At 37.3% G+C, this 72,089-nt stretch overlaps 1 protein-coding gene across 1 annotated transcript; it reads left to right on the forward strand.

Annotated features, from left to right (window-relative positions):
* Positions 1-26,046: 26,046 nt before the first annotated feature.
* LOC111184571 (protein ABHD12B) lies at positions 26,047-33,922 on the forward strand. Its single transcript, XM_089917098.1, is given in 4 exon segments — positions 26,047-26,070; positions 28,698-28,819; positions 32,339-32,607; positions 32,610-33,922. Coding segments are annotated over 4 exon segments (1,284 nt in total). The 3' UTR covers positions 33,479-33,922.
* Positions 33,923-72,089: the final 38,167 nt, after the last annotated feature.

Below are 72,089 nucleotides of genomic sequence, written 5' to 3' on the forward strand. Positions count from 1 at the left end.
TAACTAGAAATAAAAGGTTAAGGGGCTTCCCTTGTGGCACAGTGGTTGAGAGTCCGCCTGCCAATACAGGGGACACGGGTGCATGCCCCGGTCCGGGAGGATCCCACATGCTACAGAGCGGCTAGGCCCATGAGCCACGGCCGCTGGGCCTGTGCGTCCAGAGCCTGTGCTCTGCAACAGGAGAGGCCACAATGGTGAGAGGCCTGTGTACCACAAAAAAAAAAAAAAAAAAAGTTAAGGGATTTATGCATAAATACTTCAGTTGTTTGTTACTACTTAAAATGTTATTTTATAAAATTTTATATTACAATTGTCCCTTGTTGATATATGGAAAAGCATATTAATCTCATATCTTGTTACTTGGTATGATTGATTATTATTTCTAGGAGATTTTATTTGATTCTTTGTGCTTTCCTACCTAAACAATCATGTCATCTTCAATTAAGGACAGTTTTATTAATTTCTTTCAATCTATATATTAATTTGTTTTGTTATCTTGTCTTATTGCACTAGATAGAACTTTCAGTTTGATATTGAATGAGAATGGAAAGATATTCTTGCCTTGTTCTCTATCCTATAAAGGAAGAGTTGATCTCCTCTCACCACTAATTAAGCATGATATTAATTGTAGTTTTTTCATATATATTCTTTATTTTGCTAAGGAACTTTCCTTCTACTTCCATTTTTGAGATTTCTTTTACCATAATCAGTGTTGAATTTTGTCAACTGCTTTATCTCCATTTATTGATATGATCTTATTGTTTTTTTATCTGTTAATATGACAAAATACATAGATTGATTTATGAATGTATATGATCTATATATTGAAAACCAAAAACTCTGATTAAAGAAATCAAAAGGATCTACTGTAAATGGAGAGCTATTTCATATTCAGGGATTTGAAAATACACTGTTAATTTTTCTGAACTTGATCTATAGATTTAATATAATGCCAATAAAAAATCCAAGTTTTTTAAATATATCTGTGTCCATTTTTTGTGTGTGAAACCAATTCTAAAATTTATACTGAAAGTCAAAGGACAGAATAGAAAAAACAATACCAAAAAACAAAGTTGGAGGACTCAAACTGCCCAATTTCAAGATTTTGTACAAAGATTCTATAATCAAGACAGTGCAGTATTCGGAAAAGAACACATACATAGAGCAATAGAACTGTATAGAGAGCCAAGAATTTAACCTATACAAATATAGACACCAATGTTTAACAAAGGAGCAAGCCAATTCAATAGAGATATTATATTTTTAACAAATGTTTCCAGAACAACTAGGCATCTATATGCAAAAACTGAATCTAGACACAGACTTTACACCTTACACAACAAATAACTCAAAATGGACTACAGATTTAAATGTAAGATGCAAACCTATACAACTTCTAGGAGAACACCTCTGCTGCCTTAGATTTTCTGAGGAGACTTGTACAAGACCAAAGTGTGACTCATGAAAGGAAAAATAGATAAGTTGGACTTTGCTAACATTGGAAACAAAACAAAACAGAGCAAAAAAAAAAAAAAAACCTGCTGTGTGAAAGTCACTCTTAGGAGAATGAAAAGACCATCTACCATTTCATCTACATGAAAATGCTTGTAAAGTACATGTATGATAAAAGATTTGTACCCAAAATATGCACAATGAAGAACATTAAAGACTCAAGAATTCAAAAATAAGAAAATGAATAATTTAAAATAGACAAAATTTATATAGACATTTCACCAAATAAAATATACAAGAAGCAAATAACCATATGGGAAGATGATCCACACCATTTTTATGAGGGACATGCAATTAAAATAAAAGTGAGTTTTCATTATATAACTATTAAAATGGCTAAAATTCAAACTGACACTACCAAACGCTGACGAGGTTGCAGAACCATAGGAATTCTCATTTAATATTGGTGCTCACGCAAAGTGATTTAGTCATTTAGGTTTGATAGTTGTTTTCAAAACTGAATATACACTTTCCATAAGATCCAACACAGGCTCTCCTGCATATTTCACTAACTGATTTGATAGCTTCTGCTGCTCAAAGACCTGCACACAGATTATAGTAGCTTTATTGATAGTTGTCAAAAACTGGAAGCAACCTGGATACTGGATACTTTTCAACAGGTGAATGGATAAACAAATTGTGGTGCACGAGTAAAAGGGAATACTATTCAACGATTAAAAAGAATGAGCTGAAGGGGCTTCCCTGGTGGCGCAGTGGTTGAGAGTCCGCCTGCCGATGCAGGGGACATGGGTTCGTGCCCCGGTCTGGGAAGATCCCACATGCTGCGGAGCGGCTGAGCCCGTGCATGGCTGCTGAGCCTGCACGTCCGGAGCCTGTGCTCCACAATGGGAGAGGCCATGTACCACACAAAATAAATTAAAAAAAAAAAAAGAACGAGTTGTCAAGCCGTGCAAAATTGTGAGTGAAGCTTAAATGCATATTGCCAAATAAAAGAAGCCATGCTAGAAAAGTCATATACTGTATGATTCCATTTATATGACATTCTGGAAAAGGGAAAGCAGTAAAAAGATCAATAGTGCCAGCGTTTGCCAAGGTGAATAGGTGAAGCACATGGAATTTTTTAGGGTGGTGAAACTATTCTGTGTGACGCTCTAGTGGTGGATATATGACACTACACATTCATCAAGCCCCACAGAACCTTCCATCAGAATGAATAAATCTGAAGGCATGAATTTTCTAAAAAAAATATTTAGGAGATTGGGCAAGCCTAGGATGAATGCAGACGGTGACAAAGACTATAGATGCATTATAAATACCTGGAATAACCTCATTGGAGGGAATAGGAGGAAACATTTCTGACCTAAGGAATTCTGAAAATTGGTGGAGAATGTAAGCCTTATAACAAAATGAACTGCACATAGTCTCTATTCTGGTAGATAAAATTGTTTCCCAAGGGGGTGTGGATTAGCGCTTCTAACAGGAGTGTACTGAAATCAAGCCACTAAGTAAATGATGACAGTTTTTGGGAACCAAGTTTCTCACTGTTGGAGTGAAAGATTACAGAGAGAAGTGTAAAATAATCAATGAGTTAATAGATGAGAGTTGGAGACATCAGGATGAACTTATGTTTGGTTAGCTTAATATGGATAAAGACTGATCCATGCAGAAATACTTACAGATATGTGTATATACATGGGTTAGTATGACTACAAATATGTTCTTGTACTGTCAGGTGGAAGTGCCTACAAACAATAACACCCCAGTGACAGCAAGCACCCCAGCACCCAGAGATTCGTTTCTAAATACCATTCTTCAGTGAAAGGAGCCAGGGCTCCTTGGAGAAATGGCTGATTCTCAGGATGGAGCATGGTACACACATGATGAGCCTGGAGCATTGCACAATGCCAAAAACAAGGAAGTTTTCAAAACTAGCAAATAGTGCAAAACACAACGTTAGGGAATGACATAGGGACCCAGGAGCCATATGAAAAAGTTTGCAATGATGAAAGTTTGAATAGTTTGAGCAATAAATAAATAATGTAATACTAGATTACAATACTAAGTATAAATAAAAATTCATGGGCCCATACTGATATAAATAAATGCTGTAGTAAATTAATAAATGGGGGATAAGTGTCAAATCTCTCATGCAGAAGAATGACACATAATTTATGCAGATTACTGTCCCCTCAAGAAGTAGAGCATTACTCCCCAACCTTAACTGTGCACTGGGTATAGTGAAGACTTTCTAAAGAGCAGTCACCTTACAGTAGAGAAATCTGACGCTATCTCAGCCAGGTGATCAAGGTCAAGGTCAACAGTGATAAGACATATTGATAGTATGTAACCTTGATATGATCTAATGTGATGGTTCTTTACCTCTGTAGTCTTCCTGTCAAAACTCACAATTCCAGTCTAATCATGCGAAAAATATCAGATAAAGCTCAGCTGAGGGACCTTCATAACATGTATATTTTCTCAGTTTGTAAACCATTTCTCAGTCACAGTTTACAAATTTACCTTGAAATGTCACCCACATTCAACATGGCTCTGCAAAGCATGACAAGCCTACAGCTCTCACCCCGAGCAACTCACCCGGTGAATTTGACAAAACCCTGATTACGATCCTGTTCAATTAATCAAGCCCTTGGATGTTGTGCTGATGTCAAGTTGCCGTAATGGTTTCTCAATATTTCCTTTCAGTTTCTGCACATATCTCAATATGGAGCAGTAACCCTCGAAGGGACACTGTTCAAGTGGGGACATCACTGTAGCCACTGAAGGCCACTTATCAGCTCAGCTGGGCATCTGGTTCTACTGCCAGGAACCCTTACCCACTACTGTCCCTGGCAGTGGCACGCCTCTCTGTCCTGATGTGATAGAGGTGATCCCAGAATATGCTTTCATCTCTATATCCCTTGATTTGAATTGAAATCTCACATTCCTTTGTATCGGATTGGCAGAACCCAGCATGTATCCCAGCAGCAAAGAGTCTGAAAACTTAGTTCCTGAATTCTCCTAGAGGGAAGTCAGGACTCATATCATCAGGAAACTCTACAAACACAGGGATGATTTTCAACAGAGAACAACTGTATAGCCAAAAATGGAGCATGGATCTACTGTGGAGCTTATAAAAGGAATCCAGGGGGGAAAAAAGATGGCATGTTAACTTAGGGAGGTGGGGTTGAAATGGAGAGGAGTAGCATAGATACATAAAACAATGGAGACAGTATGAAAAGATAAAAAGGGATAGATTTGATGTGGGGTAAAAGGAGTCCAGGGAACATCAAAGAAAATGCCTCTTCTGTAGCGTGTCCACCTACATGCATTATGGCGCCATCCCTCAGAGAGGGAGCTGAGGATGGGGGGGGTTAGTGCTTTTGTTGTACTTTGTATGTTGGGAGAAGCCATAGACAAGGCTGGCTTCAATTTGGGGCATACTAATATAATTGAATTAAGGAAGCCTATGTTCCAGTTAAAAGTCTGGCTCTAACTGTCACCTTGGCACTGGACAACTTTTTTTTTTCCATTATGGACAAATTTCTGTCTTCTCGGCAACCCCTCTGGAATGTCCTTTGGAGCACAAGTTGGTTTTGTCCACCACTGTGGAGGTGCCCAGCACAGTGTAGACTCCCCACAAGGTCATGTTAAATAAATTATTTTCTACCTGCCTCCTGCCACACATCCCAACTTAGACATCATTTATACTCAAACTTTTCAAAAACTTTCCCTTGAATCCATGTTTCATTGGGACAGTATGAAGAATAGGTATTTTATTCATCTAAATCATGCCCAACGGGAAAGGTTCTTTTATCACCATAGATATGTAGTAGACTAACAGTTTCTAGAAACCCAAAGTGAAATAGGTGTGTACCTTTGGTCTAATCTCATCACTACAAAAAGCTAATTTAGAGATTGTTCACCTCTAAAGTCATCTCCATCAACAGAATGGAGCGGGGGTGGGAGACCAAAGGCATGGAAGTGTGGGTTGATGCTTTTTCTTCGATTTGGCAACCCCAGTCATGCAAACTAAAGACAGGTGTATTGAAATGGTGTGGAAACATACATTTGTTTACATTTTCCAAACAAATGACCTCCTGTAGGTAACTTAGATGGCCACATTTTTCACTCTCACCTTTTGCTTTTCTCTCAGGCCAGCCCAATCACCGTTTAGACAATTAATCAGAAGAACAGGTTGTGCCTAATCGTTTTCATTGCAAGACTGCCAGATATGATCTCTGCCCAAATCTTTTCTCTGATTTGATAAGTTGCCTTTTAAAAAAGGACAAGTCTTGTGCTTCATAGAGAGTAGTTCTTAAAATGAAAAAAAAAAAGATTTGTATGTAAAACCTACTAGTCTTGAGTTTTTACCAAGTCAGAGGAAGACAGTGGGGCAAAAGCCCGGCTTCTAAACAGGGAAAGGAAGAGCTTTTGCAGAAAATAGAAAGCTTTGCCCTCTTCAAGGTGGTGGCAGGCCCATGCTCCTACCAGGTTTCCCAGGGTTGAGCAGAGGCTACATCCTGCCTTCCAGGATCTCCAAAAAAGTAAACATGAAAAATGTTATGTCACCCTTTCTCCAAACAGCACAAATCAGAGTGAAATTTGTTGCTATATTTAATTCTGGGATCATTTACCTACCTGTCATACTTTTAGTAACTTTCGGACTTTGATTTGTTGTTTGTTCTGGGGTGGTGAGAGGAAGCATTTGCCTATTTTCCTCCCAGGCTTTCAATGAAAACTCTAAAAATAAGGCTGCCTTAATTAAGGTGCAGATGTAATCATCAGAGTTGTTTTGTTTTGTTTTTTTTGGGGGGGGCGTGTACGCAGGCCTCTCACTGCTGTGGCCTCTCCCGTTGCAGAGCACAGGCTCCGGATGTGCAAGCTCTGCGGCCATGGCTCACGGGCCCAGCCGCTCCGTGGCATGTGGGATCTTCCCGGACTGGGACACGAACCCATGTCCCCTGCATCGGCAGGCGGACTCTCAACCACTGCGCCACCAAGGAAGCCCCAGAGTTTGATTCAGTAAAAATGACATGTGTTGGCATTATGTAGAGTCCCTCCGAACCTTGTATGGAGAGGGAAGTGCCCCTTGCCACCTGCCCTGCAAGTCTGGGAATGAAGGCCACAGGAGGGTGGGCATGATCATGTGCAGAGGCTCCCCCTAGATTAGGGTTCTTATTTCCAGAAGTGAGGGAGAAAACATGCAGTCCAGTGCTATATCTCACCGTTCGAGATGCTTCCACAAAACGTCTGCAGCTTGTATGAAAATGTGCAACTTCCCAAGGCAACTGCCATGCTGCTGATCCCTGAGAGGCCACCCATGTCCAAGGCCCAGACCTTCCAGGAGTCACTCAAGGGGCCTGGCCCCCTTTGCAGCATGAGCAGTCATGTTCACGGCTCCAGATCTGAGATGCAATTTGAGACACACATACAGTGTAATGAAACAGGTTGTTAATTGGAGTGAGTAATAAAAACACCAGCAAGCGCATCACCTTAGGCTACCAACAAATAAAACTTCGGAAAGAGGCAATAAGAGATCAGTGTGATGAATGTCCATTTTGCATCCGCTGCAAGTTGAGATGGGTGATCTGTCTCATATCCCACTATTTGGTTAAACGTCATCTGCTCTCACATATTTTTAAAGTGAAATGTACTTGTTGTAAGGGTCTCTTTACTTGCCTCTAGAATGAGAAGCCTATCAGCTTGTAGGAGGATTGGAGTAGTAACACCAGGCATTGTAAGGAATTAAAACGACTGTAGATACTGGTTATGTCACTATTCTCAAAATGTGTACAATAAGACCAATGTGGTCTTATGTTTGAAATATTAAAAGAGAAAAGAAGATACAATGTTTGTTATACAAATCATGAAACATAGAGTGTGAGAGGGCCTGAAATTGGAGACTCCAAGAGCTTGTAACAGGGGGTTAATGATAAAGAAAAACAATCCTTTTGTAATCTGGATCAGTCAGTTTTTATTTTTATTTATTTATTTATTTTTTGGCTGTGTTGGGTCTTCGTTGTTGTACACGGGCTTTCTCTAGTTGCGGCAAAGGGGGGCTACTCTTCGTTGTGGTGAGCGGGCTTCTCATTGCAGTGGCTTCCCTTGTTGCAGAGCACAGGCTCTAGGCTCATGGGCTTCAGTACTTGCAACACATGAGCTCAGCAGTTGCGGCACATGAGCTCTAGGGCACATGGGTTTCAGCCATGCGTGCTCTACTTGTACGCAGACTCAGTAGTTGTGGCTAGTGGGCTTAGTTGCTCCACAGCATGTGGGATCTTCCCAGACCAGAGCTCAGACCCGTGTCCCCTGCATTGACAGGTGGATTCTCAACCACTGCTCCACTAGGGAATTCCCCAGATCAGTCAGTTTTTTAAAGTTGGTAATCATGAATAGCTAAAAATATATATATTTATCTATATTTAAATACATTGTTAAATAAAATTTACATAATGGTCAGAGTGAAATTTATATTTGATATTCCTATATATTTGGTACCTACATTCACCAGTTTCTCTATTGTGTGTTGATCTTGTCACATCTGTCCTCATGTCTGGGTCAATGCCAAGGGAAGCACAGGAAAAGGTAGAGAAGAGATTTTAACATGATTCAAATCCAGACTCTAGGACAGAGAGTCACAACACCAGGAGTTTATTATGCAGGGGACAGGTGGGGCTGAGACTTTTCAAGTGTAGGATTGCTCTCTTCAAGTGCAGGAAGGCGGAAAGGGATGGGAGTGATTTGGGGTGAATCCGTTGAGCAGGAAGAGAAGAGAGTTGTGGAGGGGTTTGCTCTTCTATCGTTCTCAAGCAATAATCACGGACCTTCCTTTACGTTGCCAGCCATGCTTCCAGATTCTGGGCATAGGGAAGTAAAGAAAAAAGAAAAAAGTTCCTACTATCATAGAGCTGACCTTGGGGAGAACCAAAGGGAAATGAAATGGATGGGCTGCCAGACTGACAGCAGCAGACCCCCCCTGTAGCCTAAAGACTTTCTGTCCCAGCTCGAAAGCTGATGGCCATTTTTGACAATCTTATAGAGTTTTGGTTAATAAGTATTGGTGCAGGTGCTTACGCAGCATAAAGATTTACGTCCACTGTGTCATCACGTGTCTAAAGTGTTACGGATCTCAACACACGTTATTTTTTCTGTATGTTGCTTTTTCCCTTGGGCTTCACTGTAATATTAATCTTTCTTCACCTTCTCATTTCTTCTGCACCCTGATTTGCTGTACCTGCCTTGCTTATTTACTTTACTTTACATATGGCTCTTTTTAAAAAAAAATTGACGTGTGGCTTTTGCAACTAGTATATAGTGATATTTTAAAATTCGTTAATGCAGTCTCTTTTTCCTATCACCGTCATGTATATTTTATTTTTGTGCTTTTCTCTGTTGTTTGGTTTCATATTTTCACTTTGTGAACCCTGTAGGCATAGTGTATGTGTGTGTGTGTGTGTATTTGCATATGTGTGTATGTAACATTGGGCACAAGTTTATTGTCTAATTGTTAACAAAGAATTAAAGAACATCTCTAGACTCTATTATCCTGTAGTAAAGCAAATAAACAGCAACCAAAAAGACAACATTCATACAGTTTTCCACTGGCCAATCTCCTTTGGCTCAAATTTTAATTGTTTATCTTGAGAGTTTAGACACTATAAGTATTAAACTTTTGTGTTTTTATAGTGTAGCTCCACAAGTAAGAGAAATTGTTTAAGTTACTACATGAATCACCAAGAAGAATTTAGTTTACCTGCAAACTTCTGGGATGATGAAGGGGTGGGAAAGGGCAGGAAATATTGACATCAACATTATTGAAATATTGACATCAACATTATTTTGATATCAGATAGGGGCTGATTCAAGAAGCTGGAGGGCTGGTGGAAATCTCAATTGTGTGTGTTTTCTGTAATGTGATTAGGGACAGAATAAAGCAAATGTGCTCAAATATTACTGCTGTTTAACACATTCATATTTTAAGTGTTTCTCCTTTTATGTTTTAGGATCTTTTCCTAAGCCCCCGTTGGATTTGTTTATTCATTCTTTTCTGTTTAATCACGTTTGACAGACAGAAGTTCATTTCCCATGAGTAGACTGAGGAGATCTGCCTGATTCCTGTCGGATGCTCTCACTTAGAAGGTTGGTGGCTGTAATTTTCTTGGTTCCTTCCTAATCCAGGCAACCTGGATAGAGAAAATAATGTGGGCAGTCATGACAGGACAATTTCATCTTCCCCAGCCTTCCTGTCTGTGGTTGAAATGGCTGCTTTAGAGGTTAGTTTTTTTTTTTTTTTTCTTTAATTCAGCATTGGCTTTGCTCATCATCCATGGAAAGAGGATAGCACGATTATGTCTGGTCTCCATCGATACATCCCTGCATACTATAGAAAAAGTCTGTTACATCCAGGAATAGCTCTGCCACATCTGGGCTGTAATCTCTTCATGGTTTTCTGTGTAGCATCAACAACTTCCCAGAGCCACTGCTCTAAACTGGTAGAGACTGCAAAAGCTAACGGAATTTACATTTTTTTCTCAGTATCTTACTCAACTCCTCAGCCCCTCAAATTACAAGGTCTGAGATGTCTGCATTCCACCAAACTATGTCTTCTCAGCCAGTGGACAAGGAGTTTCTGCAAGTAAGACCAAAGTATTCTTCTGAAATTTCTAAATACATTACCCATCACACCTAAGTGAGCAGTAATTGCTGGCCATTATTTTCATTTTTATCTCATCAGCTTTGCTCAGATGCCTCTCTCAGAAATCTTCCCTATTTCTTGACCATGACTGCACTGTTCTCTAGTTTGAAGTTTAAGGTTGTATCTGGAATCTGAACTGGATGGGGGAAGCAAAAGACAATGGGCCTCAGCTCATGCTGTCATGGTAACCAGAATGGACTGTGAAATGGGGGTTTGAGTACTAATGATAGCAGTTTATCCTAGGAACCAGTATTTATTAAAAAGTAACAGATTCTGCAAGGAAAATCTCATATTTTAAAAAGAGAGTAGTATTAGTGGAATATAAGGATGCTGCCAAATACATAGATTATTTTTACTTTTGGCAAATAATCTTTCAATTTTATTAGAGATAGATAACTCAGGTAGAGATATGTAAGCTTAAAATCAATACTACTAATTATATGACTAATAGCAACTAGTGAGAAAAAGTTTGTGTGCTTTGGGATTTTATCCTTGGTATATACTGCTAGGATATATTTATTTTTATTTGCATAAGGGTGAAATGGCCAAAAGCAACTGGAGTTGATAACAATTGGAGATTGATCCTGTTATGATGGATTGTGTAGGATTTTAAATTAGATAAATAATTTGAAGGAAAGGGCAATATCGTACAAATTATTTTTAACAACAATAAACACAAATAATCACCTTTGGCTTCAGGGGAAAATATCACAGTAATGAAGAAAACATCATTCACTCATTAATCTCAGAAAAAAAATTTCTTCTCCAGCGTGTCAGAAACTATACAAGGTGCTGGGAATACATACATTATGTTCATGCCCTGAAGGGTTTCACAATTAGTGAAAGGGATGGATTTATATGAAATGCAAGACACTGCAGTGAAATGTGTGATGCTAGATATTTCTACAGGGTGAATTAAGAGAGAGTAGAATGGGTTAAGTAACTGTTTCAGGGAGGAGACAGTCAGAGAAAGGAGTCTACTTTGGATCATAGTTTTACTGACTAGATGTCATCTAAATTTCCTCACAGCTCTGATATTTATGATTCTACTAATGAAAATCAGCTAGGGACTCACATTGATGGGACTGTTTATATTAAGTGTTTATTAAGGATATTACAATTACTGATAATGGTTGAGCATTGGATATACATATTAAATGTATGAGCACATCTATCATATATATATATATATCAGACCTCTATTTTGAACTCTGGGCTCATAAATCCAACTACATACTTGCCATCTCTACTTAGTTGTCTCCAAATGTTTCAGGATATCATGAATTTCTGTGACTATTTTCTTTAAAGTAGTATTTAATTTCCAGGTCTAGCCTAGATTCTATTAAAGGGGATTGATAATGGTAATGATGATCATGGTGATCATGATGGTTATAGTGGTAGTAATGATGATGATTCCATTTTTCTTTTTAAATACATAGAGTCTAAGAAAACCTGTTTTATTATTTTTTTCAAATAAATAAATTGGAATCAGAGCAGTAAAGTAAATTTTCCAAGATAGTACAGCTAGAAAGTTACAGAGAAAGGCTTTGAACTCAAATCCATATGATTTTGAAGTTATTCTGAGATTACTCTCTCATTAAATAAGTGACTACCATTTCTTTACCAATTACAAATTTATCCTCCTACTAGTTTGCCCTTCCAATAGGTAAAGTTTATTGAGACATTCAATCATCAAATTGCCCTGTCTTTCTGACAGGATGATTCTAGAGCAAGTTCTCACTTTCTTAGTCTCTTGCCCAACCAAAACCTAATGGTGTCCTGTGATGTACGATATCTCTCACTGCAACAAATATCAAACCCAGTTGTTCAACTACAGATGTATTTCTGGTAGTGTTTGGCTAGAGGATATCTACATGCTCTAGAAATGCTATGGCCAGTGTCAAGTAGAAGATGATCATCCCTTTTCTTATTTTGAATACTACCTTCCAATTATATTAGTCTATGAGTATTACAGAATTAAGTCCCCTATCTTTGTGTGAGGGAGTCTTATCCCAATAACCTGGGATGGTATCATGGGCTCACAATTCCTCTTCACACTTCCTTGTGAGCCTGTATAAAGAGGAAAAGTTAATCTGTTTTAACCACTGAAATGGAATTATGAATGTGGCTGCCATCAACCCCTTAACATAGTTTATAACACATAATGTTCATCTTGTCATATCCGTCTCATTGTATCTGTATGTCAAGATTATATGTTTCTGAAATTGTCATCTTAAACTTTAGTGATAGCCTTTAATCTGATCATTATGGCCCTGGAATTTAATTAAAGTACTGACTTCAACAGAGCAAAAAACAGAGCCCTGTAGCACTCTTCAGAGACTACCTTCTACCTCAGAGATTCTCATTTTAGGCAAGAGAAAATGAACTAACTTGGTCAAACACTTTGCTAATGTAAACCTACAACCTGATAATGCTCTTCAAAAGAGATTTCATTTATATCTGGAGATGTGTCTTAAGTGTATTAAGTCTTTTGGATTTGGCATGAGATTAAAAAATTATCAGAAGAAATAGAAGTACTCAAATGGAAACAGGGAATAATGAGGATAATGTCAAATCAGCACTTAAGAAGAATGACAGTAAACATCAGGAAATAGAGATCATAAAATCTGACGAGAACATAACTTCTGAGAAACCAACATTCAGTCTTATATCATCCATTCCCTACACCAGTTACCTGAGGAAAGTCAAAGAACTGAAGGCACAGCCAGGGAAGGACACACTTTTTAATACGAGTTAAGATATTTGCTTCAAGCTTCGGAAGAACTCCCAGCTCAATTATACTTAAGTGGAGAAATGCTTCTCCACCACCACCTCCTGTTGCATAAACTAAAATTCACTGAAGCTGTCTTCTTTCCTCTTTGTCTTTGATTTCAGATTGTTTAGTATATAAGGACGAGGGCAAGAAAAAGCAGATCAAAGAGCAATAAAATGTTGAGTGCACTTTTGTACCAGCAGGAGGAACAGGGAATTTGAATGATGATGACTCCGTTTAATTGTTTTGTCTAGATCCTCTACATCCTAACTTCTACTAACCAGAGCCCTGGGCCTGAGTGGGGAATCTAGAGATTGGGAGCTGATTTTCCATAAGTAGCCAAGAGGCAGAAAAAGATATACACATTCTAGAATTTAGTTTGAATCATAAATACCAGAAACTACAAATTGGTATTTGTGTTAATTGACATTTGGATTCTGTGTGATGTTTCTCACAGCCCCCAGTATACTGTGAATCATTACCCTTATCCTAGATAGGACTAGTGGGTGATGAAGTTGCATGGACCTAGCACAGTGCTCGGCAGATTGTATTCTGTTGTGTCAGCAAACAGATATAAATGAAATTTTATTTTGTTAAACTAAATATAATAGCATAGAGAGTATATTAACAAAGATAAGCTAAGTCTTGTAACAGATCTCCAGTTCTCAATAAGGGAATACAATTTTGTTTTTCATTAAAGATATATACTTATTTAGATAGGTCAGGAAGCTCAGGTCCACACAGTTATTCAGGGACTGAATCTGTTGGAGATTCTATCCCCTTTATCTAGCCAAGAGCCCCTCCGGCCCCCCATGGGTGTAAAGGAGAACAGTGAGAGGGCACACCCTCCCCCACAGGCTGAAACTCTTAACCCACATCTGGCATCCACTCTCACTCCATTGGTGAATTCTAGTCACATGACTCAATCTAGGTGCAGGGGAATCTGGGTAATGTAGTTCAGCTGTGTGCCTGGGAAGAGGAGGCGGACCTGTTGAGCATCTATCTAGCCAGTCATTGCTGTAGAGAATATGCTCCAGAAACCTTATAAAACATTTCCTTACAGTGTTTGCAGAGCTGCATGTACACCTGCTCTTGCTAGACCCTTTGTAAGATCACTCACTATGATAGTGATTAACTGATGCATACTTCTCAGCATTTATTAACTTCAGTTTCGTGTGTAGATACCAAAGGGACACAATGAATAAATAAACAAGTTACGGGTGCCTCCAGTCACAGCCCAGTGAGTCATAGCTGTCTTGTTCATCAGTCATGTGGTAAATATTGTTGTCAGGTGCCCTCATGGATGGGCCTAAGCACCTCATCTGAATGCACCACAAATTCGGCCCTAATATTCAGTAGCCAATAAAAAGAGAGAAGAAAATAAAATACTAAGAAGAAAATTATCATTTAAGGAAAAGTCTTACTATTCTTCAGACGTACACCAGAAGCAAATGTTCTTGTAGCATTCTCTAAAATTAAAACATCTCATCTTATATAAAAGTTGCCTGTCTACACCCTTCTCAGTGCCTTACATCTGTCAATCTATTTAATTTCCACACAATCTTATGAAGTCCCCAAATTATACCTAATTTACCTATGAAGAAATGGAGACTGAGATGAAATAATTTCCCCAAGATTTTAGTTATAAGGGAGATCAGATTTGAATTCTAAGCAAATTTGATTGAGTCTGTACTTTTAATCATTCTATTAAACATCCTCTCTCTACACTTTATAAATATATCCACATTATGAGACATTGTGGAGAATTTTGTTGTCTCAGCCATTTATAACATAGTTACAGTGAATGAATCATCACTGGGGATAAAGCACCTATAAACCTCTTTTTATTTCTTTCACTATTTTCCTAAATTTACCTCACTTATTGGCATGCCAGAATGTGTGTGTCATATGGTCATGGATAAAGAGTCCAATAAGAAATCTAACATGTAAACAGCCTCATCTCAAAAAGATGCAGGTGTAGTGACTGGGCAAGAGGAGAGTAGTATAATTTCATAGACTAGGATCCAGGTGCTATAGCAGAGGCTGCTCAGGAAACACTAGGGTAAACACTGCCCCCTTCTCCATGGCCTACAGCCCACAGCTGTCCACAGATCCTCACTCCTTTCAAAACTCAGAGCCAAGGATAGGCTCAGGGTAAGCCCAGGCAGCATTCGAGGGTCCTCCCCATAATTAACGGGCACTATAACAAAAGAGCCCTTTTTTACAGTAATATTCTTATTCAATTTGCCTTTACAAGCTAAGAAAGTATTTAATTTCCCTTAATGATATTAGCCATCCCAGCCTTTATCACCAGATAGGACATAACTATCCTGCTTTCACTTAATTTATAAACCTCATTAACACCTTTGCCTTTTAAACGTGATTGCAGATCTCCTAAGAATTGAGAGCTCTCTGAATGGTAGGAGAATTATTATGATTCATTGTTCACCCTGGAAATCCTGAGCACACACTGATTTATGATGGTGAATCCCCACTGAGGTGAGCAGAATTTGGGGGTAAGTGTAGGGCTTCTAGGGAAGCTCTCTTACTGCTCTTAGACTCAGGCTCCCAGTTTAATACAGAGCCTGTTGCTTAATGCACAAAAGCATGAAGGAATCTTGGGGGGAAAACCCTCTAGCAATAACCAGCTTGAGAATGTCATTTCTGCCACCTGAAAAGTAATTGTATCCCTTTATTGGAAATGAAAAGTTAGGGCAAGTCCTAAATATTCCAGCTGGTATATGTTTTCCTCCCTCTGGGGGGATGACTTTCACCCGTGGTCTGAACAGTCAACCAGTTAAGTAGAACAGGACTTGCATTACTAGTTTCTGTTCTTTTTCTGACAAAAGATCACATCTCCGCATTTTCCCAGGCACGGTGTTGATTTGCTGTAAAGATTCTTATCCAGAAGATCAAAAGATCAAAGATTGTCCTTAGGTCCAGAAGAAAGAAGTGGCTTTCAGAGCTCACGCTGTCATTAACAATGAATGTTTACAGTATCCCACAGTGTGTGCTATTATATTAGGTCTTATATCATTTTAACAGTTCATTACAAAGAGAACTTTGATGGTGATGATAGGAGATAGAAGATTTTTTTTAATGCAAAATAAGAGTTAACTCCTGCCCAAACCAGGACATTTTCTAGAGGCAGAGTGACACATTGGAGTGCTTTGGATTCACTGGAGGGAGCCTGGTTTGCGGAACAATCAAGAACACATAACAAGACTGCTGAGTTCCCGTGAAAGAAGCCAGGTTGCTTCAGAAAAATATCTACCCACAGACAGGTAGGCAAGTCACAAAGCATTTGATATTTATTCCTTGAACTCATTCCAATCTGCTTTATTACAGCTGCAGGGGGCCTCCATTTGATACATAAATGACTATTGACTTCCATAAATTAAGAAAAAGAGTTGACGAGGTTTAATACTTTAATGAATTTTTATTAGTTGTCAGATGCCCAAAGTTCAGACAGAGAAAAAAAGAAAAGATTCTTGCTTTTGTTAACCTTAATTTTTAGGCTAAAGAGAAGCAGTCATGACTCATTCTGGGTAAAGAGTTAATGGAGTGTGGGTAATTGAGAGTGAATTTTGCACCCACCAGGACTAGTGGTTTGCTCCTGACCCTCCTAGCAGCTTTGTACCTTGTTTCCAAAGCTCTTTACAAATCATCATAAAAGAGAAATGATCTCAGAAGCACGTAAAGCCTTTTCTACAACCACTTTTCCAATAAATCTCAGACACATCTTTCATTTTGATCACAGAAATGCAAATTTTCTGACAGGCAAACTGCAGCATGACTAAGTCCAAACGGAGTACAGTACGTTTACTCAAGTGGAAAGGATAATGCAGTGAAGCAAAATGCAATGAAACATAATGGAATTCACTCAACTTCAACTTCCAAAATCATGCATGCTTTCCATCACTGGCTTATTGTTTAGCACTGGATTTGCACATATTATTTTGAAAGGCTTAAACCAGTTAGAAAGAAAAATAATGTTTACACACTGCAGGTAATTTAACGCACTTGTTTCTCCTTACATGTATTTTTCCTTTTTTCCTGTAGCTTTGATTTGTAAGAAAGTCGGATTTGATAGGAGTAAAATAATTCCAAACTAAACAGAGATATAGATTCTAATTTTTGTTATGCTGGATTTCATACTAGGTTCAAAAAGGGAAATATGGCGTCTAGCCTCTCCTCAGTGTGCAGGATAATGGTTGCTAGGCAGCCTCCTGTTTGCAGAACAAAGAAAGAATGTCTTTATCTACAGATGAATTCAACAATGCCTCATCCTCTGTGTTTCCATCTGAATTTATGTGGTGGGACAGGGCTGCCAAGCAGGGGGATTTCATGCGCGGTAAATACCCGCCCTATTTGTTAGGGTCACATTGCTGCACAAGGGTCAAAGTACAAACACAATCGGGCATCACTGAAACAGGTTGTCATTACTCAGAGAAGCCAGCCCGATAACATCTAAGAGGCTTAAAATCTGCATTATGGATATTTTCACTGAATTTTATTTCATCAAAGCAGTACATGTAAACAATAACTTACAAAGTTAAATTAATAAACATAATGGGCTATAGCTAAAGGGTTCTCTGCTGCATCACTTCCTGCCCCTATGTCTTCCTCTCCAAAAGTCACCTCTCAGCTCAACTATGGTTGTTTAGTCCTCATAATTATATGTGTTATAAATAAATTACTGTCTCATTGGATTTATTAATTTTAGATGTTATTATCTACTGATGCCCTGTTAGGGTAAATGAAGGATTAGCTCTCTTGCATTGTCAAAACCTTTATCTGCCTCCCTCCTTCTCCTATTATAATTCCATTAAATCTGGGGGTTAAAGCAGTGTTCAGTGTTTATATTATTAAAACTTGCCATTGTGTTGTTTTCAATTTGTCCTGAAGTTAAGTATTTCCTTGTTTATCTGTTTTATTTGCTTAGGCTTCTTTGTACATATGACATCTTCCAACATCTTCTATTATCCTCTCAGTACAGTTTTCCCAAAATAATAAAATTCAAGAAACCGTGAATTACAAACTTTCCTTGGAGGTCTTCCTCCTGGAGACCTTTCTTCTCCCGCGTTCTCTAGGTTTGCTCCCAGCTGTCTACGTTTGAGTTCCCTTGACTACTGTCACTCTACATTGCATACCTTATTTCTTGTACGTGAAGTTTTCTCCTTTCTTGTTTTAGTTTGGGTGGAGCATATCCTCCAGTAGTTTCATCAAGTCACAACGATCATCCAAGGACAGAGGCTGTGGTGATGACAGGCCTCACCCTTTCTCCTGAACTAACTGCTCTAAGCTGGACTGAAGGTCCCCTCTGCCTGGTGCAAAGTTACCTCTCATGCTCCTTTCTCATTGTTTTCCCAACATTCCCTTTGCTTATCTCCTGTGTTGGGTACCTATTTTTTTGGTGCAGCAAGTCTTCCTCTTTCCTGGTACATTCCTTCCTTTGGGGGAAAACATCTCAAGTAGCTTTCTAGAAAAGGAAGGAAGGAAGGGAAGGAAATGTTTAGAGATCTTACATATCGGACAACGCCCTTATTCTATGCTCACACGTGGCTGAGTTTGACTAGGAATCTAAGTTGTAAATCATTTTCTGTCTATATTTGAAGGCACTGCCCCACTGACTTCTGGTTTCCAAGGTTGCTGCTAGAAGTCTGATGCATTCTGTTCCCTGAGCCTTTTATTTGATCTTTCTTTCTCTCCAGAACTTTTTTTTTTACATCTTTATTGAAGTATAATTGCAGTACAATGATGTGTTAGTTTCTGCTTCATAACAAAGTGAATCAGTTATACATATACATATGTTCCCATATCCCTTCCCTCTTACGTCTCCCTCCCTCTCTCTCCGGAACTTTTAATATCTTTCTAAGTCCAGTGTTCTGAGATGTTACTATACGGTGTCAATATGTATCTATTTACTTGAATGTTGCTACCTCTTGCCAACATCAAAACTCAGGATTTAGCAGGTTAACGTGGAGGTATAGGCACCTTCACTTTTTTAAAACCTCTAGGTAAATATGAAGAGAAGTAAGGTTGAGAAATATTCAGTCATTTTACCATTTTTTACCACAGATGGTAAAATAGACCAAAAATCTTTTGAACCCCTCAATATTTTCTATAAACTCTATACCCACTTCTCTTTACTCTGCCTTCTTATCAGGCATACAGAATCACCATATTCTTCCCTATTTTGTTCCTTCTCTCACATATGATTGTTTCCTATAGCTTTCAGCATTTCAGTGCATTTTATTAAGAATCAACAAGTTATCACTTATTATGCACCTATGGCAATCCAGGTTCTCTAGACCTGCTATACCATTAGGTCACAGCTGTTATTACAATATTTGGCAATTGTGGAAATAGAGGCTCAAAGAAATAAACTAACGTGTAGGATCACTCAGCAAATAAGAGGCAAAAGCAAGGTTTACATCCAGTTCTGTCTGATTTCAAGGCCTGTCTTTTATCCTCTTTCTTTACTTCCTTTCTTACTTTCTCAAAAACGGTAAATTAATGTGAGATGTGTTCAAATTACAGGATGAAAAAGTTATGACTTGTTTATCTAGTTTATGAATGATGTACATTTGAAAGTGTTAGTTTATATATCCAATAATGTAATCTAGATCTAAAATTGTGTTACAAGGGTTTGCACAGAGCAACAGGATTAGTTTAATGTGGATAACTGAATCTTCCAGCATTCACTTGCTTAAGCTCTAGTCTCATATAAGCTCCTTGGAGTGGTTTGTTAGAATCCTGGCAAAATGCCTACTAAAGAAATAGTTGAAAATTTTAAAACCATTATTTAAACACAATCCTTTCTTGACTGAAATCTAGACTCTAGGTTATTTCGCTCTAGCGTATTTGTGTGGATTTTAATTTTCAAATGATGATCTTTCATACACCCAAGGCAATATTTATCTGGTGGGAAAGTTGCATTAGTAATAATTTACATTCTGCAGGCAGTGGGGAAGAAGGCACTTCTGCTAAAAGGAATAGCATGTGTTTTTATTCAATTGTGCAAGAGAAAAGGGCTTGTTATAAAAATAAGTCATTCCGCTGATGAAAGAATAATGCTTGGAAATGTGCCTGTGGACAATGCATCACTTATGAGAAACAGGAAAATAAAGCTCTGTATGTGTTGCTGTGTGACCACTCTTCTATTCATACAGGAGCCTCACATGGAGAAAGAGGGGTGTTCAGCCTCTGAAGCACTCTTTCTAAAAATATGTACATATAAATCCCCTCCTCAGTCTCTTCTAAAATGAAATAAAGATCAAGAAATTATATTGTGATGTTGAGCTACATAAAATGAAACCAGAAACATTTATGTTGACATGAATTATATCAACTGAGGTAATAAATGCGTTTAGAATGAAATTTAAGGCAAAGTACAAGTGTAGAAGGGATGATTCCTTCTTCAGAACCCTAGGCTTCAAAACTAAAGGAGCAAAACTATCTATTTACTTGACATTAGATATATGTTTTACCTATAAGATACTTATCCAATGCTGAAGTTCCATTGTATATATAATCTTATGAATGGACAAGGCAATTCTATGATACCTTAATTTTGCATGTAGTTATAAGAATTCCAAATATATAAAACCCTTTTTGTGAGGGGATTCTTGACCTAATTACTCATCTTTGTCTCTAGTACAGTAGGAACTGAATTTTGTTTGGATATCATGATGCCATTCTGGGTACTTGTAAAATAATTTTCTATTTTTAGTTCTCTGTTTTCATAGAACTTCTCATCCTGGTCTTATTTCACTTAAATCTCTCTCTCTCTCTCTCTCTCTCTCTCTCTCTCTCTATCTATCTTTCCTTTTCTCTCTCAATCAGTCTGAATTTACCTACAACAGGTTGAATTATGCCTAGTTCTGGTTTTGACATAAATACCAGTGAATATTTTGAAAAGTCACAAATTCTGTTTCTTCGTCTCTATAATTAAGAATTTACTACATCACTGGTTCTCAATCCTAGTGGCATCACCTGGGAAACTTTAAATTTATTAAAACTAAAACAAAACAAAAAAATGTCTATCAATCATTCCCCTTCTACTCTGCTTCATTTGGGTTTTGCCCAGAACCCAGAGATAGGCATTCTTTAGAACTGCTAAACTAATCCAGTGATTTTTTTTTTTTTTAAATTTTAAGTTGTACATAAATCTCCTGGGGAATCTTATTAAAATGCAGACTCTATACATTCAGTCTGGGGAGGGGCTTGAGATTTTGCATTTCTAACAAGTTCTCAGAAAATGCTAGTGCTTCAGGGCCAAGAGTGTCACTTTAATTAGTAAGGATCTAAATTATCTTTAAGAATACTTTCAGGAAAAGAAAGAAAGAAAGAAAGTAAGTAAGAAAGAAAGAAAGAAAGAAAGAAAGGGGAAAATGAAAGAAAATAAACATATAATTAATGCATTTTTATGTCTTATAAAGGCCTGACATTTGTTAGAAACAACTGAAGAACTAGACATAAAATTTAAATAATGAAAAAATTTTCACTCAAATAATGTTTAATATTGTTATAGGAATTCACCAGAAGGAATATTTCCAGTGTTACAAGTTTGAGGTTTTCACATAAAATACATAATTCTATTTTAATAAATGGAATTTTCTGAATCCCTAAAATTCATCATGAAAGTTGACTATTAAGATGGTTATACTTATGTGTCAACTTATAGGGTATTTTTCAATGAGATTGACATTTAAATCAATGAATGTTGAGTAATGCAGATTGCCTTTTTAATGTGGGTGGGCTTCATCCAGTCAGTTGAAGGCCTGAGGAGCACAAAAAGTCTGGGTTTCTTAAACAGAGGGAGATCTCCAGTAGTGTACCTTCACACTTCACCTACACCATCTGCTTTCCTAGGTCACCAGCCTGTTGGCCTTCAGACTGGAACTGTACTATGAGCTTTCCTGGGTTTCCAGCCTGATGGAACATACTACATTTTTTGGATTCTCCAGACCCCATAATTGTGCAAGCTAATTTCTTATTCTCACTACTTATCTATCTAGATAAGATAGAGATATAGATAGATATAGTGATATAGATATATCTATATATATCTATATCTATCTATCTATCTATCTATCTATATATATATCCAGATAGATAGATAGATAGATAGAGTTAGATCCCACTGATTCTGTTTCTCTGGAGAACCTGCACTAATACAGATCAGATTTTGGTACCAAAACTAAGGAGGAGCATGTCACAATATCCCTTTTAAAGTGAAGGGGTAGTTGTTTCAAAAGGCCCTTCCAAAGCCAAAAGGAGATATAATACATAGTGGGTCTATTTGGATTTTGGAGGCAACATATTTCTCATTTAGGTGTGTTACCCCAGCTCTTTCATCTACTAGGTAAAAGCTACTAGTTTTGAGTAAGGCTTAAAACAAGAGTAGGCTCTGCAGCAGGCCCAGGCTGCCATGCAAGCTTCTCTGTTTCTTGGGTCACAGGATCAGCAGAGCTAAAGGTGCCTGGAGTGTCAGTGGCAGGTAGGGATGCTGTTTGGAGCCTTTGTCTCCAGTAGCTGAATCACAGCACAGGTTGTTCTGAGTTTGGAGCTAAGCCCTGTCATTCTCCACAGATAACTACCCTCTTTTTAAGACACAGTTTGGGGTCTGCTACTCAGCCTCAGTGGAGGCTGAATGCTTAACCATGAGCCACCAGGTCACCACATGACCTGAGCTGCCCACCACGAGCTGGGTGTTATCTGACCCAAAAAGCCATGAAGTTGGGGGTGATAGCAGTCTTCCATCACCAAATGGAAGTGGTGTGTATGAAATCAGGCTTGAACAGAGCCTGAAGGCACAAGTAAGTTACCTGAGGAAGTAGCCTAAATGCCCATGGACCCCACTTCTGTTATACGGCTTTCTCTCTCCCAGCCTGCACCTAGTGCTTCATGGGGAGCTCCCTGTGACCATTGACAGAGGAAAAGAAGACTCAGGCCTGGTTTACAGACGGTTCTGTATACCATGCCAGAACTACTGGAAAGTGGACAGCTGTAGCATTATGACCACTTCCTGGGACAATCTTGAAGGAGAGTGGTGAAGGGAAATCCTCCCAATGGACAGGACATCAAGCACTGAAACTGATTGTTCATTTTGTTTGGAAGGAAAGGTGAACAGATGCACAGTTATATACTGATTCATGGACTGTGACCAATGGCTTGTCTGGATAATCAAGGAAACATCCATGGAAAGAACATGATTGGAAAATTGGTGACAAGGAAGACTAGGGAAGAGGTATGTGGATAGACCTGAGTAGATAAAAATGTAAAGATGTTTGTTTCCTGTCAATGTTCACCAAAGGCTGACTGCAACAGAGGAGGATTTTAATAATCAAGTGAACAGGATGACCATTTTGTGGATATGAGCCTCCTCTTTTCCCAACCACCCCTGTCATCACCCAGTGGGCTCGTGAACAAAGTGGCCCTGGTGGCAGACATGGAGATTAAGCACAGACTCAGCAATGTGGGCTGCCGCTCACCAAGGCTGCACTGGCCATGGCTACTGCTGGGTGCTTAATCTGCCAGCAGCAGAGATCAACACTGAGACCCCCATATGGCGCCATTTCCCGGGGTGATCAGCCAGCTACTTGTAGCAAGTTGGTTACATTGGACAACGTCCATCCAAAAACAGGCAACATTTTGTTCTTCATGGAACAGACCCTCTGGATATGAATTTGGCTTCCTTGCACACAATGCTTCTGCTAACACTACTGTCTGTGAACTTACAGAATGCCTATCCACCATCTTTATATTCCACCCTGCACTGTTTCTGATCAAGGAACTAACTTCATAGGAAATGAGGAGCAGCAATGAGCCTCTGCTCCTAGAATTCACTGGTCTTACCATGTTTCCCCCTATCCTGAAGGAGCTGTATTGAGAGAAAGTAAATTGGCCTTTTGAAGACTCATTTACAATCTCAGCTGGTGGAAATACTTTGCATAAATGGGGAAAGTTTCTCCAGGAGACTGTATATGCTCTGAATCAGCATCCAAAATACAGCGTTACTTCTCCAATGGCCAGGATTGACGGGTCCAGGGGTCAAGGGGTGGAAATGGGAGTGGCATCACTCGCTATACCCCTGGTCACCTACTAGAACAATCATTGCTTCCTCTTCCCATTACCTTATATTCTGATGGCCTAGATGTCTTTGTTACAAAAGGGAAGGAGACATGATAAAGGCTCAGTTGAACCACAAGTGAAGACTTTTCCCCAGCCACCTTGGATTCCTCATGCCTGTGAGTCAAGAGGCAAAAAAGGTAGTTGTTACTCTGCTGGATGGGATGACTGATCCTGTCTTCCAAGGGGAAATTGGAGGTCTACTCCACAATAGAGGTAATGAAAAGTATGTCTGGAATACAAGAGATCCCTAGGGTGTTTCTTAGTATTACCATGCCCTGTGGTTAAGGTCAATGGAAAACTACAAAAACCCAATCTAGGCAGGACTACTAATGGCCCAGACCCCTCAGGAATGAAGGCTTGGGTCACCCCACCAGGCAAAGAACCACGACCAGCTGAGGTGCTTATTGAAGCAAAGTGAATTAGTAGAGGAAAGTAGTTATAAATACCAGCTCCAGCACATGACCTGCTTCAGAAATGAGGACCATAAGTGTCATGAGTGTTTCATCGTTATTTTGTTATGAGTGTGTGTGTGTAGTAAGCATCTTGGCTTTCTTCCTTCTTTAACCCTTTATTGAGGAACATAAGATATATTGATTTTTATATCATAGTATTTAAGAATTGTAATGTTTCCATCGTAGTATTGTAGTTTTGAAATATCAAGGAGAAGAATAAACATCATGCAAGGACTTTTTGTCCTCCTCTGGGAAAGTGTTAGTACATTTTCAGGTGTATGCAGGACAGTTGTATCATGTTAGCTGAAATTATGACTTTGTTATTGTCTTTATCTGGAGATTAAGTATGGTTTAAGGAGATGCATATGAGTGCCAAGTTGACAAAGTGTGGCCTCATGATGGGTAATTTTATGTGTCAACTGAAAGGGTGTTTTGGGATGAGATTTATGTATTTAAATTTGTTAACCTTGAGCTGATTGTTCTCTATAATGTGTGTAGGGATCATCCAGACAGTTGAAGGCCAGAATAGAACAAAAACACTGGCTGCCTCAAGCACAAGGAATTCCTCGCAGACTGCATTCAGAAGTCATCTGCAACAGAGTCCCTCCTGGGTCTCCAGCCTGCCAGCCTACACTGCAGATTTGAACCTTTCAGCCCCCACAATTGCCTGAGCCAATTTCTTAAAAGTAATCTCTCTACATATATGCATATCCTATTGGTTTGTTTCTCTGGAGAACTTTGACTAATGCAGCGATTCATCCCCTCAGGAAGCATCCGTCCTTGTTATCAAACCCTCCTCCCACCCACTCCCCTGTGGGTCTCACATGCAACACAGACCACCAGCAATTTATTCTCTCTTATCCGAATCACACATTCACAACTGGAAGCACATCTTCTTCCTTAGGCATTCACCATCCCGCCCTTCCCATATCCGTGACTTGTAGCCACTCTCCTTGTCTCCTCTAATTAATTTTCCAAATCTTAACCACAGGGACACTTCTAGATCATAAGTGTCCTTGTTTAAACACTTAACTGGCAAATGGTTTTCCTCAGACTCAGTTCCAAGCTTGGCTAAGAGACTCCATGTGATGGGGTCTGCTCCCTCTCTCACACTTCCTGTGACCACATTTGTTTCCTTTGAGCTACCTGTTCCTGGTGTGTTCTCTTTCCCGCAGCCCTCAGTTGGTGGCTCTCCTTTGGGGATGCACTGATCAAGGTTCTCTGGAGAAAACAAACCAATAGGACATATATAGATACGTAGAAAGGGACTTATTGTAAGGCTATGAATGACTATGGAGGCTAAGTCCCACAATCTGCCATCTGCAAGCAGGAAGCCCAGAAGCGTTGTGGTGCGGTTCAAGCCCAAACATGAAGGCCTGAGAACAAGTGCCAGTCCAAAGTCCCAAGACCCAGGAGCACTCCTGTCCTGAGCATAGGAGAAGCGGGATGCCCAGCTCATGCAGAGAACAAATCTGGCTTTCCCCTGCTTTTTCTTCTCTTAATGCCCTTAATGAATGGGATGTTGGCTACCTGCATTGGTGAGTGATGTCTTTATTCAACCTAATGATTCAAATGCTAATACCTCTGGAATCACTCTCACAAACACACCCAGAAAAAATGCTTCACCAGCTATCTGGGCAACTCTTAGCCCAGTCAAGCTGACACATAAAATTATCCATCACTGGTGTGGGGAGGGGCATGGAAGTCCTACCTTCTGCTCATCCCCATTTCCTCAGAACCTTCTGGAAGCTTTTTCTACAATGCCTAAGCCCAACCTTTCTTTGTACTCTGTTCATATACTCTGGGAAAGTGATCATCACACTTTATTCAAATCACCTTCTTTTTTTAATGAAATAAGTCAGACAGACTTATATGTGGAATCTACAAAACTAAAATAAATGTATATAACAGAACAGAAACAGACTCACATATATAGAGAACAAACTGGTGGTTACCAGTGAGCAGCAGCGGGGAGGGGCAAGATGGGGTAGGGGATTAAGAGACACAAACTACTATGTATAAAATAAACAAGATACAAGTGTATGCTGTGCAGCACAGGGAGATATAGCCATTATTTTATAATAACTTTAGATGGAGTATAATCTATAAAAATCTTGAATCACTATGCTGTACACCTGAAACTAAGACAAGATTGTGAACCAACTATATTGCAATCACCTTTTTAACTATCAATGTCCTTCACTCACTATTAAACTTCACAGACTATAGTGCCTGGCATTGAGGTGGTACTAAATAAAGTTTTGTTTATTGAATGAATAACAGAATTTTCTATTGTTCTCCAATTGTGTGTAGCAAAAAAGCTATTGTAATCAAGTGGATGTCGCCTTTTTCTCAAATATTCAGTATATGGAATTTAGAATGCGGAAATAAAACATTCAGTTTGGGATTCAGAAAACAGAAATTTAAGTTCTCAGGTCTGAGGTGTTTTGACTTACATTAATACAAGTACTTTTCAAGTGTATTTCTTCCCCTTCCTGGTCTATTGAGCATACCTGCTAAAGGAAAATAGTATGAGTTTTCTGTCTGATTTTTGTTCTCTTATTTTTTCCTGCCAAGGAGATTTGGGGCACATAAATCATTAATGTGTGTTTTTATATATCTTGGTGGTCAGTGATGAGAGAGTTTAAGGTAACATAAATCCTTTTTGTGGTTATTTATGAGAGATACTTTAGGAGTGTAGAATTCAGTACAGGTCCTATGGATGACCTTCAGATAAGAGCCTGGCTTGAGCCTGTACATTTGGAAATGGACAGAGTTCTTTGTACAGGCTACTTTTAGTAGAATATCATAGGAGCATCATCTACTACTGTAACTCTTCCCATTTCTCTTTTATAAGACTTGTTATTTTCCTAGCTTGGGAAGGAGTAAAAACATACCAGCTACTGATCACTGACATTCAAGTACAAAACTAAGTACTACAATAAAAACTTGGAGATAATTTTGTTCAAAAACAGTAGGAAGTGAAAATTTAATTTTGTCTATGAAAAACTCCCTAAGTTTCTATGTGAACATAACTGATGGAAATCTGCTTATATTATTTGACACAACTGTTGAATTGTTCTTCATCTTCACTGATGCAAATGAGGACATACCTCTTCTTCAGCTCCATATACTGCTCGAGGGTAGAAAAATGTACTTCCTTTAAAATGTATAAAATCAGACTATACACTGGTTTGACTCCTCATCACTGCTTGCTATGTCCACTGGATTTTAATGTAGTAATTCCATGGCACACACAGAAACATTCACTATAAAATGAAATGTCCAAAAATTGGAAAAAAAGGACTTTACCATTGCAATGATTTCAGAAATGTAATTCCATTTTACAGAAAAGAGATGCTAGGCTTAATGCCTTCTATTTCGTTTCAGTGTGATCACCTGAAAATGGCATGAGAGCAATACACAATTCAAATATCTTTAAAAATTGAACCATGGACTTTTACAGCTCTAATAGGAAATCAGTACAAATCTACTTTTTACAGGACAAATATGTCTGCATGGTTATAATGCCAATTGTCCTTACCTGTGATTCTCTCTCTCTCTCTCTCTCTCTCAATTACCATTCCTGGAGTTTTATAGAGTCAAAGATATTCTAACAATAGATGAAGTGATTTGACAGATGCATTACAAGGTCTAAAGAGTACTGTTTGATATATCAGATTTTACTGCTCAAGTCATTTGCACAAACATTTGCTTATGGTGGTTGTGTATAGACCACTATAAGAATGTCACATTCATGAGCAAATCATTCCCTTAATGTAATCATTGCATCTGCTTTCTAGAGCAATCTAAATTTTTATATCAATCTCTGTTCAGATCTTATGTAGAAAAATATGTTAATATAACATTCCATCTCAATGAAGACCACAAAACTGTTGAAAAATAAAGAAACCAGAAAGTGACTATAAACTAGCATGTTTAAAAAAAAGGAATTAAAAAATGTATCCATTATTTTGGGTAAAACATGGCTATGTTTCCTTTCCATCAGTATAAATGATGGGAATGTCTGGCTCTATTCTAAAATCTGTTACTATAAGTTGCTTTAGAAGGACAAAAGTTGAGCAACCACCTGGGAGTGTCATGCTGAGTGTGGACTGTGAGTTAGACCGCATTCTAACTCGTGTTCCACTTGTGTCCCCTGTAGCCTGAAGCAGAACATGTACTTGCCCTGACCCTCATACCTCTGGTCTCTAAACTGAGGGCCACACCTGTCCCATTCACTGCTGTGACACTGAATGACATAGCCTATAAAGCACTAAGAATGGCGTTAGCACACAATATGTGATCAATAAAGATTATCTATAGGGCTTCCCTGGTGGTGCAGTGGTTGAGAGTCTGCCTGCTGATGCAGGAGACACGGGTTCGTGCCCCGGTCTGGGAGGATCCCACGTGCCGCGGAGCGGCTGGGCCCGTGGGCCGTGGCCGCTGAGCCTGCGCGTCCGGAGCCTGTGCTCCACAGCGGGAGAGGCCACAATAGTGAGAGGCCCGCGTAACGCAAAAAAAAAAAAAAAAAAAAAAGATTATCTATAAATATCAACATTAATAGTATTTGGGTTCTTCTATGTACTTTGAAAAATATAGGAACATAAATAGTATTCATTCTGAAATTTTCTGTTCTCTAACTCACCTTGTCTGCTTTGACACTGAGTTTTTAGTGCTCTCATGGAGTGAATTGCTGTTTTTTGATTTATTGGGAGAGGTTGACCAATATTACAATAATCTGTTCCTTGAAAGGTAGTGGAATTCAGTTTTAAAACATTTGATACTAATGTTTTCTTCATGGGTTGACTTGTAGCTACTGATTCAGCTTTTTAATGATTATAAGACTTCCAGGATGTTATATTTTTCTAGAAATCTTTCTATTCTGACAAAATTGTCAAATGTGTTGGCTTTTATTATCTCATTAAAATATCAATATCTGATGGTCCTATGCCATTTCCCACTTTTCGTTCTTCATAGCAGTGATTTTTGCTCCTAAATCTCCTCCTCATCATCCTTCATCTCCATCCATCTTGGTAGAGGTTTGTCTTTTGTTTTCTTGATTTCGCTTTTGTGGTTAGTTTTTTGTTTCGTTAGTTAACATTCTCCATTTTTTCCCCTATCATCAGTTATTTTGATATCTATTCTGTTATTTTTTAAAACTTAAATTTATGCTTAGTTCACAAACATTCCCTCATTCCTACTTCCTCATGTAGTATTTAATGCTTTTGTTTTCCTTTAAGCATCATTTTAGCTGAGTTCCACAAGTACTAGTGTATTCTACTTTCATTATTTTTTAGTTACAAGTATGTTTTTACATTTCTACTGTAATTTCTTCTTATATCTATGAGGTATTTAAAAACATTGTTTTCCTTTTACTGTATGGAGGTTTTACATTTATCCTCTCTTTTATAAAATTCTAATTTAATTATAATATGGACTAATTAATAAAAATATTTCCAGTTTTTGCCACTTGACATATTGCCTATGCCTAATAAGAAGTTAAATTTTGTAAATGTCACATGGGTGCAGGGTACTATCTATATTATTCCAATAAATCAAGACATTAATTTTTTTATGCAAAGTATCTTTCTAACTAAACTTTAATCACTTTGAACTTTCAGTACTTTAAAAACCAGTTGAGCACTCCTGATTTGACAGTGGGTTTGTCAGCTTCACTTACAACTTGCTTTATATTTACATTATTTCATATTTTTTTTGGACTTTCCATGCATTTATCCCATAATGATGCCTTTGTCCTATGTCTTTTTGTCCAATATCAATACAATACAGATCTAATATTAATATACATCTTAGATTTTCTGGACTTTATTTTTTGATGTGATCATACACACACAGAGTTTTTCAAACTCTCATGACTTTTGAAAACATATTACTGAAGTATAACACACATACAGTCAAATCTTAAGCTTGATAAGCTCTGACAAACTGAACACACCCAAGCAACCACCACACAGAGTAAAAGCAGACAGACAGAACACTTCCAGCATCCCAGGCATTCGCTCCGTGCCCCGTTTCAAGTACCACCCATACTCCAGGGTTGACTACCATCATGACTTCACACTCTAGTTTGGCCAGAAATTGAATTTTACATAAAGGGGACAACAAAATGTGTACTCTTTTGTGCCTGGTTTACTGAACTTGAACACTGTGTTTGTGAGATTCCTCAACGCTATTGCATTTGCTTATTTTACCTGAGTTTATGTATCCATTCTCAGGAAATGGGAGTATGCGTAGCTTCTAGTTGGACTATTTAACCAGTGCTGCTCTGATATTCTTGTACGTAGCATTGGGTGTTCCATGTGCTCATGCTTCAATTATGTCACTTAAAAATATTATAGAAATAATTTTTTCCTGCACCCTATCTGAAAAATTGCTTTAAACCTCAAGTTAGACCATTTATATAATATTTTTAATGACACATTCACACACATATATATGTCTATATATGTAATAATATATAGACATGTATATACAAATTTCTTTTTGCCTTGATATGATTTTATTACCTCTTTTTGCCTTTTTAAAAACCAATTTAATTTTTTTTTCTTTATTACATATTTTCCATCAGCTGGCTTGGAACTAATTTACTCAATTTCTCATTTCTATTGTTTTAGTGGTTAATTTTGAAATTTTAATGGGTACTTATAATATTTTAACTCCTCACATCTTACTACTGACAACATTTCAATTCAGTCCTCTTAATTCTGTCCTAACTTTTATCATTAATGTTCCTTTATATACAATGTTTGTTTAGATTTTCTAATGTGTTGTCTTTTTTTAGGGATCACTTTTCTTCTTTGTTAAGTTCAACAAAGTTCAACTTAAAGTTCAACAAATAAATTAAAAGAAAATGTTTATTTGTATTCCTCTGAGAATATCCTCATGTCACCTTGTCTCTTGAGAAGTTATTTTGCTGGATATACAATTCTAGGTTCACAGATATTCCTTAACTGTCTCTTGGAGATGTTACGCTACCATTTTTTGGCTTCTATTTTTGCAGTTGTAAATCTGTTGCTCAACACACTGACATTTCTTTGTAAGTGAGCTATCATTTCTCATGGTCTGCTTCAATTAACTTTGCCTTTTCTTTGCTATTTTGTCTATAGTTTCACTAAAATATGTCTAAGAAAGAATTTCTGGTTTCTTGTTTTTTCTTCATTTCCTTTCCTTTTCTTTCTTTGTCTTATGACATACATAGTACTTTCTGTACTTGTGAGTTTGTACTTTTTAATCATTTCTAGGAAATTCTCAGCCATTCATCTAATCAATTATTGCCACAGCTCTCCTCTCTCTTGAACTCCTGTTCAAATATCAGTGTGACTTTCTCTTTGGGTTTCATCTCTTAACTTTTCTTCCATCATCTCGTTACTTTTTATTACATTCTGGATTATTTCCTTACATATACCTGCCAATCCACTAGGTTTCTCATGAGCTCTGAGATGGATGTTTAATGCACTCTTTGAGTTTGGAGTTTTACAAATTTGTATTTTGTGCTACATCTTTTCAAATATTTTCAGTTAGAGTTATTTTATATTCTGTATCTGATAACCAACTCTGTTATTTGTTGGTGACTCTTTCTTATAGTGGTTTCTTTTCCTGTGTGTTTAGGATATTTTATTCTGATCTCCCGTTTGTTGAAATTAATCTGTGGAAATCCAGGGACAAAAATTGTGGCTGTTTTCTTCCAGGAGCATTTTCTTCTGTCTGGAATCAGAGTATTACCCAAGCGGGACCACTCTGGCCAACTTTCAGAATCTCTAGTTTATTCTAAAAATATTCCAGGCCTTCCCCGCCGGGGAGGCGGGCGGCCGGGCGCAGCTCCGGGCTACAGCAGCAGCTCCCGCGGCTGCGGCCGCGGTGGATCGGGTTGCGATGCGGCGTGGAGACAGACAAGCAGGGCTGCGTGACCGCGTGGTGGTACATGGTCGCACAGAACCTGAGATCTTTCCCATTCCCCTGTTCAACACTCAGAAGAAAAACTTCCACTCTGGGTACCAGCTTTATAAGTAAATCATTAAAAGAACATATTTTCCCTCCTCTGATGAACATGCTATTTTCAACCTTTTCAGAGCACCATTTCTTGTGGATTTAAAGAAACCAGAGTTAAAGATTCCTCATACAGTGAACTTCTACATCAAAGTTGAACCTAGGGTGATTCTGGGTATCTGGCACACAGTTCCTAGCTGCCGGGGGGAGGATGCTAAGGGGAGGGGCCTTAGCTGGTATGAAGCAGCTCTCCATGATGGCAACCCAATTATTGTTTACCTTCATGGCAGTGCAGAACACAGGACAGCTCCTCATAGACTTGAGATAGTAAAGGTGCTGAGTGATGGTGGTTTTCATGTCTCGTCTGTTGACTATAGAGGGTTTGGGGACTCGACGGGTAAGCTGATGGAGGGGGGGCTGACTTCAGATACTATTTGTGTCTACAAGTGGACCAAGGCAAGAAGTGGTAACACCCCGGTGTGTCTCTGGGGCCACTCTCTGGGAACAGGAGTTACAACAAATGCCGCAAAAGTTCTAGAAGGGGAAGGATTCCCAGTTGATACTATTATCCTGGAAGCTCCATTTACCAACATATGGGTTGCAAGTATCAATTATCCCTTGTTAAAGATTTACCGGAAACTTCCAGGATTTTTAAGCACAGTTATGGCTGCCCTGAGGAAAGAGGAACTAGTCTCCCTCAAAGATGAAAATGTTAAATTCCTGTCTTCTCCCCTTCTTATCATACACAGTGAGAATGACGAAACAGTGTCTTTGGAATTTGGAAAAAAGCTCTATGAAATTTCACACAATGCATATAGGAACAAAGAGAGGGTGAAGATGGTAATCTTTCCTCCTGGCTTCCAACACAACTTCCTTTGTAAAAGCTCCACACTGTTAAAAACCATGAGAGATTTCCTGAGCCAGCAGTGGGCATGAGGTATGAGTACAGCGGAGAGCAAAGACTTGCTCCAAACCCCACTTGTGATGTATATTTCTTATGTAAAACTGTACTGGGCTGCTTGGGTGAGCTGAAGTTACTGACATTTCTACAAGACACTTGCCTTTTAGTAAAGAAAAGTATGGATGCTGGGAAAAAATAAATAAATAAAAATATTTCAAGTTCTCCTCTGTCAGTTTGTTGTTGGCCCAATGCTTAGACTCTTGTTTATAGGATTCATGTTGACATTTGCTTTTTTCAGCTCTTGTTTTCATTCAGATTATTTTTTGCCTCTTGGAGATTCCCCTTGCTTTGTGCAAGCCCATAAGTACAATTAAAAGTGTATTATATGCAGTGTTTAGTTGTTTTCCAGGATCAAGTTCCTTCTGAATACATTAGTATCTTGTTTTCTATATTATTTGAAATGAAAGATGTCAGTTTAGTGCTTTTGTATGCATTGTAATTTTATTACATTTTTTTTTACCTATCTCAATGAGTGGTATCACTAGAATTTTCCACCACAGATCCTTTTGTCATAAAAGGCCATACGTGTAGATATAATATGAAACACGAAGTGAAAAGCACTCTTAGTAAGGGATGAAAAAGTAGCTATTGTATAAAATGGGCATAAATTCTTGTGTGTTACTCTTTAAAAAAATAGATAAAAGTAGTATTCCTTGCCATTGTTGCAGGAATGGTGGCTGAGCCAGAATTTTACATGTCCTCATGCACCTCCCAGTCCTACTGTGGTTGGGCAGAACCCAGTGACAAATTCTAGACGGTGGGCTACAGATGAAGGTGATGTGTCATGTCCAGGAGAACAAGAGAGCTGAACAGGACACTCAGGCGTCTCTTCCCTCCCACAGTGTCAAGGATGTTCATGGACTGACCTTCTGGAGCCTCAGCATCAAAGACGCTGTCTCGCTCAGCCCCTTCCCCAGCAGCAGTGCCCTAGATTACTGCTCAGGCCAGCAGCGAATATTCACCCTAGCAGGATTAGTCATGGAGATTTGAGGGGTGGTTCTTACAGCAAAACCTAGCTTCACCTGAGCAGTCCAGTGAAACACTATTTTAGGGAGGTTCTCAATAACCATTTATGGGAACATTTTTTTCTGAAATTTAGCATGTTCAACACCAAGTTCTTCACCTCCTCTCCCTGCCCCACCCTCCCCCTTCCGTGTGGTGCTGTGGCTTGTGTGGGAGTCTTTGTGGAGCATGGGGTGATCCCAAAGCAAGTTCCTTCACATTCATCCTCACTTTGTCGTCTGGAATATGACCCTAATTAGTGTACTTGTTTCAAAGGATTGTTCTAAGAATGAAAACAGTGATTGCATGGAAAGCACACATCATAGAAGCCGGCACAAAACATTCTCTTTAAGGTGATAGCCAGTAACCACATTTGATACAATATATTGTCTAAAATGCCCAGTTTCTTAAAAAAAATATGTAGCCTGCATAGAAACATGAAAGTATAATTATGACACATACACTGGAAAGAAATGAGCAACACACAACTGCCTATGAGAGAATTTGAAAGAAGTCATTAGAGAAATGCAAGTTAAAATAACAAGGAGGTGCCAGTATACACTTGTTAGAATAGCTAAAATCAAATCCCAATGTAATGGTTAATTTCATGTCAACTTGGCTAGGCTACTTGCCTAGTTGTTGGATCAAACCCTGGGCTAAAGGATGCTGTGAGGATATTTTTTACATATGAGGAATATTTAAATCAGTAGACATTGAAGAGGGCAAGTTACCCTCCATGAACTGAATTCACCTCATCCAATCAGTTTGAGGCCTTAGAAACAAAGCCTGCAGTTTTCTAAAGAAGAAGAAATTTGGCCTCAGGAGAGCTACATAGAAACCCTGCCTACGTTTCTAGACAACCCTGCACATTTCAGAAATGAGACCACAACATCAACTCTTACCTGAATTCCCAACCTGTCTGATTGCCCTATGGAGTTCAGACTTAGAGCCCTCACAACCTTATGAGCTAATTCCTTAAAATAACTTTTCTCTCTCTCTCTCTCTCTCTCTCTCTCTCTCCATATATGTATGTATATATATATATATATATACACACACACACATGTATATGTATATATATATATATCACATATGTAAGATATATACCTTATTGTAATAAGATTACAGTTGTTATTGTGTAATTGATAAATGGTAACATATATAAAAATAAGGCATATCTTATTTTATCTATATGATATATATCAACATAAGATATGTATAAAAGATATATAGCTTACTTTTATATATAAGATATTATATATATAAATACATATATCTTATTAATATACATACATACATACATACATATACATCTTACTGGTTCTCTTTCTCCATGCCAGTCCAATTGATGGCAAGATTATGGAGTAACAGGAACTCTCATTTATTTTTGGTGGAAATGCAAAATGGTTCAACAATTTTGGAAGACAATTTGGTAGTTTTTTAAATAGCCAAAACTAACCTTATGATATGATCCAGAAATTATACTCCTAGGTATTTACCAAACTGATTTAAAAACTTATGTCCACATAGAAACTTGTAGCTAACTGTGTATTATAGCTTCATTCATAATTACCATAATTCATCTTTAATAGACAAATAGATAAAAAGATTTTAGTTTATCCATGCAATGGAATATTGTCCACTGATATAAAGAAATGAGCTATCAAGACTTGAGTAAATCTTAAGTACATATTTCTGAGTGAAAGGAGCATTTCTGAAAAGACTACATACTGTATGATTACATTTCCATGGCATTCTGCAAAAGTCAGAACCATAGCAACAAAAGAGCAACATCTGTGGAGGCAGCTTGTGGATGTCTGCTCACCTGCCCCCAGTTTAACTGTGGAAAGGATGAAAATCAACCATCAAAAGCCTCTTGAAATGATCCTAAGGACAAACAGCCGATGAAGAAACATCAATTCAAGAAAACCTATGAAATTCCAGCAAAAGAAGTGAGAGTATGGCATTTGACTCAAGTGTACTCTCTCTTTCCCCATCTCAGCTCTACAAGGCAGACTCTGCTCCAGAGTGCAGCAGCAAGAGCAGAGGGCACCTGCGCCCCTCAGCTCCTTTCTACATGGAGGAAGCTGGACTTCAGTGTTTCTTATCCCTCCCCCTGCAACCTGTTCCTGAGGTCAAGTCCTGGGTGAGTGTGGTCAAGAGGTGGGGCTTTCTTCCTCCACCCACCCTCCACTCATGCAAGAGAGGCTTTGCCTTGGGCACAGCAGCTGAGAATACTGGGGCACTCATTGCCTTTGCCCATGTCGCACAGTGGTGGTGCCCCCCGCCCCCTGGGAGAGGAAACCTGAGAGGGCATCCGTCTGCTTGCATGCTCGCAGACCTTCCACTGGTGTCATCTTTGTGAGGGTGTCACTCAGGCAGAAGCTTGACGTGATGGCATCGCTAGTTCCAAAACCCTAGCTCAAAGATTTTCCTCGGGGGGGTGGAGAAGCAGGGTGTAAAACAGCTCTATTTCTCTTCCCAAAGGAAAAGACTTCATTTATGAGAGAGAATGAAGAAGTTCAAACCTAAGAGTAACCTCAAGAACAGTGGGGGAGGTCATGGTGAAAGGCAATTAGGGGAGATTCCTTGTTTAAATGAAGATACAGCCTAGACTATATAGACTGCATAGTCTGAGGAAGAGAACTGGGGAATAAGACAGCTGGAAAGAGCCCTCCTGGTGTCAGAACAAGTACTGAATTGGACTTCAGAAACAATGCCTTCCCATATGCCACAGTTTTATTAGATTAGGTTGTAAACAATGAATGTTCCGGGACATTGGTGAAAACAACAGCAGGATCAGCCAGAAATACATCAAATGAGTGTGTTCAGGGAAGACAGGAAAGAGAGGCCCACCAGTATCACTGCCTTGCTGGGGAGTGATAGGCATAAACCAAACTGCACTTCCTGGAGAAGCAACAGCAGAGGTTTAACACGGGGGTTGGGACAGGATGGGGGTAGGGGATGGAGGGGGTTGGGGAGGAAAACTTCACTAAAATAATCCAGCCAGTTAGTAAAAGGTAAACCAGCTAATAACAATAACAAGACCCTGGGAATTCTCTGGTGGTTCAGTGGTTAGGACTTGGTTCTTTCACCACCGGGGCCTGGGTTTGATTCCTGGTTGGGGAACTAACATCCCCACAAGCCACACAGCATGGCCAAAAAAGCCCAAAAGAAACAAACAACAACAACAACAATAAAAAACAAACAATAACAAGATCCTGGGATGGGGAAGGAACCAGTAACCAGATTTGACATATTATCTAAAATGCCCAGTTTTTAAAAAAAAATTATCTATATCTATCTATCTATCTATCTATCTATCATCATGCAAAGAAATATGAAAGTATAAGTATGACATGTACACTGGCAAAAAAAGAGCAAAACACAACTGCCTATGAGAACGTATATCAGATTTAATAGGAAAAAAATACCTCAAAAGAACAATTATAAGTAAGTTCACAGAACTAAAGGAGAGCAAGCATGACTAAAGAATTAAAGAAAGTATGAAGACAATGTTGTATCATATAGTAAAGAATGTCAATAAAGAGATAGAAATTATAAAAATGAAATCAACTTGAAATTCTGGATTTGAAAAGTACAATAAAAAAGTTCAATTAATCTTCAGAACTCTTCATCATGCAAAACTGAAACTCTGTACCCATTGAACAAAACTTCCTATTTCCCCCTCCCCCAGTCCCTGGCAACACCAATCTTTTGTCTGTCTCTATGATTTTTGACTACTCTGGGGACATTTTTTAAGTGGAATCAAACAGTATTTGTATTTTTGTAATTGGCTAATTCATTTAGAATAACGCCTTCAAGGTCCCCCTATGTTGTAAAATATGTCAGAATTTCCTTCCTTTTTTACACAATATTATTCCATTGTATATATACACCACATTTTGCTTATCCATTCATCTATGGATGGACACTTGAATTGTTTCCATATTTTGGCTACTGTGAAAAATGTGCTATAAACATGGAGGTACAAATATCTCTTTGAGCCCTTGTTTTCAGTTCTATTGGGTATATACCCTGAAGTGGAACTGATGGTTCATATGGTAAGTCTATTTTTATTTTTTGAAGAACTGCCATACTCTTTTCTGCATGAGTTTTACCATTTTAGATTCTGACCAGCAGTATTCAAGGGTACAAGTTTCTCCACATTTGTGCCAACACTTAATTTCTGACTTTATTTATTTATTTTTTTGGTGGTACGCAGGCCTCTCACTGTTGTGGCCTCTCCCGTTGTGAAGCACAGTCTCCGTACGCGCAGGCTCAGCGGCCATGGCTCACGGGCCCAGCCGCTCCGCGGCATGTGGGATCTTCCCGGACCGGGGCATGAACCCGTGTGCCCTGCATCGGCAGGCGGACTCTCAACCACTGTGCCACCAGGGAAACCCTTGTTTTGTTGTTATAGTAGTAATTCTAATAGGTATGAGATGGTATCTTATTGCAGTTTTGATTTTTATTCCCCTAGTGATTAGTGATGTCAAGCATATTTTCATGTAATTGTTAGATAGTTGTGTATCTTCTTTGGAAAAATGTCTTTTCAAGTCCTTTGCTCCTTTTTGAATCCAGTTGTTTGGGTCTTCCTGATGAGTTTTAGGAATTCTTTTTATATACTCTGTATATCACTACTGTATCAGATATGTAAATTTCAAATATTTTCTCTCATTCTGTGGATTTCATTCTACTTTTCAGCACTATTGAAAATCATCTGCCCATATGTGTGGGGCTTTAATTCTGGGCTCTGTGTCCTATTCAGCTGATATATATGTCTGTCTTCATACCAGTCCCACACAGCTTTGATTACTGTAATTTTGCAGCAAGTTATAAAATCAGGAAGTGTGAATCCTCCAGGTTTGTTTTACCTTTTCAAGATTGTTTTGGCTATCTGGGGTCCCTTGAGATTCCACATGAATTTTTGGGTGGGTTTTTCCACTGCTGTGAAAAACATCATTGAGATTTTTTTTTTTTAAATCTGAGGAATTGACATCTTAACCATATTAAGGCTTCTAATCTATAAACATCTTCATGATATTGTCTTTAATTTTTTAGCAATGTATTGTAGTTTTCATTGTATAAGTCTTTCACCTCCTTGGTTAAGATAATTCTTAAGTATTTTATTCTTTTGATGCTATTGTAATAAAATTGTTTTCTTAATTTCTCTTTTGGATTGTTCATTGTTAGTATACAGAAATGCAACTGATTTTTGTGTTGTCTTTGTGTCCTGCTACTTTGCTGAATTTGTTTAAACATCAATTTTTTGTGGAATCTTTAGGGGGATCTCTACATATAAGATTATATCATCTGTGAAGAGAGATAATTTTACTTCTAAACTTTTAAAATTTCCAAAACTATGACTTAGATTTGTTTCTCTTTTTCAATTCTCATGGATCCCATTTTACTGTGACTGCTGCCACCAGCGTGATTTTCTAAAAAAAAAATGTTTGTCTCTTTCCCCTGCTTTATCAACCTCTAATGCCATCCACTGACTAGAGCTTCAGTTTCAAACTCCTACCAGTGTTTAAAAGCTTTTTCCCCCACTTTTCCTAGAGTCACTTCTAGGCATCCCAAATCATGTGCCCTGAGTTTCCATTACTAAGTGCACAGCATTCCATGTGCTTTCATACCATTGTGCTTCCTATGAGATACTCCCTCTTCCTCTTGTATTTTCTTTTTTTTGTTATTCTGGGGAAGCCATTCCCCATCCTGCAAGGTGCAATTAGAATGCCACTTCATCAATAAACATTTCTAACCAGAAAGATTCAGAGGCTTCCTTATCTGAATTTGTGTAGCAATTTGTGCAGACCACTAGAAGAGTAGTCACATTGCAATGTATTTGTTATTTTCTGAAGTTAGAAGGAAAAATAATGACGTTTGAGACAAAGAAACTGAGTTAGTGAGGACAATTTGCTCATTTTTAATAGAGGTGCATTCTGGAGTTTTTACTTAATATTTTCTATTATCCAACCAGGTTATTTTATTTCTTTCTGAGTTATATAGTCTAAAATTAAGGTAACATTCACTTGACAGGTAGTTGCTATTTCATGGGTAGCATTCTGGGACTCAGTACACAAAGGGTCTCATACAAATGACCATTATTATTGTAAAATATCAAATAACATAATGTTTCATAATAATAGATTCCATTTATTGAGTCTATTGATTAAAAGTCACTGTTTACTTTACATATACTAAAATTCCACAATCTCATATTCAAATTGTCATCATTAACCTCAGATTATAAATGCAAACTTGATAATCAGGTAACTCAATAAGCTGCCATTCATACTCATTTTTGCCAGCCTTTGGAACCTGCAGTCTTCCCAATACATGCTACTTAAATTTAGATTAACTGCAGACCTTGGTGCATATGTTTTGCTCTAACATACTTCATACAGATAGCTTTTAAAAAATGATTAAACATGAATAACCCTTATCCTATAATTATCTTTAAAATGTTTGGAGTTGGTAAAAATCTTGGAAGAGCTTGTAGAACCAAGAAAGAGAGGTACAAACTAGAAAACTCCCGGGACCTGAGGATGCCGACCTTGGCGATCTCGCTCAGCCTCTCTCACTCGCGTGGTAAGTCTACTATGTTCCTCTGCCTGTGGCATCCTCCAGCAATCAGAGTGTATGTCCATCGGTAGACCTGGAAGCACACTGTCCACGCTTAGGCATCGCATGAAGAAACTTCTAGTTTCTAACTATTTCCATTCCTGTGGTGGGGGTCTAGTTTCTGAACCCTGGGCAGTTAGAAGGTTGGAGTTTTCTCCTCTCCCTGCTGACTGAACTCCAGGCACTATGGGTGCTTTTGTGGTTCCTCTAACCTGCACTTTTCCAGGCTGGATATTCCTCATCCTTTTAATCCATTTTCACTGCTGTGCGTTCTTCATCTTTCTGCCTTCTGATCGCCATTAAAAAAAACCCCAATCATCACTGAAGCCAAAAAGCCCAATCATCACTGAAGCCACCTGGGACTGGAAATAAACTGTAAGAGGAAAATGTATTTCAGTCTGAGCTGCTTAAATTTATATTTCTTTGATGGAAATAATCTTATAAAAAAGGTATATAGGGCTTCCCTGGTGGTGCAGTGGTTGAGAGTCTGCCTGCCAATGCAGGGGATACGGGTTCGTGCCCCGGTCCGGGAAGATCTCACATGCCACGGAGCGACTAGGCCCGTGAGCCATGGCCGCTGAGCCTGCATGTCCGGAGCCTGTGCTCTGCAATGGGAGAGGCCACAACAGTGAGAGGCCCGCGTACCAGAAAAAAAAAAACAACCTAGAATGGAAAACAATCTGAAAAAGAATATATATATATACATATATATATATATATGTATATATATATAACAGAATCACATTGCTGTACACCTGAAACTAACACAACTTTGTAAAACAAGTATACTTCAATAAAAAAAATCAATTACTAAAGTAAACAGACTGTTTAACCACCTTTTATACCTTAAAATTGCCTTTACCAAGTTTTTAGAAATTTGGCTTTGAAGGAAAATTTGCTGTTGGCTCAAAGGTTGTCCTCATTGTTTTACCTGCCTTGAAAAAAAACTTGAAATGCTTAATGTTTTCTAACAAATTGGCTTAGAACTGGTTATTATTTTTCAGTTCAAACTTCTACACTTTCTACTTGTTTAGCAAGTGTTTAATAATTGAGATATATGTGTGTATATATATATATATATATATATAAAATGCTGATATAAATCAATTCTAACAAACATTCCTCCTTCCACTCTGGCAAAGACCTTTGCATTAATTACTACATAACTGTAATTTCCCACCAAATCCTAGGGGATATTGATCATTTTGTCTAATAATAATCTCTCTGAATCAGATAGAAGACTGCTCTCTGTCTTTTCCCACCCTTCCATTTTCTTACAAGATGATAATGACAGAAAATGACTTGCCATCCAAGTAAAAAGGTCATTGAGATGAAGAGAAGTATCCAAAATTTGGGGATAAGGGAAAAGACAGTACAATGTGGTCTTTCACTGACAGACTGGTGCAGTGTTTAATAAGGCCAACCAAGCATTATTTTATTTCTGTGTTTGACTTTGTTATTTTCTGTTTGTACATTCCAGACACTGTGAAGTGACTATTAGCTTGTTTATTTTTTGTTTTGTAGAAATGGTAACACCAAACAAATGTTATGAGCGTCTTGCTTTGTAAGACATTTACCAGTTTTGTATTGATCTAATGCAGTAATCTCACTCTTTCTTTAAACTAAACCCAGTTCCTCAAATACCATACTCACTCCATATTTCTATAAGAGAGATGCTCAAGATGGCAGTGGAGTTGGGTAATAAAAGTAAATAAATAAAGGAGTAAGTTATGCCACAAAAATAATACTGTAAATTTGGATTATGACAGATGCTACAAAGAAACAGTGTAGAGTCATAAGAAAAAGCTCATGCACGAGACATGGAGCATCTTTTCCTGTGAAGAGATCTTTGAACTGAGGCTTGCATTATGAGAAGAAAGCAGCCCTATGATATATCACTCTGGTTTAGTGTTGCCAGATTTAGCAAATAAAAATACAGAACACAATATATCTCATGCAATATTTCGGATATATTTATACTTAAAATACATTCTTTGTTCATCTGTTTCAAATTTAACTGGTTTTCTTCAATTTTACCTGGTAACTATATGCTGATGCTGTGTGAAATACACACAGGGGAACAAGAGTAAAATCAAGAACTGTTCCAAGACCAGAGTGATAATCCCACATGAGAAAGGGAAGTGAAAGTGATTTTGGCTTAGTAACAGCGGTGGATAGGGGAGAGAAGAGGAGAGAGTCTAGAAATACTTTATAAGCAGAGCTGAAAGGACCTATTGATAATCTATGCAGAGGTTACTCAACTGAGACAAAAAAAATGGAAATAAAGAGAATTCCAAGTTTTAGTCTTGATAAATAGGAAATGCACTGTACTATGTAAATGTTGTTCTACATAATTTTGATATTTTTAACTTTCTCAGTGCCTATTTATTTACAGAATGCACAATTGAACATTGATGTTTTAATCTATTGTATTTAGATACTGGCTTTATATTAATGGGGTTTTCAATAAAATAATAATGCTTAGTCCACAGTGGGATTTATATCCAAGACAACAGAATGCTGGAGGGTGGCCCCTATTGCAGAGAGAAAGGGAAATTGAGGGCTGCACACAGAGAGGATGGTTAATGGTTGTTACACAGTAGCTCCTTCAAGCTGCTGGTCTCAGGGGTCCCAGGCTGCAGAATAAAGGGGACCAGAGACAAGCAACAACTTCAGTGGTATGCAGAGATCCAAGTAGCTGGAAACCAGAATCAGGGAATCCTTCTATCCCTTGTCAACAAAAATAATATACAATCTATAATAGGAATAGAAAATCTTCTTTTTTTATTTTTGAGCCAAACTGAAGACTATATCCTTGAAGACAGCTTCCCAGATTACTCTGAGAAAATGCTTAGGAGAAGCATGGTTTTCAGCACAATTTTATATCTTGTCAGAACAAAGAACATTAATCAAGTCAGGGATACATTTCTTCAAGGTTTAAAACAAACAAACACCAGACCAGCACATGCACAGAGTGTCAGCATGGTCTTGGCACCTGGAAAGGGAGGCTTATCATCACAGGAGGACAAGAACTGTTGTCGCAGGAAAGGAGGCATTTAATTTTTAACATGGACATGCTTTACTTCTGATCTATGTGCCCTTTTCTTTAATAATTAAAGCAGATGTACAATGTGTGTTTGCTAGGCCACCAACAGGTTGTTCTAGTTAACATAAAATTCATGCTTATCCATGAGTTCATAGATAAGCCAGAATGGCTTCCCCATACCTCAACATGTGAACATTCCTTTTTATCACCTTCAGTAAGAACAGAAACCGTGAGACTTGGCCTCAGGTAAGAATGAAGTCCTTTGAGAACTGTATAAACAAGGTAACCCCAGATTCAGAGGGAGAGCCATCCATGGTTCAGGATCCATGCCAGAAGCAATAAAGTGAGCTGAGCTGGGGAGCAGGTGAACAAGGCCAGGGGCAATACTGCCCCTCACTTTTGTGCCTGGGCACAGTGGGACACAGATGGAAGTCTATATCATGTATGTCTAATTATTCCACATCAATATAAATCATGCTAGCACACTGATAAACAAAATTTGCTCTATCATTCTGCTCATCAGAAATAGGTTCTTAGTGACAAAACTAAATAATGTTTATTAACTCTACAGTTCTTTATGATTGAAAATGGGTAAAATATAAAAGGGTGACTGGATTGTAGCCATGTCCTGGATCTTGAACTGACAATGATTGAATGAGTGATAATTAAATTAAAAACATTCATAAATCATACTATTTTATCTTTCCTCCACAAGATTTATTTTCTTGTTTTCCTATCAACAAATTCATCACTGTTGTAATTAGAATCAAAATGTTCATATAATTTCTGTGACACTGTCAGTAATGATTTAAAGAATTTAAAATCTAAGTGTAATTGTATTTAAAGTGAAAAGACAGAATATAACTCCATAAGAGTAAAATCAAATGGAAAAATAAACCGTTTAAAAATCTTTTCACATTTCGCAAGTTATAGATCTTCTAAAATATTCAAAATTATCTACTAAAATTAAAATGTGGATTGTTTCTGGCTAAGATGGAGTACCTGAAGCAAAAAGAAAAAAATACATTTAAAACAGGTTTTAAAGACATTGGACATCAGACAGGACCAGACTGATTTTTGGGAGAGGAACACTGACCTCAGCAGCCTGGCACCACCCAGATCACCCCCAGGAGAAACTGGGTTGCACAGTGAGAGGGTGTGGGTCTGGGTGGGTAAAATGGGGCCTGAGAACCAGGCCAAATTCTCATGCTACCCTGATGGGGAAAGGGGAATTTCACAGAGAGAGAGCCAACACAGAGGATGGCTCTCTCCTATTCAGCTGCAATGTGAGGAAACTACCTGAGGCCCAGGCAAGACTCATCCAAGAGGATGAAAGGTGCTCACAAAAAATCCAAGAAGAGTGCGGTTTTCCAGCAATCAGATTGGAAAAACTTCATGGTTCCTAAGGCACTGGGCAAGGGGAATATATTTTACACAAGGAAACTTTTTCAAGGGGATCAATATGATGTTCTTGATGATGGTGACGGGTTCATGAACATATATATATATGAAAACTTTTCAAATTGTACACCTTGAATATGTGCAGTTACTGTATATCAATTATACCTCACATTTTACCTTAAAAATTAAAAGGCAAATACAAATGATCAATGTATGAATTGTAATTCAAAATATTTAAATAAAGCTGCTATTTATTTAGGTTTTAAAAACAATCAAACATTAGGGAACTCTCTGGTGGTCCAGTGGTTAAGACTCTGTGTTTTCACTGCTGAGGGCCTGGGCTCTATACCTGGTTGGTGAACTAAGATCCCCACACGCTTCACAGAACAGCCAAAACAAGCAAATGAACAAAGCAAAACAAAAAGAAATGGCTATTTAAAAAAACTGAATATCAGAAAAGTTTTTATGAGAATAAAACTTTTGCGTCCGTCTAGGTGTCAATGAGGAGAATCAGTTTCGCGGTTCATGCACGTGACCTCTAACCTCACACATAAATGGGAGATGGGAGAAAATGTGATGATGTAAGGATTTCACCTCAGAGACGTCCCTCTGCAGCCCTGAGCAATAGTGTGGCTCCACACTGTGTTGCCACCCACCTCCAGAGCTCCAAACTGGAACAGGAGAAGCAGCGGAAAACAGACCCTACATGGTCTGGGAAAGGAAGCTGAGTTTTGCAGGGATCTGTGATCAGTGGTCAGTGGTCAGCGTCTTTGTGGGCAGAACCTGGGCAATGTCACTAACCAACCTTTTCTCTGGGCTCTCCCCTGGCTCATAAGCTCCCCTCCTTTGGAGTGGGTGTCCTCCTTCCACACCAGCAGCCTCAGGGCCTTTGGATGTGTCACCTTGTATTTATTTATTTTTTTAATTGAAGTATAGTTGATTTACAATGTCCTGTTAGTTTCAGGTGTATAGCACAGGGATTCATATATATATATATATATATATATGAATCTATATATTCACATATATATTCATATATATATGAATATATATATTCATATATATGTGAATATATAGATTCATATATATATACTATATATATATAGTCTTTCAGATTCTTTTAGGTTTTTACAGAATATTGAGTATAGTTCTTTATGCTACACAGTAGGTCCTTGTTGATTATTTTATATATAGTAGTATGTATATGTACCCCTTCCCCCTTTGGTAACTATAAGCTTGTTTTCTATGTCTGTGGGTTTATTTGTGTTTTATATATAAATTCATGTGTATCATTTTTAAGATTCCACATAGAAACGATATCATATGATATGTGTCTTATGCTGTCTGGCTTACTTCACTTAGTATTATAAACTCTGGGTTCATCCATGTTGCTGCAAATGGCATTATTTCATTCTTTTCTATGGCTGAGTATATCTAGAGAAAAACTATAACTGGAAAAGATACATACACCCCAATGTTCATTGAAGCACTATTCACAATAGCCAAGACATGGAAGCAACCTAAATGCCCATTAACAGATGAATAAAGAAGATGTGGTATATATATCTATATACACACACAAACAATGTCACCTTGTATTTCAAAGAAGCATGGCTGGAGCCTTGCAGAAGCCTTTCCCTGCAGCTGTGACACTGTTGGAAGACAGAGCACCCAGAAGGGTAGTTCTCCTGAGCCAGCGCCTGGGGCTGGGCTCAGTGAAGGACACGCAAGTGAGCTTTAGTGAACTTATTTTGGGAATGTTCATGATAAGCAGGAACATCTAAGGCACAGAGCTCAGGGCAGGGCCCCTCTTGCTGAGTCAGAATGGCTAGATTGACTCAATGCTGAGTCACTCAAGTTATTTCACATAGAAGACGTGATTTCCCCAGAGTTAAGATGGAACTCTGTAGCCTGGACCAAGTAGACCTAAATCCACTTGTGGATAATGGATATTTACAATGGAAAGAGAAAGGGGGAAGGCAGACAGGCAGATTTTTCTAAGCAGTACATGATCCTGGTCTCCCTAGAACACCCTTGACCCCAGCATGAAGAAGGTTATGTTTCAGCTCATTACTTAAAATTACCAAAATAATTTTGTGTTTTTCTTTTAAAAATTGATTTCACAGAGGGTAAAATTATACATGGTACCATGAACAAAGAGATCCTGAGAGCTGCTTCCTGATTAAAGAAATCCATTTCTGGACCCTCAAAGGAATGCAATTATGCAGATTTATGTAAATCATATATGCAAATCACCTTCTAAATAAAGTGTGCAAGGGATGGGATAGAGCTCCCGAGCTGTGACTTGTCAGTCTAAAGCTGTTTAGTGGGAAAGGATGCAAACAAAAGCTGAGTGATGAGAGATATATCTTACTTCTTGCATTTCTTTTGGAAATAATTGGATCTGGGTGAGATAAGTAGTCATTCTGGCTAACAAGATTGCAGTGGCTCCCTGTTATCTTGAATACTAAGTAATACAGATTTTTCTAGTACAGCAGTAGCCAACTCTACATGGCACTGTGCCATTGGGCATAGCTTTGGAATGGCATTCATAAGCCTTCAAAGCCCCTTCTGCCAGTTATTGGTCATGTTAGCCCTGCAAACTTCCTTGACATTTCTGAGGTCTCAGCTTTCCCATCTGTGTCATCACAGGGAAGGGGAAATGGTATGTGTACAGAGCAGCAATGCTGGACCCCATACCACACTGAGCTCTTCGTGTTTAGTCACAGCTTATAGCTGTGTTTATCTCTTTTTTTAAATAACCATACTGTAAACAATCTATTGACATTACCTCTTGGTTATAAAGGCATACACAAGCATAAGAACTGTGAATAGAATAGCATATGAGCAAAGGTGCTTGCAGATCATCAGAACCTTTGAGGAAATCTTCACAAATATAAGACAAAGAATTGGACTGAAGAAGAAAAAGAGGCAGAAAAAAAAACAGAGACCTAAATCCCAAAGTGAGAGCTCAAAGCTCACAAGGAACAGATGCACAGACAGGAGAGGGCCAGTCTCTTCACCCATCAAGCGGCTGAGCCAATCACACTGTCTCCTCCTCCTCCTCCACTGGCTCTTCCCAGCGTCTGGATTCCCTCCAGCTGAATCTGCGCACATCGAAGGGGAGTGGCCAGTCCAGGGAAGAGAAGAGTGATGTAGCTGAGAACCAGGCGAGTGGTAAGAACCAGACCCAACTCCAGGTAGTTCTGTCCTTCCATCAGACACAAAAGGGTAAAAGCCATCAAAGAAGGGCCACCCTACTCAAGAGGGATGAATCAAGAGTTGTCCCCCTTTGCTCTAAGGGAAGCAGTGTTGTTGGGAAACAAGGCATCCCATTGTGAAAGTGACCTGCACGGCTCCCTCAAGGAATCCACTCAGTACTTCATTGATAAATATGAATCAACAGTTAAGGAGCATGAGGTGTATGAAGAAGCCAAGACCCTCAAGAAATGGGCCAATAGACTCTAGAGGAAGCAAAGATAATTAAAGTTACTAAGGGAGTTTAAACTAATTTTGATTAGTATCCAAAAAAGTCCTAGTTTCTAAGCTATCTATGGATGTGGCTCCCAACCATGTGGTTTTGCTTCCCCTCACCAATCTCCCAGGAAACATTTGGCAACATCAAGGTACATTTTTCCTATTGGTCTCCAGTGGGTAGAAGCCAGGGATTCTGCTTCCCTACAGTGTTCATGATGGTTGAGTACATATATAAAATAAAGGAAGAAGCAAAGGTTAAACTTACTGATTACATGAGACTGAAAGCCAAGCCAGTGATAGGTATTTTGATAATAATGAAACTGTATACAAGCCCCTGTGCCCCTTTCCTTTGAAGTAAAGGGCTTTTGCTTTAGTCTCCCAGGCCTCCCCTGAGTCTCTACAGGCTGGCTCAAGAGTTAACAATTAGATAATGTGAAGACGTAGAAATGAAAAATAGCTGTTGGTCCAGGAAACGGGTAACAATTTAGACTATAAATCTGCCACATAGCAGAATCACCGAACTTCCAGTTCTCTGAAAGATATAAAGGTCTGACACACAGTCCTAAGTTGTTTTTACAGGAAGCACACCCTCAGCAGGTGAAAACTACTGACTGCAAGAACATAGACTCTAGGCTGGTTGAAACCAGAACGTTGATGATGCTTGAAACTACACCTTGATGCCAACCAATCCAAGAATTCTGCACCAGTTGATCCTGCATCCTGCAACTCCCTCGCTCACACTGCCTTTAAAAGCCCTCCCCTGAAAGCTGTCAGGGAGTTTGGGTCTTTTGAGCCTGAGCTGCCTGTTCTGCTTGGTACCTGCAGTAAACCTTGTGCTTTCCTTCACCACAATCCAGTGTCAGTAGATTGGCTTTTCTGTGCACAGGCGAACCAACCCAAGTTTGGTTCAGTAACAATAAAAGTCAAGGAAATCTCCAATAACTGAGATTTGAAAAATAAGTTTATCAAAAATAAAAGAAGAAAGTTTAAATCCATGGAGACAAAATCAGTGGTATCTCAGGGCCATTGATGATTGTACAAGCAGAAAAGAGAGGAGAAAGTGAGAGATAACCAAGTAAATGACAGAAGAATGTTTTCCAGAGTTTAAGTTTGAAAAAGCCTATGTTTTCTCTAGCTTGATTAATAAAAATGGCCCACATTCAGAAAAATATTTCTGAAATTAAAAATCTATTATGGTGATGTAAAAGATAAAATCCTAAAAGAAGCTGGATGTGGAGGGGATGGAACATGGTTACACAGTTTACTTTCTCAGAAATTCAGATAAAAGAGGTGTCAGACAAAGCCAACAGTTTTAAAATTCTGAGAGAAAATTACAACTATACTTCAATAATCAACCTAATACATTTTGAGGACAAAATACACATGCAGGATAGAAAAAAATTATTATGTAGAAAAATAAATGTATATTTTGAATAATAGCTCAAAATAAATTATCCTTTTAAAAGTTGACAATACAAATATCACAAAATACAGAAAAATAAATGAATTTTGAATTAACTAACACAGTTATGTAATATTTTTCCTATATTTATGTATACATACTCAATGATTGGCTTCCTCACATTGAGTATCAAGACTTAGAAAGCTCAGTATTTACTATTGACTAAATGTGGATAAACTGAAAAATTTAAGAGATACAGAACCCAGAAATAGATTCACACCTATGTAGATACCTGATAAGTGAAAATATAGCACTGCAGGGCAGAGAGAAATAGACAGTCTTCTCAATAAATGATTTGGGATCAGTTGGATAGCCACAGGAATAAAATTAATTTTAACCCTTCCTTCATTTCATATTTAAAAATTAAATTGTAGGTGCATTCAAGATTTTAAAATAAAAAGCAAAATAATAAAGTTTTTGGAAAATGCAGCATTGTTTATAACCTTGGAGTAGGGAAAGTTTTCTTGAGTCCCCAAAAGTACTAACCATGAAAAATAAAAGATGGATAAATTGGTCTATTAAAATTAATTATCTATTTAAAAATTTACTAAAAAAGTGAAAGAGTTAAAAATTAAAACTCAAAGTGGTAAAAGTGTTTGCATCATATATAACCAACAGAAGCTTCATAACCAGAATGTAAAATTAGCTCCTAATATTCTAGAAGAAAATGTCAGGAGGTCCAAGAGAAAAAAATTGGCAAGAGACTTGAACAGATGATTCATGAGAGAAAGTATTCAAAAGGCCGATTAATGTACAAAAAGTCACTCAATCTCATTAATAAACAGGGGATGCAAACTAAAATAAAAAATTGCATTGAAATGCCACTAGTAACCCTTCAGAATATCTGAAATTAAAGCGTGACAATACTGAATGCTGGTGATAATACAGAGCAACTTCATGCACTGTTGGTGGAAGCATTAACTGGAAAACTAGTTTATATTCTAAAGTTAAATATAAATATACCTGAAGTGTCAGAAATTTGTTAGTTATATATCTTATATCTTAGTTATATATCCAACAGAAATGCTTGCCTAGCGAGAGGCATGTTAATGAAGTTCATAGCAACATTACTCACCAAGTCAAAAATGGAAATCAAACCAATTCCTTCATAGTAGGTTCTATAAGCAAATGTTTGCAATGACACACCATTGAATACTATCTTTTATTTCAAATTTTAAAAATCAATATATATTTTTTTCCTTTGCAGATTTTCTATAGCTCTTTGATAATTCTATTATTACCGATAGAAATTGCATTTGTCTCTCTTGGAATGTAGTTTATATGACTCAAAGGTTGGGCTTCCTTTTGGAAGACCTCACACCCCTCGGATTTACAGGCAGGTTAAGGGACAGATTTATGCTCCTGCTTACTGTGTTTGCACTCTGTCTTCATTCATCCCTGTGCCTTGCACTGAACATAGACAGAAAGCTATATTACAATGTCTTTAGCACTTGTTGCAATCCTTAATTCTAGTTTTTCACTTTATTCTCCAACAAGACAAGACAAATGTTATTCTCTGTTCTGCAAGTTTTTATTTCTATATGAATGGAAAAGTGCTACACTCTTAAAGGACAGAACCTTGAGAATAGGCTACCCTGCATATTTCAGGCTATAGGCAACATTCTTCTATGAAAGGTGCAGAGTCAGCATGACTAAGCACAGGAAAAGGAACAGATGCAGTAAGGAGTCAGATTTGTTCTTCCCTGTTATATTATGAAAGTCTATTTGGTTCTCTGTATTAGAGTTTCTTGTTCTAATTTTCACAATTGGGGCCACTGAAAATTCCTGGGCTAATCTGATGCTGGTTGCAGGCCCAGGGCCATTTTTACTTTATAAATAAAATGATGAGGTATGTGGATATTTATGCCTGTGGTTGAACAGTAGCTTGAACTCATATGTTTGTATCTGCTTTCTCTCAGAACTTCACAGAAAGAAATAAGTGTTTAGTCCTCAAGGAAAGTACATTCTTGTGAAGAAGTTTACAGCCCCCAAGATATCAACACAGTGTGGGCATTGGGAAGTAGATGGATAATAGTGATTGTCTCAGGAAACTAGAAGAAAGAGAACCCTAATTGCCTGTGGTGGGCAAAGGTTGTGGAAAGCACTTTTGCAGAACATCAGCAAAACTTCAGAACTGGAGACACCAGATACCTGAGAAGGTGAAGTTTGCTGACTCTCCCTTGAAAAAGGAAGATTATCTGTAGGAGAGTATATTAGGTTAATTCCCTAGTCATAAGCAGCCAGATGTTGTTCATTCCTCCACACTGATGAGAAAAGGGTACATGGCTTTCTTGGGAATGTGAAATAGAGAGGTCTGGGCTTGGGCACACCAAGCACAAATAAGATAGTTAACAGAGGTGAAGTTCTGAGTATTAAATGGTGATGGCTCCAGCCTTCTTCCCATTTGTCTTCTGGTATGATAGAAGCAAGAACTACAGTCTTAAGGTATATCATGTAAGATTACATTCTGCGTTAATAACTTGTTACAAAAGAAAATACTTAAAATTACATATAATTTTGAGTCTTCTCCAAAAAACAACTTTGGCTTTGCCAATTCTCTAACATGAGGACCAATGTTTGACCAAGCCAATCACACACATACACAAAGCCAGTGTGTGTCTTAGCAATTTTTTCCCACAATGTCAGAGAGCAGGCAGTGATCACCAGACAGTAGGAAAGCACTTCTACTATAAACACAGGGACCAAATCAAACAATGAAAACAAAAAGCTCCCAGAGGAAACACAAAAGGAAAAGAAGCTTACAAAAGTTAAAAGAAAAATGCAGTGCTCAAACCATCGAGATAATATATTTCATCCATGAAACAAGATGCTATTAAAATAAAATATAAAGTAAAACCCATAAAACATAAAAACAGAGTTTTGGAATTAAAAGTATGATGGCAGGAATTCAAAATTCAGTAGAAAAAAATTAAAGTTAAGGAAATTGCCTAGGATTAGAAAATAAAAGAGAGCAAATTGAAGAAGAAAGATATGAACTCGATTCAGGAGATTAAATATCTAAATATCAGGAATGCTGGAAGAAGAGAAAAAAAAAAAAAGAGCACGAGGGAAGTTGTCAAATAATAGAGAAAAATTGATCAGAACTGAAAGATGAAAGTGTAAAGATTGACAGGATGCACTAAGTTCAGTGCAAATAATAAGCAAAGGACATTATCAAGGGATTTCAGGAGAGGAGACAAGAAACAATTTTCAAAAAACAAAACAAGATTGCTGGGCTGTGTGGAGTAGCCATTAGAGATTTGTGAATCTTGCAAAATTCAGCTGCTCACAAACAGATACAGCACAAAGGGGTGAGATTTCATCAGGTAAGGGCATGAGATGTAAAGAGAAGCAAGGAAGATGACAAAATTCATCTTGTAATTCAAGCTGCACACTGGAGAACTTGATTTCAGGGAGCTGTCCACACACTAGGAGGTGCTGAAACCCCATGAGGTTGAAGGAGTAAGTGGTGAGGATTTCTCAAATAAATGTGCCTGACAGGACAGCCTGAGAATGGTTGCTATGATTAACATAACTTTTAACAATTTTAATGAAAAACAAAACAAACAAACATCTCTCATATTATGGAATAATATTATGAAATTCTAGAACACCAGATTTTTTTTTTAATCCTAATATCTCCCAGAGAGGAAGAGTTAAAAATAGGCAAAAGGAACTGTAATTATGTTATATTATTTGGCATAGCTAGAAAAAATATTCAGATGGTCATCATATAACCACTGACTTAACAACAGAAGTATCATATAATTCTATGCGAATAGAGGAAAGAAGTGTGTGTGTGTTTATCTTGGAGGGGGTATGTGTATAAAAGAACTAGAACTTTAGCTTTCAAATTAGGAAGACTGCAGTACCTACATAAAACTAAAAAGAAAATAATACCTCTACAGGAGTTATATGGAAACACTGGGCATGCATACATAGCAAAAATATAGTTAAAATATCTGAAAAAGATTGACTCTAGGAAGCAGGAATTAGAGTTGGATAGGAAGGGGACAGCACAAGAATGTTTTTGGTTAGAAGACAGTAGTGTAATTTGACTTTTTAGAGGTGTGTATTTATTATATGAAATTTAATATGGGATTAACATTTTTACTTTAAAATAAATTAAGAACAAAATTTAAAAGATTTAACTTATAATTAAAACTATATAATCCTTTACAAAGATATTATTTGAAATTAAAATAAGAGTTAACCTGGCTTCAGTAGCCTTTCCCCACCCATTCATGTCATTTCCAAGAGCAAAAGAGAGTAAGATATAATTTCTTTAACTTTCTAGAGATGTAAATCCATCTAGCACCTAAGCATGTTAAATAGCCATGTCATTATAACATGGAAGCTTGTTATTAATCATAAGACTGGGCTTCTGCAGTTTTGAGAAATGAACTTGTTCTCCATGAGGAATTGTTAAGTGTTAAAGCCTAGATGACAGCTGCAAGGAAGAGAAAATGTGGATGCTGTAAATAGAACAATTCTATGATTTTTTCATTTAACCTATGAACAGCTTAACTCGTGTGATCAACTGCCTATGGAAAAGATGACGCCCAGGATTTCATTTTAAATAAATGGCATCTTACCAGATGGCTTTCATTACAAATAATACAATAGTGAAGCAGAGAATTCATTAGTGTTGAGAGAAAAGTCATGAATAAAAGAAAAAAAAAAAGAGAAAAGAAGGGCAAACCAAATGATCTAAAGTCAAATGAATAAATATCAATAGCAATATTTCTAAGCTCTCACGCCCTACTTTTCTCCATATTCTCTTATCCCTCTTACAAAGGTTTAATATAAGAGGAAGGGAAAAAGGGTACAGACCAGAAATTGTTGTTCAATAAAAATAGAGATAATTTTATGCATGGAGTGAATTATCTTTGTTTCTTAAATATTCTGAGAATTCATGTAGACAATTTTCTAACTTCTGTTATATATGAACATCAGTAATTACATTATACAGTCATGAAATGTTAGAATGTTCAACAGGTTAATTTGATGAATTATTTTTAATATTTTAAATTTGTAAATTAAAACTTTCATATTTTAATGTTGCCTTCTCAATGCCAATTAATTATAATTATCCATATCTAAGCAGAGTATGCCAGGGGTCTCTATGCCATGAAATTTCCCTTACAAAATTATGGAGAATGTTACTAAATTTGTTTCTCCACCATCAGGTTTAGCTTGATCAAATGCATTTTTAAAGGCACAAATCAAGCTGTTTTGTTGTTTTTTTTTTAAATAGACAGTCTACTGAGTGTATAATTCTAACCTGGATTTTCTGGATCTAACCCACAAAGTAAGGTAAGGTAACAAATAATAAAATTGAAATGAAAGAAAAGTCCCCATTAAAGTGAGAAGTGGAAGCAGTTAGGAGAGCATAATGAACAAGTGTGATTTTAATAGCAAATTGGGGAGTGTGTAGAATTTCACAGGTGAGAAGCGGGAGGTTATTTTATATAGGTAAAGAAATGTGAATCAAGAAATTCATGTTTAGATCAGGAAAACATGAGCTTTGTTGAAAACAAAAGTAGACATAGATGGGTTAGAGGAAATGATTACCACTGGGGTTGAATATGGCTGGAAAAGATACCTGTGTAAAAGAAGAGACCAAAAAATATCTGACCCTCCCATACAGTGTCTGCACTTGGGCTCCAGTTTGCAAACCAGAGTCCTTGTTCATCCATCCCACCTGGACACCTGGTCAGCAAGTGCAAGTATCAATTGAGTCTTTCTCTTTAGCTATTTTTCTTTTTAGATTATTTCCCCTTATAGGTTATTAAAAAATATTGAGTAGAGTTCCCTGTGCTATACATTATATCTTTGTTGCTTATCCATTTTATACATAGTAGTGTGTATATGTTAATCCCACCTTCCATTTTAAAGAAAAAGAGGATTAATTGACAAGAGCAATATGCACAAGTGCTTTTAATAGAACTCAAACTTTCAGTATAAGCATGTTGACCCAAAACTTAAGAAATAAAAATGTTATTAACAGTAGTGTTAACTATCAAATCTCCTTTTACTGGAATATGGATGACACTTTCAGATGTCCTTATTGTTTTATCATCCCAGAAATGCATTACCTCCTCTCTGTCTTCGCGATGTATTCAGGTTTATTTTCTATCATGTTATACCGGCCACATCCACACTGAAGGACACATATCAATTTGTGAGGATTTTAAAACTTTCTTTTAGGACATTCTCAGAAGTAAGATTTTACAGTATAGAAACCTTCTTTAGTTTTTCTTTCTTTCCCTAAAGCTTCCGAGGTGTAACTGCCAAATAAGAATTGTATGTATTTCAGGTATACAATATGCTGACTTGATATGTGCAAACATTGTGAACTAATGACCAGAGTCAAGGTAATGGCTACATCCATCACCTCGCAGAGCTCCTGTGGCAGGAACAGATATACTCTCTGAAAATTTCCAGTATATAATATAGTAGTATTAGCTATTGTCATCATGTGGTACATTAGACCATTACACAACCAGGACTTATTCATCTTCAGACTGAAAGCTTGTGATCTTTGACCAGCAGCCCTCATTTTCCATATCTCCCAGCTGCTGGTAACTATTATTCTACTCTATGGTTCTATAATTCCAACTTTTTTTAGATGCTACATACAGGTGAGATCATACAGTATTTGTCTTTCTTTGCCTGGCTTATTTCACTTAATGTCCCCCAATTTCATCCATACTGTCACAAATGTCAGGATTTCCTTCTTTTTTATGGCTGAATAATATTATATATATATAAAATATATATTAACATATGTACTATATTATATACTATATATAAGTATATATATATATATATATATATATGGTCCACATTTTCTTTATCCATTCATCTCTCAACAGACACTTAGGTCATTTCCATCACTTGGCTATTGTGAACAATGGTACAATGAACATAAGAGTGTAGACATTTGCTTGAGATACTGATTTCATTTCCTTTGGAGATATATATATATATGTACACACACACATATATATATACACACATACACACACATACATATGGTGTTTGAGGTATTTGATAAATAACAACATTTTTAAAAAGTAAAATATATATGTATATGTTTATATACATGTATATGTGTGTATGTATGTGTGTATATATGTATGTGTGTGTATACATATCTATCTATCTATCTATCTATATGTATATAAAACTCCAGTAGTGGGATTGCTAGATAGTGTGGTAGTTCCATCTTTAATTTCTGTGGAACCTGCATACTGTTTTCCATAATGACTGCACCAATTTACATTCTCACCAACAGTGCACAAAGATTCGCTTTTCTCCACATCCTCACCAACACTTCTTATCTCTTGTCTTTTTGATAATAACCATTCTAACAGGTATAAAGTGATATATCATTATGGTTTTGATTTGCATTTCCTTGATAATTCATGATATTGAGCACCTTTTCCTGCACCCTCTGGCCATTTGTATGTCTTCTTTGGAAAAACGTCTATCCAGGGTTTTTTTCCATTTTTAAGTTAGGTTATTTGGGGCTTTTACTACTGAGTTATATGGTTTCATTGTATATTTGGGATATTAATCCCATATTAGATATGTGGTTTGCAAATATTTTCTCCCATTCTATAGGTTGCCTTTGCAGTTTTTTGATGGTGATGCTGTCCTTTGTTGAACAGAAGCTTTTTTAGTTGGATATATTTCTACTTATTGATTTTTGCTTTTGTTGCATGTACTTTGGTGTCATATCGAAAAAATAATTGCTAAGACCAATGTCAGCAGCTCTTTCCCCTTTATTTTCTTCTAAAAGCTTAACAGTTTCAGGTCTTATTTTTAAGTTTTTAATCCATTTTAAGTTGATTTTTGTATATGGTGTAAGATGAGTCCAATTTCATTATTTTGCATGGGGCTACCCAGTTTTTCTATCACCATTTATTGAAGAGACTATCCTTTCACTATTGCATATTCTTGGCATTCCTGTCATAGATTAGTTAACTAGATTCATGACTGTTTATTTCTAGTTTCTCTATTCTATTCCACTGGCCAATGTTTCTTTTTTTTTTAATGCCAATATACTGTTTTGATTACCATAGTTTTAAAATATAGTACGAAATTGATAATTAGAAAGTGTGATGCCTCCAACTTTGTTCTTCTTTCTAAAGATTTCATATATGGCCTTATTATGTTGAGGTACATTTCTTTCATAATTAATGTCTTGAGAGTTTCTCTAATGAAAGGATATTAAATTTTGTCAATTTTTTTTCTTAATCTATTGAGATAATCATGTGATTTTATTCCTTATTTGATTAATGTGGTGTATCACTTTCATTGATATGATATTTTGAACAATCCCTTGCATCCCAGGAATAAATCCCACTTGATCTTGTTGTGTGGTTCTTTTAATGTGCTATTAAATTTGATTTATTATTACTTTGTTGAGAATTCTTGCATCTATGTTCATCAGAGATACTGGACTGTAGTTTTCTTTTCCTGTAGTGTCTTTTTTTTTTTTTAACATCTTTATTGGAGTATAATTGCATTACAATGATGTGTTAGTTTCTGCTTTATAACAAAGTGAATCAGTTATACATATACATATGTTCCCATACCTCTTCCCTCTTGCGTCTCCCTCCCTCCCACACTCCCTATCCCACCCCTCTAGGTGGTCACAAACCACCTAGCGGATCTTGCTGTGCTATGACTCTGCTTCCCACTAGCTATCTATTTTACGTTCGGTAGTGTATATATGTCCATACCACTCTCTCACTTTGTCACAGCTTACCCTTCCTCCTCACCATATCCTCAAGTCCATTCTCTAGTAGGTCTGTGTCTTTATTCCCGTCTTACCCCTAGGTTCTTCATGACTTTTTTTTTTTTCTTAGATTCCATATATATGTGTTAGCATACGGTATTTGTCTTTCTCTTTCTGACTTACTTCACTCTGTATTACAGACTCTAGGTCCATCCACCTCACTACAAATAACTCAATTTTGTTTCTTTTTATGGCTGAGTAATATTCCATTGTATATATGTGCCACATCTTCTTTATCCATTCATCTGATGATGGACACTTAGGTTGCTTCCATCTCCTGGCTATTGTAAAGAGAGCTGCAATGAACATTTTGGTGCATGACTCTTTTTGAATTATGGTTTTCTCAGGGTATATGCCCAGTAGTGGGATTGTTGGGTCATATGGTAGTTCTCTTTGTAGTTTTTTAAGGAACTTCCATACTGTTCTCCATAATGGCTGTACCAATTCACATTCCCACCAGCAGTACAAGAGTGTTCCCTTTTCTCCACATCCTCTCCAGCATTTATTGTTTCTAGAGTGTTTGATGATGGCCATTCTGACTGGTGTGAGATGATATTTCATTGTAGTTTTTTTTTTTTTTTTTGTGGTACGTGGGCCTCTCACTGTTGTGGTCTCTCCCGTTGCGGAGCACAGGCTCTGGACATGCAGGCTCAGAGGCCATGGCTCATGGTTGTGGAGCACAGCCTCCGGACTCACAGGCTCAGCGGCCATGGTTCACGGGCCCAGCTGCTCTGCAGCATGTGGGATCTTCCTGGACCGGGGCAGTGTCCCCTGCATCGGCAGGCAGACTTTCAACCACTGCGCCACCAGGGAAGCCCCATCTCATTGTAGTTTTGATTTGCATTTCTCTAATGATTAATGATGTTGAGCATTCTTTCATGTATTTGTAGGTAATCTGCATATCTTCTTTGGAGAAATGTCTATTTAGGTCCTCTGCCAATTTTTGGATTGGGTTGTTTGTTTTTTTTGTTATTGAGCTGCATGAGCTGCTTGTAAATTTTGGAGATTAATCCTTTGTCAGTTGCTTCATTTGCAAATATTTTCTCCCATCTGAGGGTTGTCTTTTGGTCTTGTTTATGGTTTCCTTTGCTGTGCAAAAGCTTTTAAGTTTCATTAGGTCTCATTTGTTTATTTTTGCTTTTATTTCCATTTCTCTTTATGTAGCTTTGGTATGAGGATAACACTGGTAATAAAATGAGTTTGGGCATTGTCTTCAATTTTTTTTAGTTTGAAAAGGACTGACATTAATTCTTAATATGTATAATAGAATTCACCCTTTAAGCCATCTGATTCTGGGCTTTCCTTTTTTGTTTACTTCTTCAATCTCCTTACTCATTACTCTTCTGTTCAGATTTTCAATTTCTTCATGATACAGACTTTGTAGAGTGTATGTTTTTAAGAATGTATCCGTTTTTTCTTCTAAGTTATCCAATTTATTGACATTTTTTCATTATAATCTCTTATTATCATTTGTATTTCTGTGGTATAAACTATGATGTCTCCACTTTCATTTATATTTTTTTATTAGAGTTATCTTTCTTTTTTCTCAGTCTAGCAACAGACTTGTTCACTTTCTTTATCTTAAAAAAAACCCTCAGATTTTTTTTTAATTTGTTTTCTTTGTACTCTATCTTACTTCTGCTACATTTTTTTTATATCCTTCCTTCTGCTAAGTTTTAGCTTAGTTTGTTCTTCTTTTTTTAGTTCTTTGAGCAGTAAAGTTTGGTTTTATATTTGAAATCTTTCCTTTTTCTTAATGTAGGCATTTATTGCTAAATGCTTCCTTCTTAGAACCACTTTGGCTGCACCACATAAGTTTAAGAATATTGTTTCTTTTTCTATTTGTTTGTAGATATTCTTTGATTTCCCTTTTAATTTCTTCTTTGACCCCTTGGTTGTTATGGAATGTGTTAATTTTCACATATTTGTGAATTTTCCAAATTTTCCCCTCTTGTTTTCCAGTTTCATGCCATTGTGGTCAGAAAAAAAATATTTCATATGATTTAAATCTTCTTAACTTTGTTGAGATGCTTTGTAGCTCAACACATGAACTATCCTGGAGAATGTTCTGTAGGTGTTTAAAAAGAAGTCATATTCCAGTGCTATTGGATGGACTGTTCTCTACATGTCTTTTAGGTACATTTGATCTAGAGTGTTATTCATGTGTGCTGTTTCCTTATTGATTTTCTGTCTGGACCATCTATCAATATTGAAGGTGGGATATTGAAGCCCTCTACTATTATTGAATTGCTGTCTATTTCTTTCTTCATTTCTTTGAACATTTAATTTAAATTTTTAGATGCTTCAGTCTCGACCCCTTCACCATTATATATTGACTTTCTTTGTCTCCTGGAGTGATTTTGAATGAAAAAAATTTTAATCTGTTTTAATACAGCCATTCCTGTTTTTTTTTGTTTACATTTGCATGGAATATTTTTCCCATTCTTTCACTTTCAGTCTATGTAGGTCCTCAATGCTAAAGTGAGCCTTTCTTTTTGGCAACATATTGTTGAATCATGTTTTCGATCTGTTCAGCCAATCTGTGTCTTTCAACTGGAGAATTTAATTGACTTACATTTAAAATAATTATTGCTATGCAAGGTTTTAATATTACCATTTTGTTGATTGTTTTCTGAATGTTTGGTGTTTTTTTTTTTTTCTTTCTACTTTTCTGCTGCCTTCCTTTGTGATTTATACTTTGTTGTGATGTCCTTTAATTCTTTTATCTGTATCTTCTGTGCATCAACTGTAGGTTTTTTCTTTGTGGTTGCTATGAGGCTTACATAATATATCTTATAGATATTACAGTCTCTTTTAAGCTGCTAACAACTTACTTCCATTGCATACAAAAACTCTACATTTCTTCTCTTCCACATTTTTAGCTATTGATATAAAACTTTACAACTTTTTATAGTGTTAATCCATTAACAAATTACTGTAGCTAGTTATTTTTAATATTATTTTTTTAAAAATGTTATATTAGAGGTAAAAATGATTTATGCACCACCATTACAATATTATAGTATCCTGTATTTGACTATATATTTACTTTTATCAGTGAGTTTTATACTTTTATGGTTTCATGTTGTTACTTAGTGTCATTTAGCTCCCTTTAGCATCCTTTTAAGTCAGGTCTAATGGTGGATGACCTCCCTTAACTTTTGTTTCTCTGAGAATGTCTTTATCTTTCCTTCATTTCTAAGCTCCAGTTTTGCATGGTATAATACACATTGCTGACTTTTGTTTTCTTTGACCACTTTCAGTATTTCATCCCAGTCTATCCTCTCCTGCAAGGTTTCTGCTGAGAAATCCTATAGCCTTTTTTTTTGGGGGGGAGGGGTCGGGTTTCCTTGTATGTGATGAGTTGTTTTTCTTTTGCTGCTTTCACATAGTTTTCTTTGTCTTTGATCTTTAATATTTTGATTATAATGTACCTTGGGGGTAATCTTCTTTGGATTGATCTTAATTGGAGTTTTTTGAACTTCCTGTACGCGGATTTCAATATATCTCCTAAGATTTGGAAGTTTTCAACTATTATTTCTTTAAATAAACTTTCTCCCCCTTTCTCTCTTCTCCTTTCTTCTTTCTTTCTCCTTCTGGAACTCCCATGATGTGAATATTCATACATGTGATGGTGCCCAATTATTCCCTCTTTCCCATTTTTTTGTTTCTCCAAATGACTAATTTCAAATGACTTGTATTTTATTTCACTGATTTTTTGTTTTGCATAATCAAGTCCAATATTGAAACTCTCTATTGATTGTTTTTTTTACTTCTGTGATTGTATTATTCATCTCCAGGATTTCTGTTTTGTTCTTTTTTTGTGGTTTATATTTCTTTATTAAACTTCTTACCTTATTCACATATTGTCTTCTTGATTTCATTTTGTTGTCTATGTGTGTTCTCTTGAATTTTATTTAGTTTATTGAAAATAATTATTTTGAATCTTTTGTAAGGCTATTTGTAGGTCTCTTTTTCTTTGGGGTTGGTTACTGTAGCTTTATTAGTTTCCTTTGGTTGTGTCATGTTTACCTTATTCTTCAGGATCCATGTAGCCTTGTGTTGGTATTTGTGCATTTTAAGGAACAAATAGCTCTTCCAGTCTTTGCAGACTGTTTTTAGCAGGTAAGGAACTTCCCCTGTTCATTCCCTGGGCTAATGGGGCTACTTCCAAATCACAGTAATGCTGAATTAGAGCCAGTTCACAAGACTATGGTTGAGTCTGTGGTGGGATTTGTGATTTGTGGGCTTGTTACCAAGGGCCTGAGTTGGTGTAGAATCTGTGTGGTCTCTGGGATGACAGGACTGCTTCTAGAACTGTGTCCAGTAGGGTGATACTGCAACAAAGTTCTACTTCAAGGTCCACAGTTGGGTCTGCAGACAGTGGACCTGTTATCAAGTGCAAGAACAGGTGTGGTTCATGCCAAATCCCCAAGAGGATTCTGACCAGGTCACTAAGTATGTCCCTGGGTGGGCAGGGCTGACTCCATACTGTGACTGAGAGGGGCTAGAAATGAGTCCCAGGAGTGCTTCAGAGTCCAAGTCCAGGATCAAGGTCTGCAGACCTGGATCTAGTGGCATTAATAGTCTTGTCTCCACCCTGCACCCCCCCACCCCCCTTAGGTCTTTTGGTGGGCAGAACTGCTCCCTGACCACAGCTGGGAAGTTGCTGGAGTCAAGTTACAAGAACCATGTTTTATAGAAAGCTTCTTCCTACCAACATGACAGATATATTTATATGTATTTATAGCCATTTTTCTCCTATTCTGTCATGAAGTTGCATATGGCCCATTTAAGAGCAAAGGTATGATGGGTGCCATTTTAACAAGATCAGAGTTTTGGCAACTACACCAAGACCACCTTTTCTGAGAATTTTCTCTTGATGGATGTCTAGTACATCCCCACATTGCTAACACTACAATCCTCAAGCTCCCATATCCTCTTCATCTGATCTCACACCTGGATTCCCGCCATTCTCTGTTTTGAATTTTCAACTCTCTTTCCAGCCTCAAAAATTCACCTCGCTTCCATATCAGCTCCTTAACCCTTCTCCCCTGTCAATGCTATAGTTTTCCTCTCAGGTTTCTCTTTTCTGGTTTGGTCCTTTATTGTACACAAATGCTTACCTAATGTCATATGTTGGCATCTACCTCTTTCAGATCCTTGCTATGGATGTCTCTTAACCTTACTCTCAGATGCAAATCCTGACTACACTTACAGTCTAATCAGTTCCAGTGATCTCCAACTTTGAAACTGAGAAGTTATTAATTATCATACAAATCAATGTAAATCATAAAAACTGGGGAAACAGGAATTGTTTCTATTGTGTAGGTCATCTACCAATGCTTTCTCTCTGATAATATTTTCCCCAAAGTGTCTTTTTCCTATGCTGTTTTATTGGAAGAGATCCTTATATATCTCACTCTTTCAACTTCATTTTACTGATTCTTCAGTATCTTCAGTCTGATATTCATGTAGTTGCATCTATATTCATTATATTTATGTACCATATTAGCTTTTTAAAAATACATATATTTTAGACATGTTGACCATCTTATTTTATCTGTGATATTACTTTTGTGCTTGTTTCATAAAATTATTTGAACAAAAGGAATAGTAAGTAAGTCCCAACTTGTTTCCTGGCCTCATACTTACTGCAAATTCCTCTGAGTTTCTGGCAGTAATATTTCCTTTAGCACTAATTTTTTAGATGTCTTATCAGTTTTCATATTTTGATGATTATGGATTTTAGTGGACAATTGAAAGTGAATACATGAGGCTGTTACCTAAATGTCGTTTTTTTAAATGTCATGGTAGTCCACACAGTGCAGGCAGAGCCTGAGATGTGAGTATTATCTCTGTAAGCTCAGTTATTTTGTTGTATGAAATCTTAATTATGAATTATTATGTGCCAAACATTTTCCTGGCCATGCCCTTTAATAACTCCCACAATCCCAGCTACATGGCAACTTCATACATAGGTTTTCAGACAAAGAGTTGCAATTGAAAAAGGTATGATGCACCTTCTTCTAGAAAATTTTTCACTTTTTTTGGGACTTACCAGTCCTTATGAATCTAAAGTGATAGGCACCATCTAATCTGATAAAAAAAAAAAGAAAGTCCATCCCAACCAATTTTCACACTGCCATTACTTAGGGTAAAGTTAACCCTACACAAGTGGAGAGAAAAAGCTTGCCTTGATTTCAGTGAGGCAAAAGAGATACACCAGCTTTTATATGGGAAATGGAATTCACTGAAACATTCTTATTGTTGTGTCTCAAATATTATAATTGATGAATCATATTTGAAATTGAAATTTCAAAACTCACCAAAGACAATACAAAGTAGGTATTTTACGCTAATGCATATTCATTTTTACAAAGCAAATTTAATTTGTCACGTAATTAATAGGAAAAATTGTATGTGTGAAAGAAAAAACTTATTTATCCTGTGAGCACTTCCAAAGTGGCTGTACCATTTCACATTCTCACCAACAATGCAAGAGAGTTCCTGTTGCTCCACATTCTCAGCAGCATTTGGTGTTTTCAGTGATTTGGATTTTCAGTGTTTTAATAGGTGTGTAGTGGTATCTCATTTTTTAATTTGTACTTCCCTGGTGACATATGATGTGAAACATCTTTTCATATGTTTATTTGATATCTGTATATTATTTTTTGGATGAGGTGTCTGTTGAAGTCTTTGGCCCATTTTATAATTACATTATTTCTTTTCTTATTGATGAGTTTTAAGAGTTCTTTGTATATTTTGGATAACAGTTCTTTATCAGATGTGTATTTTGCAAATACTTTCTCCGCATATGTGGCCTCTCTGCTCTTTCTCTTGAGTGACTGCTTTATTTTTGAATTTGCCTTTTGCATGAATATTTAGTTTACCCTCTTCTCAGTTTTTCTTGGATTGAAGAGTATCCTCTGCCTCAGTGGATCCAATTTTGAGTTTGAGTCTACTGGCTGTTACTCCATCCAAAGCAAACTTTGTCCCTGTGAATTCTGAATAAGGAATGAGAATATCCCTAAACTCATTGTTAGACAGTATAGATTCTGGGGGTTGTAAATGAAACTGTGTCTACAGTATTTGGTTTAAATATTTGAATTTTTTAAACATTACATAACACACATGTCTCATGATAAGACATATAAGAAAATTGTAAAATCAAGATCTCTAACGAAATATATTGTTCATTCCTCATACAAAAACAAAATGCAAAGTACCTACTGTATAGCATAGGGAACTATACTCAATATTCTGTAATAACCTACAAGGGAAAAGAACCTGAAAAAGAATAGATATATATGTGTATATATATATATATATATATATATATATATGCATAACTGAATCACCTGAAACTAACAAAACACTGTAACTTAACTATATGTCAATAAAAAACAAACAAAAATGACTTAAGTGTTGACCACACAATAATCACTTGGTAAATTTTTGGAGAATTTATGAATCAACTGATATAATCCATCTTGCCCCAAACTTGCCTTCCTTAAAAAAGCAACAAAACAACAAAAGGATCTGTTTGGCTATCAACATTATTATCACACCATGTTACCTACATGACAGAAAATGAAGCAAAAACATGTGTTCTGTTAGTATCCTTAGGTCCCATTTCTCTACGGCTCTTTGTCCTAATTTTAGTCTCTAAACAGCCTTTCATTCCTTGAAAATCTTCATTAATATTCACTTATACTTGAAAATTTTCCTAAATATTTATTTCCATTTGTTTAACATTTTTACTTTCATTTACATTCTTTCTCTGATTTCTCAAGAAGTATTCTAAAAGAGAATTAGATTACTTAGATCCTGGGATGGATTTAATACAAATCAGTTATGTGATTTCAATCCAGATATGGCTGCAGTATCTGCTTCAGTGGCACAGAGAAAGAGAACTTATAATGGATTGGCCTTTTATAAGCTGATTATTTATTCTCATGGAAAATACTGGGCAGAGAAAGAAGAAACAAACTTAGTGAATGGCCTTAAAATTGGAAAGAAATCTCTTCCCATATATGCCAGGAAAAGAAATGCAGCTTTACATGGGCAGTCATCTATTCTCAGCTCTTTTTATTTTAGGGAATTTAATCACAAACAATTATTTTCAATTAGGTCTGTAGTGTTTGTTTTTTTTTTAAATGGCAGAAATTTTAGTATTTAATTGAAAAGCTGACAAAGAAGAAAATGAAAAGAAGAAATTCTAACAAAGTTCATGAAATATACTTCTCCCCACTTTAAAAAATTTCCTAAAACAAGGTATTAGTGGATATTTTGTAAATTTGTTTTTTACAAATTGTTAAAATTTATTTTGTCAATGTTGAACTTGTTCTGTTGACATCAAGAAAACAAGTCAGAAATGGTTTTGTTTCCCCTCTTCTTTTCTTTTCCCAAGTTTTCTTAAATCAACTCTACTACTATGCTTCCTTGATCTCTCTCTACAGAGACATATTGTGGTAGACAGAATTTGAAATGTCTCTCAGTGACTTACACCATTATATTGTATAATCCCCTCCTTTGTGGGAGTTTTGTGAATATAATGTGGTATTACACTGGTGATTATGTTATGTTACATAGTAAAGGTGACAGGACTTTGCAGATGTGAGATATCTAAACAATTGATTTTGGGTTGATCAAAGGGAGATTTACCTGGGTGGGTCTTACCTAATCGGATGAGCGTTTTAAAAGAGAGTTTAGTCCTTCCCTAAAAGCTCAGCAACTCCAAGCAACAAAGACTCTTTCCTGCTGGTCTAGAAGTAAACACCATGCTCTCTAGACCAGAAGCAAATGAATTCTGCCAACATCCACGCAAGCTTGGAAGTGGACCCTGAGCCTCGGGTAAGACTGTGGCCCCGTCTGCGACCTTAATTGCAGTCAGTGTGCCAGGGTCTTGGAGGACCAGCAAAGGCATGCCCAGACAGCTGACACACAGAAACTGTGAGGTAACAGATGTGGTTGTCTCAGCCTCTAAGTTTATGACAACCAGTTACACGACAATAAAAGAGACACATACAGACCATTCCCTCACTTGTTATGAATTTTAGGCACCTTTAATTAAATTTCTTCAGAATTGAAATAAGATAATGCAAAGTTATCTGCTAGTTAAATAAAATACTATATACAGAAGTAGAAATAGATTCACAATTATTAGAACAGAAAATTCTCTTAATCAAATGAGCCTTCTCTGTCAAGCAAGCCGTCACCTCTCCCTGTGTCCTTTGGCAGAAAACATAGCCTCTCTAAGGAGTAAAATATTCCTGAATCCACCTCTGGTCTTTGAAAGTCCCGCATACTGATGAGAATATTGGCCAGATGCTGACTCTTACAGCACCACCACATGATTCTGTTTTAACCCACCAAATTTTTACACAGCTATGAGCAGTACATTTGCAATCTTTGGAGTCTATGAATCATCTATGTGCATTTTGGGGAGGGAGGTTCATAGATTAAAGCAGTGGGGTTTCCTCAGGAGCAAATTTAGTGCTTATCTCCCACACCCAAAAACCTTACCATTTCATCCCCAGGGCCTAGCAATCCTCTGACCCAGAACTGGTTTCATAGTTTACGTGCTGCATCTATTCATGATTGGATGAAAGCAAACATTGAACGCATTTGCTTCTGCTTCTTGAATGCCAAGTACTAGAGAATCTCATTCTACAATGCTTTCTTTTTCTTACTTCTTTAGAACCTTTATTTTATCTAAGTGATACTTTCAATCATACCTTCTTTGATCATCTTCGTTGTTTTCATTGACCTGAAGTTCTGAAAGATGTTGAGGACATGTATCTCTTGTCACTTGCCATTTTGTTTGCACTTGAGATTTTTCTGCTCAGATACAAATTTTTCATTCTAAGTTTATCTTCGCAAAATGTACAGCCATGAGGCATGATATCAGCATCTAATGGATCCTTTGGTTGCTATCTGGAGAAGTGTTCATTCTAGGAAAGCGATAATAAGAAGAGGAATTTGCTGCCAAGTGGAGATAGTTTTGACTCCTACAGGGTTTGACCCTTAGCCAGTTGCTTGCTTGGGGGCATTTGACTGAACACCTTTAAGTCTTCATTGTCTTGTCTCTAAAGTGCATGTAATAACGACTATCCTGCTAGGTGAGGATGAGAAAGCTCTGGTGAAAAATGCATTTCCAGCTTTTGATAAAAATGCATTTGGTTGGACAATACTAAATTTCAAGATCTATGTCTTATGTATGGCTCTGTCAGCAATGCAGCGCCCAGCACTCAACAGTTATCCAGTGAATAAACAGATAGATTTTTCATCTTCAGATGCTCTATAGGCTCCTCCCTGCCCTCTACATTTCAGGGTCCTCAGCATCAGGAGCCTCTCTACCCCCATTATCTCACAATCCACAGTCCTCTCTCTGGCCACAGCCTTTTACATTTCAGGATTTCTCCTTCTTGTATGAGTGTCCCCACATCATATATGGGACATAACTTAGGATCCCTGAATTTGCTACCTGGCAGGGTTCCACACCCACCTACCCACACTATGGCTTAGTTTGCTGCACCTTTACTGAAACTTAGTAGGGGTGCAATAATTCCAACTGCTTCTGGTATCTGTATTTTCTTTGGATACCACCTAGAATCCTCCACTTCTTTCCATATGAGTATTTCCACCTTCTTCCTTTGTGCTACCAGGCTGCCTAGCATTGGAAAAAAATGTCAAGTTAATGAAAAGTAATTGAAGTAAAATGTATACATCTAATAATCATAAGCCCTTAATGAATTTGTTTGGTTCTATTGGGCTTCCTATTGGGTTTTCAACAGCAAAGCTCACTACCATACTTCTCAAACCTTCCTCCTTGTTTTAACTTTATTTTTGTATATTTATATAATTCAAATATTTGCATTTTTTATTTCTTCAATTTTTTTTTTCATTTGAAAAATTCTTGTTGTTTTCACCCATATTTTTTCTCTCTCCTTTATCAGGACATTCTAACAGCTCCCTAATCTTTGTTTTCTAGGCACCATTAGCTCCATCCCAACCAAAGCCACTTCCTGCTGCGACTGTATCTTTTCTATTATCTGCAATACTCCACCACACTTGTTATATCACAAGAGGAAACTCTTAACTTTTCTTTAATGCCAACAAAACACCATCTCTCTGTGACATCTTTCCTGATGCCCAGAGCCATATCTGAACACTCTTTTGTGTTCCAGTACTATGTTCCTCACTTCTCAATTATTACACTGAGTCTACTTATCCATATATTATACATTTTAAAAATATACATAAGTATAAAATAAAATTAGGTGCTGAGAGTCATGCATTAAGACTGAGGTGGCTGCATTTCCAGATTTACTGCTATCAAGTCCTCTTTACATAGTAGTTAATGCCTGAACTAAAGGCTTTCAAGCTTTACCAGCACATTTGAACCTTGCTCAAGTGCTAATAAATACATTTTGGAGGGAACTGAGCACATTCAATGTGCTTTAAATATCCATGTTTCTATGCAAGATTTTGAAATTGAAATCATTAGCTTAATACTTTTCTACCAATTTGATTGATAATTGAGTGGACATATTGGCTAAAAAGTCCTCATTTGGATAACTTAGTACAAGTCACTGTTTAGATGTATCACAAGAGACCAGTGATCTGACTTGAGGTAGATACCACCTGCAGTAGATGTCATCACTAAGGGAAGTGATTTATTGTACAAAGAGTTCAACTCCATTTAAAAAAAAAATTATTTTATATTGGAGTATAGTTTATTTACAATGTCATGTTAGTTTCAGGTGTACAACAAAGGGATTCATTTATACATATACATATATCTATTCATTTTCAGATTCTTTTCCCTTATAGGTTATTAGAGAATATTGAGTAGAGTTCCCTGTGCTCTATAGTAGGTCCTTGTTGATTATCCATTTTATATATATTAGTGTGCATCTGTTAATCCCAAATTCCTAATTTATCCCCCCACACACACCTTTCCCCTTTGGTAACCATAAGTTGGTTTTCTATGTCTGTGAGTCTATTTGTGCTTTGTAAATAAGTTCATTTATATCTCTTTTTGTAGATTCCAGTAAGTGATATAGTATGATATTTGTTTTTCTCTGTATGACTTACTTCACTTAGTATGATAATCTTTAGTTCCATCCATGTTGCTACAAATGGCATTATTTCATTCTTTTTATGGCTGTGTAATATTCCATTGTATAGATGTGCCACATCTTCTTTATCCATTCATCTGCTGATGGGCTTTTAGGTTGCTTCCATGTCCTGGCTATTGTAAATAGTGCTACAATGAACATTGGGGTGTCTGTATCTTTTCAAATTACGGTTTTCTCTGCATATATGCCCATCAACTCCATTTTTGCTGTGAGCTTTTATCCCTCACTCTTCCTTACTATCTGTTTGCCTTACATCTGATCAGGTTTATAAAAAAGCCTGAGAGTTCCTTCCTTTCTGGCCAGTGGTAGGTTCAAACCATATGAGCTCCAGTCCTGATGGCACACAAAAATCCTTACCCCAGTGCCATCCACTCACTAAGACAAAAATTCCAAACTGGTTTCTTCTCCACACTCTTTCAATCCTTTCTCCATCCAGCTTGGGAAGGTTGACCCTTCTCTCTCCACAAAGCCTCTTTGTGTAAACAGTAAACATTTTCATTCCCTCTTGGGGTGCATGTGTAGTGTCATTAATCTCAGCATCCTAACCAGTTTGGGGTGGGGGTCCACTGTGTTTCTGTGGAGTAGTTACAACATTTGTAAATAACTTAATTATTGA

Source organism: Delphinapterus leucas, chromosome 9 (genome assembly GCF_059928025.1).
Source record: "Delphinapterus leucas isolate spDelLeu-1000000601 "Yukka" chromosome 9, BTC_Dleu_Yukka2, whole genome shotgun sequence".
Classification (NCBI taxonomy): Eukaryota; Metazoa; Chordata; class Mammalia; order Artiodactyla; family Monodontidae; genus Delphinapterus; species Delphinapterus leucas.